Source organism: Ornithorhynchus anatinus, chromosome 2 (genome assembly GCF_004115215.2).
Source record: "Ornithorhynchus anatinus isolate Pmale09 chromosome 2, mOrnAna1.pri.v4, whole genome shotgun sequence".
NCBI lineage: Eukaryota > Metazoa > Chordata > Mammalia > Monotremata > Ornithorhynchidae > Ornithorhynchus > Ornithorhynchus anatinus.
In genome coordinates this window covers 98328603-98400110 of record NC_041729.1, presented here as the reverse complement: position 1 = coordinate 98400110, position 71508 = coordinate 98328603, and the positions used below count along the sequence as shown (strand labels likewise).

The following is a 71508-nucleotide window of genomic DNA, read 5'->3' as shown; positions in this document are numbered from 1 at the left end:
CTCGGCTAGATCGAGAGCTTCTTGAGGGCCGGGATTCTCTCTACTCATTTCTTTTGGACCTTTTCAAGTGCTTAGTCCCGTGTTCTGGACATGATAATAATAATAATAATAATAATGTTGGTATTTGTTAAGCGCTTACTATGTGCCGAGCACTATAGTGGGGGCTCAATAAATACTTCTGATTTCTTGGTGTAGCTAGAGCACCGCGTTGACTCTGATAATAATAATGTTATTATTATTTGTTTTTGTTAAACTCTAACTATGTGCCAAGCACTGTTCTAAGTGCTGGGGTAGATACAAGATAATCAGGTTGTCCCACGTGGGGCTCACACTCTTAATCCCCATTTTAGAGATGAGGTCACTGAGGCACAGAGACGTTAAGTGGCCTGTATGAGGTCACACAGCAGACAAGTGGTGGAACCGGAACTAGAACCCATGTCCTCTGACTCCCAAGCCCGTTCTCCTTCCACTAAGCGATGCTGCTTCGCACCCTGCAGTTGCTTACCCTTTAGACTGTAGGTTTGCTGTGAGAGAGAATGTGTCTGCTTATTGTTCTATTATATTCGCTCGAGCATTACTGAACCTAATCAATCAGTCCTTAGGGGAGATTCCATCAGAGTGCTCTGCACAGAGCAGGTGCTCAGTTCCTTAATCACTCTATGGACATTTCGTTTTCGTGATTAGCCGTTATTCACTTTACTCTTCTCCGGACCCACCGGAAAGAAGAGGCCATGTGCCACTCAAATATTAAACAGTAATGTATCCTTTTCTGAGAGACTGTTTCCAGGAAAATTAATCGGATAATGGTACGCTCTGGGTGCCTGTGATGTGTGTGGAAAGCACTACAGCTTACGGTCTAACGGAGAAAAGGATAAACATCATTTTATTCTAGAAATGGAGGAAGCGGGAGAAGGTGCAAGGATGTAACTGGGAGTAGAAGCGGCATGGCCTCGTGGAAATGGCACAGGCCTGGGAGTCGGGGGACCTGGGTTCTAATTCTGCCTCCGCAACTTGCCGGCAAATCTTGGGCAAATCAGTGGATCCATCGATCGATCGATCGTATTTATCGTGCGCTTACTATTTGCAGAGCACTGTACTAAGCGCTTGCGAGAGTACAATATAACAGATACATACCCGGCCCACAACAAGCTTACAGCCTGGGGGAGGGGGCCGGGGAGACAGACATTAATATAAATAAATTCTAGATATGTACATAAGTACCGTGGAGCTATGGGGACAGTGAATAAAGAGAGCTAGTCAGGATGACGCAGAAGGGAGTGGGAGAAGAAAAGAAGAAATGAGAGCTTAGGGAAGGTTTCTTGGAGGAGATGTGCCTTCAATAAGGCTTTGAAGGTGGGGAGAATAGTTGTCTCTTGAATATGAAGAGGGAGGATTTTCCAGGCCGGAGACAGGATGTGGATGACTTCTCTGGATCTCAGTTTCCTCAGCTCTAAAATGGGGATTAAATACCTGTTCTCCCTCCTGCATTTAGACTATGAGCTACGTGGGGACAGGAACCGTGTCCTACCTGATTATCTTGTATCTCACCAGCATTTAATACAGCACTTAATAATCATTATGATTATTGTAAGAAACAAAGTATGCAAAATCTCCCAGTACGTGAAGACATGGCACTTGAATCAACTACATACAAAATCACTTTGGTAGCCTGAGCCTGAAAAATGGAAAAACACCTGGATTCAGTGACTTACCTACTGAGCTGCTCAAGCATGGAGGGGACAACACAGCTTAAGCACTTGCACGCATTTAATAATGTTGGTATTTGTTAAGAGCTTACTATGTGCTGAGCACTGTTCTAGGCGCTGGGGGAGAGTCAGGGTAATCAGGTTGTCCCATGCGAGGCTCATAGTCTGCATTCCCATTTTACAGATGAGGTGACTGAGGCACAGAGAAGCGAAGTGACTCGCCCACAGTCACACAGCTGACAGGTGGCAGAGGCGGGATTCGAACCCATGACATCTGGCTCTCAAGCCCCTGCTCTTTCCACTGAGCCATGCTGCTTTTTGGCCTAACAGATAGAGTAAGGGCCTGGGAGTTAGAAGGACCTGGGTTCTAATCCCAGCTCTGCCAGTTGTCTGCCGTGTGACCTTGGGCAAGTCATTTGACTGCTCTGTGCCCTATTTACCTCATCTGTAAAATGGGGATTAAGAACGTAACCTTTATGTGGGACGTGGACTGTGTCCAACTGACTAGCTTGTATCTTCCCAGCGTGGCTCAGTGGAAAGAGCACGGGCTTGGGAGTCAGAGGTCATGGGTTCGAATCCCGGCCCTGCCACTCGTCAGCTGTGTGACTGTGGGCAAGTCACTTCACTTCTCTGCGCCTCAGTTACCTCATCTGTGAAATGGGGACGAAGACTGGGAGCCTCACGTGGGACAACCTGATTCCCCTGCGTCTACCCCACTGCTTAGAACAGTGCTCTGCACATAGTAAGCGCTTAACAAATACCAACTTTTAGAGAAGCAGCGTGGCTCAGTGGAAAGAGCACGGGCTTGGGAGTCAGAGGTCATGAGTTCGAATCCCGGCCCGGCCACTCGTCAGCTGTGTGACTGGGGGCGAGTCACTTCACTTCTCTGCGCCTCAGTTACCTCATCTGTCAAATGGGGATTAACTGTGAGCCTCACGTGGGACCGCCTGATTACCCTGTATCTACCCCAGCGCTTAGAACAGTGCTCTGCACATAGTAAGCGCTTAACAAATACCAACATTATTATTATTATTATTGTTCCCCAGAACTTAGTAAAGTGCATGGCACATAATAAACACCTAACAAATACCACTGGGGAAAAAAAAATGAGGCTCAAAACTTCAACCTATTGAAGAAACGTCATAGGATCTTAAAGATGCCACCGAAATCACCATTGTCAAGAACAAAGGATAAAGGTCAGATTGTGGCAGTTATGGAACTATCTCATTGCTCTTCATTATTATTGTTATTATTTCTCTCAAGATCCTAGCCAGAGTCCTCCTGGATTGGCTAAAGTAGTAATAATGATTGCATTTGTTAAGCACTTACTACGTGCCGAGAACTGTTCTAAGCACTTGGAGGGGGTATACAATGTAATCAGCTTGTCCCACATGGGCTCACAGTCTTAATTCCCATTTTACAGGTGAGGTAACTGAGGCATAGAGAAGTGACTTGCCCCAAATCACAGAGCTGACAAGTGGTGGAGTTGGGATTAGAACCCCTGACCTCTGTCTCCCGAGCCCGTGCTCTTTTCCACCGAGCCACGTTGTGTGTTCAGGCATTACCGTGTGCCAAGTACTGTACTAAGCGCTGCGACAGATACAAGATCATCAGGTCAGATACATCCCCCCTCCCTCACGGGGCTCACAGTCTAAGTAGGAGGGACTAGGATTTAATCCCCGGGGCACAGAGAAGTGAAGCGAATTCCCCAAGGTCACGCTGCAGACAAGGGGCGGAGCCAGGATTAGAACTCGGGTTCTTCTGACTCCCAGGCCCACGTCCAATCCATTAGGTCACCTGATTCTCTTGTGTGCCTCCTTTCGAGTCACGCGTACACATGGATGAATTTCACCATCAGAGTTGACTCCTCTGATTACAAAGGACGACTCTATCAATATATAGATATCTATCTTTCAAGATAGATACATAGATCGGATTGATGACTATATAATCCTCTGACCTGTAATCTCAATGAGGTCAGGGAATGTGTCTACCAACTCTGTCATTCTGTACTCTCCTTAGCACTTAGTACAGTGGTCTGCACCCAGTAAGCACGCAACAGATACAACTGATTGACTGTCCCCACGTACGTGAGTGCTGAGGGAAGATAGAAATATGGAGACTCTGCTTGGCCGAAAACCGCTCATCGCCCAACTTGCCGGTGAGCCCCCCCCCACCCCCACCCCGAGACTGAAGCAGCGAATTCATTCCCGAAGCTGGGCCACCTCCCAGCAACCTCGCTCTTGATCCATGGCTCAGCACGTGGCACGCGGTGTGAGAAGGTTATCGCTCGGGCTGCGGCCCCGAGGAGCGTATGAAACGGGTACACGATGCTCTGCCACTTGTCAGCTGTGTGACTGTGGGCGAGTCACTTAACTTCTCTGTGCCTCAGTTACCTCATCTGTAAAATGGCGATTAAGACTGTGAGCCCCACACGGGACAACCTGATTCCCCTGTGTCTACCCCAGCGCTTAGAACAGCGCTCTGCACATAATGAGCGCTTAACAAATACCAACATTATCATTATTATTAAAGTCTATTCCAACGGGTCACCCTTTCTCTTGTCCTCCCCTTCTCTACCCTCCTTGAAGTAATAATAAGTGGGGCATTTTAAAAGTGCTTGCTATATGCCAAGCACCGTACTAAGCGCTGGGGTAGACGCAAGATCACTGGGTCTCGCAGTCTAAATTGGAGGGAGAACGGGTTTTGAATCCCCATTTGGCAGATGAGAGAAATGAGTCACAGGGAAGCGAAGTGACTTGTCCAAGGTCACAAAGCAGGAAAGTGGCAGAGATGGGTTAAGAACCCAGGTCGTCCTACTCCCAGGCCCATCATCTTTACACTAGGCCCTGCTGCTTCTGTGTTAGTTGTGTACTTGAGTTGGCCACGCACCTCTGATTTCTTCCCCATCTTATGTCCTTATCTCATTCTGCACAGCTGTTCTGAGTCTTTTGCGCCTCTTTTTCTAAGGCTTCTGTTTCTCCCCTCTCCCAACAAGTGCTAAGGTGGGTTGTTGCGTTGATGGAACTTGAGATATCACAATTTTTACCCCTTTACTCCTCCTAAACTGAGCTCTCTAAAGCCAAAGATGATCTCCTTCTAGCCAAGTCAAATGGACTCTATTCCGTTCTTACCTTTCTCAATCTTTCAGCCACTTGAAACGCCAACAGGCCTCAGGTTTGCTTCTAAATTCTCCTCCTAACCGCTCTGACGGCTCTTTTTTAGTCTCTTCTTCCACCTCACAGCCCCTAGCTGAAGGTGTTTCACAAGGATATGCTTTCACGCTGAAGCAGCGTGGCTCAGTGGAAAGAGACCGGGCTTGGGAGTCAGAGGTCATGGGTTCGAATTCCGGCTCTGCCACTTGGCAGCTGTGTGACTGTGGGCGAGTCACTTAGCTTCTCTGTGCCTCAGTTACCTCATCTGTCAAATGGGGATTAACTGTGAGCCTCCTGTGGGACAACCTGATTACCTTGTCTCTACCTCAGCGCTTAGAACAGTGCTCTGCACATAACAAATACCAACATTAAAAGGATATGGTCTGGGGTCTCCACTTTAATCTAGGTGGTTGACTACCACATCTACTTCTCTACCCCTGGATCTCTCATTTAAGAGGCACTCCCATACTTCCTCTTAGCTTCAGGATGTCTCCCCAGGCTCACTCCACTTCAAACTGAAATATTCATTTTACTTCCTATCAATAAACCAATCACTCGATCATATTTATTGAATACTTACTGTATGCAGGACACTGTACAAAATGCTTGTCCGAGTACAGTATAACAGAGTTGGTAGACATGTTACTCGCCCATATCAACCTAAACTCATTCCTCCTCCCACCTTTTCCATCACTGTCAATGCCATCACCATCTTCCCTGTCCAAGAAGCCCACAGCCTGTGTCACAAGGTTCTGTACTTGACGTATGTACATAGCTCTTAGGTACCCAGCCATAATTTATTTTGATGTCTGTCTCCCCCTTTAGACTATAACCCCTTTACGGGCAGGGAACTTACTTACCTACTCAGTTGTATTATACTCTCCCAACTGCTTATCTCAGTGCTCTGCACATGGTAAGCACTTAACAAATGCAATTGATTGATAGTTCAACTCACATTCGAGCTCCCGCTAAATTCCGCGGATTATTCCAGGACAACGTTTCTCACATCTGTCCATTCCTCCCTCCACCCAGAAAGCTACTCCCTCGATCTTAGCTCTCGTCTTACTGCAGCTAGACTGTGATGATAACAACCTCCTCACAGGTCATTTTGCCTCCAGCCTCACCCTCTCCAATCTATGCTAAACACTGCTGCACGGATCATTCGTTCATTCAGTAGTATTTATTGAGCGCTTACTATGTGCAGAGCACTGTACTAAGCGCTTGGAATGGACAATTCGGCAACAGATAGAGACAATCCCTGCACGGTAATGGGCTCACGGTCTAATCGGGGGAGACAGTTGGACAAAAACAAGACAACATGATCATGATAAATAGAATCAAGATCATCTTAATGAAACACTGTTAGCTTCTTGTGGGCAGGGAACATTTCTTTCAATGTTGTATTGTACTCTCCTATGCGCTTTACACAGAGTCCCGCACTTCATGAGTGCTCAATAAATATGATTCACTGATTGATTGATTGGTCATCTCTCCTTTCTTCGAAAGCCCTCCTTGGCTTTATTTGCTATTGTTTTAATGAGATGTTCATCCCCTTGATTCTATTGATTGCTATTGTTCTTGTCTGTCCGTCTCCCCCGATTAGACCGTGAGCCCGTCAAAGGACAGGGACTGTCTCTATCTGTTACCGATCTGTACATTCCAAGCGCTTAGTACAGTGCTCTGCACATAGTAAGCGCTCAGTGAATACTATTGAATGAATGGCTTTCCATTTTCCATGGTAAGTTCATTGTGGACGGGGGACGTGTTTACCAATTCTATTATATTGTACTTGCCCAAGCTCTTAGTACAGTGTTCTGCGCATAGTAAATGCTCAATAAATATGATTGATTGATTGAACTGGTTATGCCCGCTTTCCCCCCAGTAGACTGGAAGCTCTTCTAGGACCGAAACTGTGATCTGACTTTAATAAGTGTCTCAAGCAATGGTCTGCATATAGAAGGAATTCAAGAAGTCTCGATAATACTGATCCTGTCTTTGATCACTGTGTCCTATTTTAGAGTTATATTTTGAACAATGAAAACACATCACAAGGTCTGAGGTTTTGACATTCACTACCACAGATTTTTTTGTGGTATTTATTAAGTGCTTACTATGTGTCAAACACTGTTCTAAGAGCTGGGATAGATACGGGTTAATCAGGTTGGAGACAGTCCCTGTCCCGCATGGAGCTCACAGTCTAAGTAGGTGGGAGAACAGGAGAACTGAGGCACCGAAAAATTAAGTGACTTGTCCAAGGTCACAGAGCAAGCGATTGGCAGAGCCGGGAATGGACCCCTGGTCCTCTGACTCCCTGGCCTGTGCTCTTTCCACTAGGCCAAGCTGCTTCTCAGTATGTTCTCATGATATGTTTCCAAGCCAAATCCTTTCATCAACACTTGAAACGGGATTAGTACCAGAAACTCTCAGACATTTATCATTTTGAAGAAGGGGAGGAAAAAGAGAGAAACTTGGCTGAGTCAGAACGTATGAAATATGAATATTAATTAAGAAAGACCACACATGGAAGATGAAATTCTCCAAAGCTTCTGCAGGAAGTCTTCCTGTGAGCAAGTTGGGGGTTGAACAATGGAGTGATGAAAGTTCCAAAATGTTTGTAACAGGGTGTTAAAAGGCTAGGCAAGCGTCTAAGAAATAATGAATGATTCTACGGCACAAGACCTAAAAATGTGTTCCAGAATGCATGACACACTCCTTTCCACATAAAGGTACCAGGCAGAAAGAAATCCATTACTTAAGCCTGTGTTGGAGCCAACAAAAACGTTCTTATGCTTGTATTTCTTCTCATCAACTTCAAATAAGCACATAGGCCATTCAATCTTCAAATCCATTCATTCCATTTTTCAAAAAATTTGACCGATTCAAAATATTTGGAATTTCTATCAACAGACCACTGAATTACATTTCCCACGATCGGGTGCTTTTATGAAAAGCTATGTAGATAATATTCTACTAGTTTTCCAGAAAAGTTAGGAGGCAGTGTGGTTCAGTGAAAGGAGCCTACGCCTGGGAAAATAGGAAATCCAAATTCCAGTCACAACACTGTCACTGTCCTGTTGTATGACTTGGACAAGTCTTTTAACTTCTCTCAACCTCAGTTTTCCTCATCTAAAAATGCTTCTCTTTACCTCATAGGGGGATGCCTCTGTCCTCATCCTGATTAACTTGTATCCGCCCCAGTAATTAGTATAGGGCTTGGCACATGGTAAATGCTTAACAAGTACAACAGATATTATTATTATTGTTCATAACAAAATGGGATAATGGATGTGAAAGTGCTTTGGGGAAATGAAAGCTTATTTAGATTTAAGGTTTCCTCCTCCTTTTTCTTCTCCTCTTCCTTCTCCGTTTCCCTTCCTCCCCCCTCCTCCTCATCCTCCTCATCTTTCTCCTTCTTTTTCTGCTACTTCTTCTTCTTCCTCTTCTTTCTTCTTCTTCCTTCTTCTTTTTTCTTCTTTGTCTTCTTGTTTCTTCTTCTTCGTCATCTTCTTTCTTCTTCTGTCTTCTTCGTCTTCAACTTCTTCATCGTCTTCTCCTCTCTTCCTTCTTCTCCTCCTCCTCTTCCTCCTCCTCTTTCTTCCTCATATTATTATAGGTGTACCCGGGGACACACAAAGGACCACTCTATAGCAGCAGTTTTTAACCCAGTTTTTATAAAATTCAAATCATTGTACCAAGAGCCAGGAAGCACATATTGATTCAGAAATCATCCCTGGCCCACATCGGGCTCACAAATCAAAGGGAGTGATGGGGAGAGGAGGTACACTGGAAAATGTCGCAATTAGAATGGATCAGGGCAGGGGAAAAAAAATTGAACGACGAAAGAGTAAAAGAGCCATGGTGGGGCAATACCTCATTGTCCAGTCTTTCTACACCTTATGGTCCCTGGCAACGGGTTAACAGACACATGTTAACCATTGAGAAGGTAAGATTCTCCCGGAGAGGTGGCGGAATGGAATGCCGGTCAGCTGACTCTCCACATATTTAAGAAATTAGAAACCACCCAAGATTGCTTGCTTTGTAGGAGTTTTGCTTGTGACTTCATTTTTGACTTTTCTGGGGGCCACAAATAATTCCTCGTATTCACATTAGCTCAGCAGAAAGATTGATCTATTCTTGACTTCAATAACTAGAAGGTAGAAGGCCGGTCTTCAACAGGAGTTCATCAGATTCTGAATATCATTTTCAAGTTTGTTTTTTTTAAATAAATGTATGTTTCTGCACATGATGTTTAGTAAATTGAGGGTTTCTTCAGTGTTGGAGATCTGGTTAAATTTACTCTGCAAGTTTCGCTTCAGTGAAGACTGAAAATCTAGGAAAACTCTGCTTTAGGTTCTATATTTTTCTAGAAAGTCTTCTGCTTTACAATACAATTGGGACCTGAAAACCGTTTAAGTTTAAACATTTTAAGTTGAAACCTTTTTTTTTTAATAGAAACAATATTATAAATGGGAAATGAGTCCCTGAACTAAAGTTGAATATCTCATTTTTACCAAAATGATTAAGAACCATGTATTTAATTTATTGATGAGTAATATTGCTGCCCGAACATAATAATTATAATTATGGTAACTGTTATGCACTTACTGTGTGTTAAGCACTAAGTGCCGGGTTAAATACAAGATAATCAGGTCAGAGACAGTTCCTTGTCTGCTTGGGGCGCACAATCTAAGTAGGAGGGAGAACAAGTATTGAATCCCCATTTTACGGATGAGGAAACTGAGGCACAGAGAAGTTAAATGACAAAGCAGGCAAATGGCAGAGCCAGGCTAGAATCCAGATCCTCTGACTCCCAAGCCCAAGCTCTTGCTACTAGACCACGCTGTTAGTATATTGACATTAAGAGAGACTCCACAACAGAGTAGTTGATTTTTGCTATATCAGAATAATAATTGATTGTGGTATTTGTTGCCGACTCTCCCGATGACTCTACTCCTGGCCTCTCTCACTCCACCCCATTTGCCTTCTTTAAACTTCAGATGGCAAATTATCAGAGGGCGGGGATAGTGTCTATCACAATGCCTTTGGACCAAGGCAAGTGGCTCAGTGGAAAAGAGCCTGGGCTTCGGAGTCAGAGGTCATGAGTTCGACTCTGGGCTCTGCCACTTGTCAGCTGTGTGACTGTGGGCGAGTCACTTCACTTCTCTGTGCCTCAGTTACCTCATCCGTAAAATGGGGATTAACTGTGAGTCTCACGTGGGGCAACCTGATTACCCTGTATCTCCCCCAGCGCTTAGAATAGTGCTCTGCACATAGTAAGCGCTTAACAAATACCAACATTATTAAGGGGCTGGAAATCAGGGAATCTGGGTTCTGATTCCAGGTCTGCCACTTGCTTGCTCTGTGTCCCTGAGTAAGTCACTGGGCCTCAGTTTCCTCATCTGCAAAATGGGGATTCAACACCTATTTCTCCCTCCCTGTGAGCCCCATGTGGGACAGAGACGGTGTCTGATCTGATTATTTCGAATCTACCCCAGTGCTTAGAATAATGCTTGGGGAGACGGGAAGAGTGATGGTCTATTCATTAGAGTGGTGGTCAGTTGGAGGGAGACAGTCACTAAAATATATTACAAACAGGAGGAAGCAATAGACTATAAAGGTATGGCTATAAATGACAGAGAAAAGGTGGGAGCAATTAAATTCCTAGATGACTAAAAGTGCTGAACAATAATAATAATAATAATTTCGGTATTTGTTAAGCACTCTATGTGCTGCTTTAAGCACTGGGTAGATACAAGGTAAACAGATTGACCCACATGGGGCTCACAGTCTTAATCCCCATTTTACAGATGAGGTAACTGAAGCACAGAGAAGTTAAGTGACTTACCCGAGGTCACACGACAAGTGGCGGAGGCAGGATTCGAACCCATGACCTCTGACTCCCAAGCCCGGGCTCTTTCCACTGAGCCACGCTAGGCTTCACAGGAACTGGGATTGGGGGATACGGTGTGGGGAAATAAATGATTAATCAGGTAAGATCTCCTGGAGAAGATGTGATTTCAGAAGGGTTTTGAAAGAGAGAGAGAGAGAGAGAGAGGATGGTCTGATTCATGGAAGGGAGAAGGAGTTCCAGACTCAGGGGCCATGGAGATGGAGATGGAGATACAAGAAGGAGGCAGCGTGCAGAGATAGATGCTTAAAAGGAATAAAAAGAGCGAGTCGGGGAGAAGAGAGTCGAAACATAACACGAAGATCGCTTAATGCCTTAAAAGCAATTATAAGATCCAGAGCAAGCAAGACAGGCAGACAACACAGCTCTTTAATGGAAAAAAAATAGAATATATTTGAAAGGACAATTGTCCTTTTTTTGGAAATAGTTTGTCGACTTAATTATTGGAATTTCTATTAAGCACTTACTGAATTATGAACATATTTGAAATTTATTCATTTATATTAATGCCTGCCTCCCCCTCTAGACTGTAAGCTCCTTGGGGAGAGGGACCATGTCTTCCAATCTCTGTACTATACTCTCCCAAGTGCTTGGTGCAGTGCTCTGCACATGGTGAGCACTCAATAAATACCACTGATTGATTGATTTATAGATGCCGCTAAACTCTATGGATCTCTAGTGATAATAATAATAATAATAATCTTGGTATTTGTTGAGTGCTATGTGCTGAGCACTATTCTAAGCGCTGGGGTAGATACAGGGTGATCAGGTTGTCCCTCATGGGGCTCACTATAAAAATCTCAATTTTTTATATCTCCAGATCAGGTTGTCCCACGTGAGGCTCACAGTTAATCCCCATTTTACAGATGAGGGAACTGAGGCACAGAGAAGTGAAGTGACTTGCCCACAGTCACACAGCTGACAAGTGGCAGAGGCGGGATTCGAACCCATTTACCGAGCGCTTACTGGGTGCGGAACACTGAACTGAGCGCTTGGAAGGGCTTACAGTCTAGAGGATGAGCTGCCGGCCTAGAGGACCAATTTACGGTCCAGACGGTGAGCTCAGAGACTAGAGAATAAGCTCAAAGCCCGGAGGGTGAGCTTACAGTCTAGAGGACGAGCTCACAGTCGAGAGGAGGAGTTTACAATCTGGAGTACAAGGTCGCAGTCTGGAGGACAAATTTACAGCCTAGAGAACGAGCTCACAGACTAAGATCAAGACTGATCAAGGTCTTGCACAGGAGGAACGGCAGCTACCTGGGCCCGAGGTCTGTCTCCAGGTGGGGGATGATGCTGCTTATGGAGAAAGGATGTCTCTCCCCTCTCTCGGTCTCCTTTTAGGGGTAACAGTAAGTTCGGAGACCCCTAGATGCCTGGGGGAAGGTCCGTGCGGAGGTGACGTTCTGGCTGGTCTTTGATGTTATTCTGTTGGATCCTCTTCCCTTCACTGCAGCTGTTAGTCCCATCGTCCTCATTCAATAGTATTTATTGAGCGCTTACTATGTGCAGAGCACTGTACTAAGCGCTTGGACTGTACAGATCGGTGACAGATAGAGACAGTCCCTGCCCTTTGACGGGCTTACGGTCTAATCGTCCTGGGAAGAGACCGTCTGTCTAGCTCTGGGAGCTGGAGAGAAATGAGGCAGCCGAGGAGGACTGAAAGGAGAAAGCGGTACAAGAGGAGGAGGACGACGATAAGAGGGAGTTCAAGGAGAAAGAAGTCACTCATTCATTCATTCAATCGTATTCACTGAGTGCTTACTATGTGCAGAGCGCTGTACTAAGCACTAGGAAAGTGCAATTCGGCAACAGATAGAGACAATCCCTACCCAACGATGGGCTCACAGTCTAGAAGGGGGAGACGGACAACAAAACAAAACAAGTAGGCATAGATACCATCAAAATAGAAAAATAGAATTATAGATATATCCACAATATATAGGCGTATATAAGAATAGGAGGAGTGGACGAGACTAGGGAACGTGTCTGCTAATTCTGTTGCATTGTTCTCTCTCAAGCACCCTGTACAGTGCTCTTCGCATGGTAAGTACTCAATAAATACCACTGATTGATTGACTGATGGAGGAAGAAGAGGAGGAGCAGGAGGGCATTGGGTCCCATAAGAGGTTTGCTGGGACACTGAGGATCTGCTTTCCTAGTCTGGATCTGAAGATCTGGACATAATCACCAGACCAGAACACAGGAGGCAGAGGAGGAGGAGTAATAATAGTACAAATTATTTGCTCACTGTGTGCAGAGCACTGTACTAAAGGCTGGGAAAGAGTATGCAGCTGGGAATTAAATAAGGATTCTGTCCCTCAGGGAATTCACAGTCAATAAATGAAGGCCAAGAGGGAGGAGGATTGTAAATGGACACGACCAGAACAATGAAACAATAAAAAGTTGAAAGGGCATGAAGGTTAAGGCTAAATACACAACAAAAGAACCGGGACAGGAGAAGGAGGCAGGGAAGAAAAATATTGTCAGTTCCAGTAGTCCCTAGGGGAAGGGTTTGTTTCACCCACTCATGATTTCTGTTCCTTGTGTGTGTGACTTAATAGAATAAACTTCATTCCGCTCGTGCTTTTATTTAGAAAGCAGGGAAAGGTGGGTGCTACGAACAAGAGTTGACTCCACTAAGCTCTCTTGGCGACTCTCGCAAAGCACTGCGTTGACACATTAAACAGACTTGAAAGCTTTTAGGTGTCGAAGACTGAGACAGTCAGCGAAGGAACTTGGCTCCTCTGTGCTCCAGATTCCTCCAAGGGTCTTTTGTTCAGCTGAAGGGAAAGATGTTGGGGGAGCAGGGGACCCAGACCAGATTTGGGGGGGCAAGGAGGAGGGGGGGGGCTATGAAAGAGGGATTCATGAGAGGCTTGGGTGGGTTTGCCGGGGAGGGTTGGATGAGGAAAGGAGGGAGACCCTGTCGGTCGTTCAGGATGGGGAAGGAGCCTATTTGAATTACGTGCCTCCCGTCCTGGAGAGAACGTCGCTAAGCCTTTGAGCATCTCCTGTCAATGCCGCCCACCCCCTCCACGATCCCTGGCTTACCATCCCTCTGTTGATATTGCTGTTGCTGCTGCTGCTGATGATCTGGAGTTGCCAACAGCAACAGGGAAGGAGGAACTCTGTAGCAATCGTCACAACTGTTTCTGCTCCTGCCACTCTCAGCCGTCACCGTTCCCACCCCACCGAGCCCCTCTACCCGGACCCCACCTGAATATTCAGGTAAGTAGCCCTGTAGGGGCTAGCAGAAGTGATCGTAAGAGGAGGAAAGGGCCGGGAGGGAAGACAAGGGAACGCCGGAGGCCTCAGTGGTCAAGGAGATCGGGAAAGCCTCCAAGGTGGAGGGGATGGAATTCCATGATAGGGCAACTTGTAAATCTGCTGTCGTGAAGTCGGTTCTCAGCTCGTAAGTGTGAAACGGGGTGACGTTAAGTGCCATTTGTCGGACCTCGAGCAACTGTAGTTTGAATAATAATAATAATAATTGCGGTCTTTGCTAAGCGCTTACTACGTGCCAGGAACTGTTCTAAGCCCTGGAGTGTATACAAGCAAATTGGGTTGAACACAGTCCCTGTCCCACATGGGGGCTCGCGGTCTTAATCCCCATTTTACAGATGAGGTAACTGAGGCACAAACGACTTCATTTGAGATGTTTTAGTTTGAGGTCCTCCCGTAGCCAGAAGACTATATCAGTGTTAGTAGTAATCAGTGATAATAGTGATCTTGTAGGAACATCTCTATAAGCATTTATCTGGCCACCAAACACCATCATCGTCTCACCTCTCGTGGACTGACCCAACACTGGCCACCAAGATGTGATCCCTGGTACCTAGATGATTAAGCCCATAATAAACAGGGAAACCCCCTCTCAGGGTCGCACCTGGAGAGTTTCCAGTCCTCTACCAGTCTTGACTACGGAAGGGAGAGTCATTCATTCATTCAGTAGTATTTATTGAGCGCCTACTATGTGCAGAGCACTGTACTAAGTGCTTGGAATGTACAAATCGGCAACAGATACAGTCCCTGCCCATTGACGGGCTCACGGTCTAATCGGGGGAGACAGACAAAAACAATAGCAATAAATAGAATCAAGTTGATGTACATCTCATTAACAAAATAAATAGGGTAATGAAAATATGAGATGAGACAAACAGGGAAACACAAGAGGAAATTTTCTTTCCTCTCCAAGTCAAAGGAGGAGGACGATGGAACTTACACTATAGTTTTCTTACCGATTCCTGTGAGGGCCAACATTTGATTCCTATGCCTCCCTCCTATGTGTTTTCGTTTAAGACTGGAGAGAGAAATCTACTGGGAAATGATTTCATAATCTATAGCCTGAACCAAAATGCTTCCACTTACCTATTAAATCCTGTGACCCTTGAATTTAATCGAGTGAATAGATCAATCGAGCTTACACTGTACTAAACGCTTGAGAGTCGGAGGATTTGGGTTTTAATCCCAGCTCCGACTCTAGTCTGCTGTATGATCTTGGGCAAGTCAATTCACTTCTCTGTGCCTGTTCCCTCATTTGCAAAATGGGGATTAAGACTGTGAGCCCCATGTGGGACAGGGACTGTATTCAACCTGATTACCTTGAATTTACCCCCAGTGCTTAGAACAATTCTTGGCACATAGCGCTTAACAAATACTATTATTACCAGCGTGGCTCAGTGGAAAGAGCACGGGCTTTGGAGTCAGAGGTCATGGGTTCAAATCCCGGCTCGGCCACTTGTCAGCTGTGTGACTTTGGGCAAGTCACTTAACTTCTCGGTGCCTCAGTTCCCTCATCTGTAAAATGGGGATGAAGACTGTGAGCCCCACGTGGGACAACCTGATTCTCCTGTGTCTACCCCAGCGCTTAGAACAGTGCTCGGCACATAGTAAGCGCTTAACAAATACCAACATTATTATTATTATTATTACCCTTATTGCGATATAAAAGTGTAGGTCCAGCAGGGGAAAAGTAGATTCATAGTTGCGCTCTCCCAAGTCTCAAGTGTAGTGCTTTGCACATACTAAGGCCTCATTAGATATCACTAATAGATCGACTTCAGGTGCCCTGGCCTTTCGAGGGAGAGAACATGGGAGAGTGGAAAAACCATGCTGCTGAGTTTCAGAAGACCTGGGTTCTAATCCCAGCTCTATCTCTGGCTTAGAGTGACTTCGGGAAAGTCGCTGAGCTTCTCTACGTCTCAGTTTCCTCCACCATACGATGCAGGCAATAATACCTGCCTCATTCTACCTCCCAGGATGGTGTGAAGATAAGATGAGATCTCTGATGTTAAATTGGTTGAAAAAAATAAAGATTCAGGGCTAGCAAGGTGTCCGAGGGCTTAGTACAGTCCTCTGCCCACAATAAGCGCTTGATAAATATCAGTGATGGAGATCAGTTAATCAATCATATTTATCGAGCGCTTACTGTGGGCAGAGCACTGTACTAAATGGTTGGGTGAGTCCAGTATAACAGATTTGGTAGACACGTTCCCTGTCCACAGAGAGCTCGCAATCTAGAGGAGGAAGACGAAGATCAAAACCTAGAGTCTTATTTAGAGTTGCTAGAGGGTGCAGAGGTCTAGGGAGAGAGGGAGGTCACCTCATCTGGTTCTGAGCTCTTTGTAATAATAATAATAATAATGTTGGTATTTGTTAAGCATTTACTAGGTGCAGAGCACTGTTCTAAGCGCTGGGGGAGATACAGCGTCATCAGGTTGTCCCATGTGAGTCTCACAGTCTTAATCCCCTCTGCCACTTGTCAGCTGTGTGACTGTGGGCAAGTCACTTCACTTCTCTGTGCCTCAGTTCCCTCATCTGTAAAATGGGGATGAAGACTGTGAGCCTCATGTGGGACAACCTGATTACCCTGTATCTACCTCAGCGCTAAGAACAGTGCTCTGCACATAGTAAGTGCTTAACAAATACCAACATTATTATTATTATTAATAATCTCCATTTTTAAAGATGAGGTAACTGAGGCACCGAGAAGTGAAGTGACTTGCCCACAGTCACACAGCTGACGAGTGGCGGAGCCGGGATTCGAACCCATGACCTCTGACTCCCCAGCCCGGCCTCTTTCCACTGAGCCGCGCTGTTTTATCCGAACCCTTTCCAGGGACATCGGTGAAGATTCGATCGTTTATGCTGCATTAATTAATGTGTGATATTCCCTTATACGAGGACCCATTCTATAGCCGATTCTATTCCAACGGAATAGATTCTATTGTATCTGACTGTACCGGAGCTCTCCCAGAGCATCACACAGTGCTTGACACATAGTAGATGCTTAACAAATTATCATAATTATAATTGATATCATTATTATTGCAGTAATAGCTTGGGCCATGTGTGGTGATTCAAAACTAAATAATGCACCCGATGATGTTAGACATTAAAAAAAAAATAAATCAATGGTAATTACTGAGCACTTTCTGTGTGCCGAGAGCACTGTACTAAGCACTTGGGAGAGTACGATACCACAGATTGGTAGACGCGTTCCCTGCCCACAGCGAGCTGGGGCATTTCTTTCAGAGGACAGAACATTTCCAAGAGGTTTTTAATATTTTCCATACTGAGAGCAAGTTGAGCTCATCCACGTTCCTTAGGATTTCCCAATTTACCATCTAAGAAAATTCATATCTGCCATCTGGAAAATTCTACTCAAATGGTAAAAGATGCAGGACATTTCAAGGCCATAAAAGTATAAAGCGATGCGGAATTGGGAGGGAGACAGATGCTTAAAAGGAAAACAGGAAGCACAGGGGAGAAGTGGCGTTTCAGGGTGAGGGAGAGACATTGCACCCAGGAACATCCAGAACTGTAGGGAGAGAACGTGAAAAAAAAACAACTTTTAGTGCTTTGTCTCGACTGGCTGACTCTTTAATCCCTTTCTGTCAAATGATAAAACGATACATCTTTCCTTGCAAAAAAATGCTGGCGCATTTGTAGCTGAGCCAAGTACATGCAAAGCGGATTCATTATGTGCTGGTACTGGCTTTTCTTGGGAGTTCACCACTGTGTCTGGGGCTGTTACACATTCATTATGCTTTCTCGAGGTGTGGGTAGGTGACATTTTTAAAAATGAAATTGAAATGTTCTCCTTTCCTATTTCGTTAAAGCCAAAGTCCTTCCCTCTGAGCACACCACTCACACAAAATAATTGTGAAAGAAAATTTGAATAAGTTCAGTGATGGGCCCCCTATATATTCATTCGTTCGTTCAGTCATATTTATTGAGCGCTCACTGTGTGCTGAGCACTGTACTAAGCGCTTGGAATTTATTTGCTATTGTTTTTAATATGTTCATCCCCTAGATTCTATTTATTGCTATTGTTCTTGTCTGTCCGTCTCCCCCGATTAGACCGTAAGCCCGTCAAAGGGCAGGGACTGTCTCTATCTGTTACCTATTTGTACATTCCAAGCGCTTAGTACAGTGGTCTGCACATAGTAAGTGCTCAATAAATACTATTGAATGAATAAATGAATGAATGTACAATCCAGTGACAGACAGAGACAATCCCTGTCCAACGACGGGCTCGCAGTCTATAAATTCCGCTGTTTCACACAGAGTTCCATGCAGGGTCTGACATCCACTGGATAGTTAATAATTATGATAATTGTGGTATTGATTAAGTGCTTTCTATGTGCCAAGACTGTACTGAGCGCTGGGATACACACAAGATAATCAAACACCACATGAAGCTTACAGTCTAAGTAGGAGGGAGGAGCGGTTTTGGATCCCCATTTTGCAGATGAGGGAACTGAGGCACTTCAAAGTAAAGTGACTTGCCCAAATTAAGTGGCAGAGCGGGATCAGAACCCCGGTCCCCTGCCTCCTTGGCCTGTGCTATTTCCACTAGGCCATGCTATCGTCATGGCCATAGGTTGCTATCCTTAATTTTAAGTTAAAGGCAAAAGAGGTCCCAAAAGAGCCATGTGAAACCAGTCCTTTCCCCCCAGTCCAGTTCTCCAAGACCTAGCTCACACTGCCCTCAAGTTTCCAACTGCACCGACTTTGTGTTTCAGGGCAAAACCAGAAATGTGGGCACCTGCCCACGAGTCAGAAGATCTGTGCAGTTCCCGGAACCGTAACCCGGGCACAACCGCCACCTGAAAACAGATTTCTCAAACTTATTCTTCCCAGTCACCCGAAATTCCTAGATTGACTCCTCCACTTGTCTGCCAGTGACCCTGGGCAAGTCATTTCTCTTCTCTGTGCCTCAGTTACCTCATCTGTAAAATGGGGATTAAGACCGTGAGCCCCTCACGGGATAGCCCGATTACTTTGTATCTATCCCATTCATTCACTCAATAGTATTTATTGAACCCTTACTATGTGCAGAGCACTATACTAAGCGCTTGGAATGTGCAATTCCGCAACAGATAGACACAATCCCTGCCCAGTGACGGGCTCGCAGTCTAGCACTTAGTGCTTGGCACATAGTAAGCGCTCAACAAATACCATCATCATTATTATTATTACCCTCTCAAGTGCACAGTGCTCTCGACATGGACTGGATGTGCTTCACGGACTCCGTCCTCTCTCGGTTCTCCTCTCATCTCTCTGGCCGGTCATTCTCGGTCTCCTTCACAGGCTCCTCCTCCCCCTCCCATCCTCTAACTGTTGGGGTTTCTCAAGGGTCAGTTCTTGGCCCTCTTCCGTTCTCCATTTACACTCACTCCCTCGGTGCTCTCATCCGCTCTCACGGCTTCAACTCTCATCTCTACGCAGATGACACGTGGATCTACATCTCCGCCCCGTCCTCTCCCCCTCCCTTCGGGCTCGCGTCTCCTCCCGCCTCCGGGACGTCTCCGCCCGGATGTCGGCCCGCCACCTAAAACTCAACGTGAGCGAGACTGAGCTCCTCATCTTCCCTCCCGAGCCCGGTCCTCTCCCTGACTTCCCTATCACCGTGGATGGTACGACCATCCTTCCCGTCTCTCGGGCCCGCGACCTCGGTGTCATCTTTGACTCGTCTCTCTCGTTCACCCCACACATCCGATCCGTCACCAAAACCTGGCGATCTCACCTTTACAATATCGCCAAGATCCGCTCTTTCCTCTCCACCCAAACGCTATCTTACTGTTAGGGGCTCTCGTTATATCCCGGCTAGACTACTGTGTCGGCCTTCTCTCTGGTCTCCCTTCCTCCTGTTTCTCCCCGCTCCAGTCTATTCTTCACTCCGCTGCCCGGCTCATCTCCCCACAGAAACGGTCTGGGCCTGTCACTCCCCTTCTTAAAAACCTCCAGTGGTTGCCTATCGACCTCCACACGAAACAAAAACTTCTCACTCTAGGCTTCGAGGCTCTCCGTCACCCTGCCCCTTCCTAACTCTCCTCCCTTCTCTCTTTCCACCGCCCACCCCGCACGCTCCGCTCCTCTGCCGCCCACCCCCTCACCGTCCCCCGTTCTCGCCCGTCTCGCCGTCGACCCCCGGGCCGCGTCCTCCCGCGGTCCCGGAACGCCCTCCCTCCTCACCTCCGCCAAACTGATTCTCTTCCCCTCTTCAAAACCCTACTTAAAGCTCACCTCCTCCGAGAGGCCTTCCCACGCTGAGCTCCCCTTTTCCCTCTACTCCCTCTACCCCGCCCCTTCACCTCTCCGCAGCTAAACCCTCTTTTCCCCCCCTTCCCCTCTGCTCTTCCCCCTCTCCCATCCCCTCCCCTCAGCACTGTACTCGTCCGCTCGACTGTATATATTTTCATCACCCTATTTATTTTGTTAATGAAATGAACATCACCTCGATTCCATTTATTTGCTATTGTTTTAATGAGACGTTCATCCCCTCGATTCTTTTTGTTGCCATTTTTCTTGTCTGTCCGTCTCCCCCGATTAGACCGTAAGCCCGTCGAAGGGCAGGGACCGTCTCTATCTGTTACCGATTTGTCCATTCCAAGCGCTTAGTACAGTGCTCTGCACATAGTAAGCGCTCAGTAAATACTAGTGAATGAACAATGATCCGGATAACAGGAAGTATGGACTGGAGTGGGAAGAGACGGGAGGCAGGGAGGTCAGCAAGGAGACTGATACAGTACTCAAGGTGGGATAGGATAAGTGCTTGGATCAACGTGGGAGCAGTTTGGATGGAGAGAAAAGGTCAGATTTTAGCAATGTTGTGAAGATTGAATTGACTGGATTTAGTGATAGATTAGTAGGTTGAATGAAAGAGGGGAATCCAGGATAACGTCAGGGTTTTGGCCTTGTGAGACAGGAAGGTTGTTGGTGCTGCCTACAGTGATGGGAAAGTCAGAGGGAGGACAGAGTTTGGGGGGGAAGATGAGGAGTTCTGTTTTGGACGAGTTAAGTTTGAGGTGACGGCAGGACAACTAAATAGAGATGTCTTGAAGGCAGGAAATGCGAGACTGCAGAGAGGGAGATCGGGGCCGGAATCATCCCCGTAGAGGTGGTAGATGAAGCCTGGTGAACGAACGAGTTCTCCAAGGGAGTGGGTGTAGATGGAGAAGAGAAGGGGACTCTTGAAATGAAACTTGAGGGACATCGACGGTTAGCAGGTGGTAGGCAGAGGGGGAGCCTACAAGAGAGACTGAGAATGAGCAGCCAGAGAAATAGGAGGAGAATCGGGAGGGGGGACTGTCAGCGAAGCCAAGGTTGAATCGGGTTTCCAGGAGAAGGGGGTGGTCGACAGTGTCGAAGGCAGCTGGGAGGTTGAGGAAGATTAGGATGGATTCGGCAAGAAGGAGGTCATCCGTGACCTTCGAGAGAGCAGTTTCTGTGGCGTGAAGGGCACGGAAGCCTGACTGGAGGGGTTCAAGGAGACGATCGGAGGAGAGGAACTGGAGACGACAGACGTAGATAACTCACTCGAGGAGTTTGGAGGAAAGGTAGGGGGGAGGTGGGGCGGTAAATGGAGGAAGCTGTGGGGCAAGAGAGGGGGTTTTTAGGATAAAGGAGACGGGAACGTGTTTGGAAGCAGCGAGGAAGAAGCCATTGGAGAGGGAACAGGTGGAGATGGTGATCAGAGAGGAGACAAGTGGTTCAGTGAGGTGGTCACTGAAGGGGTCGGATGGCCAGGTGGAGCCGGTGGATTCCGAAAAGGCGGGAGATCTCCTCTAGAGATACTGATGGGAAGGATGCGAGAGTCGAAGAAGGGGCAGGAGGAGGGAGGGACTGGAGAGGAACAGGGGAGATTTGAGGGAGATCAGATCGGATAGTTTCCATTTTTTCCAAAAACTAGAGAGCCAGGTCATTAGGGGAAAGGGATGACGTGAGGGGTGGGGAGAGGAGGGACAGGGGTTTGAGGAGGAATTAAATGTGTGGAACAACAACTAACGAGGGTAAGGGCGTCGATAATGAGAAGTTAAAGATACTGACAAGGGAAGGGAAGGGAGGAGGTTGGGAAGCAGTGTTTCACAGAGTTGAGAGGGCATAGGGTAGGTTTAGAGAGCAGGCAGGGAACAACGTGGAGTCACCTGAGAAGAAGAAAAAAGAGAGAAGGTCTGGGTAGTAAAACAGCCAGAAGACAAAAGAGGGACTTTGGTAAGTTTACCCTTGTTGATTTCTATTTTCCCAATAAAATAGTCGGTGGAGTCATCTGGGTCAGGGAGGTAGAGGGGATACTGGGGATTTCAGGAGGGATTCTTGTGCACGTGTCTCAGTGTCACTGTACGTGTACGTCTAAGTGTCTGTGTCCTTCATTCATCCCCCTCCCAGCCCCACAGGACTTCATTCATTCAGTCGGATTTACTAAGCACTTGGGGTGTACAGAGCACTGTGCTAAGCACTTGGGAAAGCACAACAATAAACAATGACAATCCCTGCCCATAATATCATATCTATAATTCATTTATTTATATTCAGGTCTGCCTCCCCCTCCAGACTGTAAGTTCATCGTGGGCAGGGAATGTGTCTGTTTATTGTACTTGTCTGAGTGCTTAGTATAGTGCTCTTCATGCAGCAACAATAATAATGATGATAATTATGGTACTTGTGAAGTGTTTACTCTGTGCCAGGCACGATACTAAGCTCTGGGGTGCTTACAAGCAAATTAGTTTGGACCCAAACGCTGTTCCACATAGGGATCACAGTCTTAATCCCCATTTTACAGATGAGGTCGCTGAGGCCCAGAGATGTGAAGTGATTTGCCCAAGGCCACAGAGCGGACAAGTGGTGGAGCGGCGGTTAGAACCTATGACCTCTTGACTCCCATGCCCGGGCTCTAACTACTAAACCACGCTGCTTCTCATCGAAATATTGGTATTTGTTCAGGACTCAGTACGTGCCTGGCACTGTACTAAGCGCTGGCGTGGAAACAAGCGAATGGGGGTGGGACACAGTGCCTGTCCCACGTGAGATTCACAGCCTCAATCCCCATTTTACAGATGGGGTCGGTGAGGCCCAGAGAAGTGAAGGGGTGACTCGACGGAGGTCACCCAGCATTGATGTGGCAGAGCTGGCATTATTCATTCCTTCATTCATTTGCATTTATTGAGTGCTTTCTATGTGCAGAGCACTGTACTAAGCGCTTAAACCAATGACCTTCTGATTCCTGGGCCCTTGCTCTCAGAGGTCAATAAATGATAATGATAATGATGGCATTTGTTAAGTGGTTACGATGTGCAAAGCACTGTTCTAAGCTCTGGGGTGATAATAATAACGTTGGTATCTGTTAAGTGCTTACTATGTGCCAAGCATTCATTCATTCAATCATTCAAAAGTATTTATTGAGCGCTTACTACGTGCAGAGCACTGCACTAAGCGCTTGGAATGGACAATTTGGCAACAGATAGAGACAGTCCCTGCCCAATGACGGGCTCGAGCACTGTTCTAAGCGCTGGAATAGGTACAAAGTGATCAGGTTGTCCCATGTGGGGCTCAGAGTCTTCATCCCCGTTTTACAGATGGGCTCACTGAGGTCCAGAAGCAGCGTGGCTCAGGGGAAAGAGCCCGGGCTTGGGAGTCAGAGGCCGCGGGTTCTAATCCCAGCTCCACTACTTGTCGGCTGTGTGGCTTTGGGTAAGCCACTTCACTTCTCTGTACTTCAGTTCCCTCATCTGTCAAATGGGGATGGGCAGGGATTGTCTCTATCTGATGCGGAATTGTACATTCTAAACGCTTAGTCCAGTGCTCTGCACATAGTAAGCGCTCAATAAATACTATTGAATGAATGAAAAGACTGTGAGCCCCTTGTGGGACAACCTGATGACCCTGTATCTCCCCCAGCGCTTAGAACAGCGCTCTGCCCAGAGTAAGCGCTTCACAAATCCCAATGTTATTATACGCGGCTCAGTGGAAAGAGCCCGGGCTTGGGAGTCAGAGGTCATGGGTTCGAATCCCGACTCTGCCACTTGTCAGCAGCGTGACTGCGGGCAAGTCACTTCACTTTCTGGGCCTCAGTTCCCTCATCTGGAAAATGGGGATGAAAACTGGGAGCCTCACGTGGGACAACATGATTACCCTGTATCTACCCCAGTGCTTTGAACAGTGCTCTGCACATAGTGCTTAACAAATACCAACATCATTATTATTATTATTATTATTATTATTAAAGTGGGGATTGACTGTGAGCCACACTTGGGACCACCTGCTGACCCTGTATCTCCCCCAGCGCTTAGAACAGTGTTCTGCACATAGTAAGTGCTTAACAAATACCAACATCATTATTATTATTATTATTATTAAAGTGGGGATTGACTATGAGCCACACTTGGGAGCACCTGCTGACCCTGTATCTCCCCCAGCGCTTAAAACAACGCTCTGCACTGAGTAACAAATGCCAACATTATTATTCCCAGGCCTCCGCAGGCGGGCCCAGGAGGGCAGGCGCATGCGCGGTGACACCAGCGCCTCTCTCCTTCCCCCCCCCCCCCCCCGGGCGCGTGAGCGCATGCGCACGGCCTCCTCCTCCTCCCGGGCGGGTCGGAGCGCGAGGGGGGGCGTGTCCGGGTGACGTCACGACACTCGGGCTCCTCCCCCTCCGCGCGGGTCGGAGCGCGAGGGGGGCGTGTCCGGGTGACGTCACGGCGCGCGGGCTCCTCCCCCTCCTCCTCTGCCGGGCGGATCGGGGCGCGAGTCCGGGTGACGTCACGGCGCCCAGGCTCCTCCTCCCTCCGCCGGGAGGGTGGGGGCGCGAGGGGGGCGTGTCCGGGCGACGTCACGGCGCGCGGTGGAGGCGGCCGATTCAAAGGGCCCGGCGGGCGGGAGGAGGAGGAGGTGGTTTTTTCCCCCGTCCTCGCGCGCGCCCCCCCCCTCCCCCCCCCCCCGCCCCCGTCCTCGCGCGCCGCCCCCGTCCTCGCGCGCGCCCCCGGGCGGAGGAGGAGGAGGAGGAGGAAGGGCGATGGCGGCGGCGGCGGCGATGAGGCGGGTGCGGCGGCGGGCGCCCCGCGGGTCTCTGAGGAGCCGCCTGAAGCGGGACAAGGCCCAGCTCCGCCTCAGGGACACCGCCGACCTGCTGGTGAGGCTCCCCCCGCGCGCGCACGCACGCACACCGCCCCCCCCCCCCCCATCCTCCCTCAGATCCTCCCTTCTTCCCCTCCTCCCTCTCCCCCCCCTTTTCCTCTCCCTCTTCCCCCTCCTTCTCCCCTAGGTCTCCCCCTTTCTCCCCCTCCTCTTCCTCCCCCCAGATCCCTCCCTCTCCCCCATCTTCCCTCTCCCCCCTCCTCCTCTTCCCCCTAGATCCTCCCCTTTTCCCCTCCTCTCCCTCCCCCCCTTTTCCTCTCCCCAGATCCTTCCTCTTCCTCTCCCTCCTCTCCGATCCTTCCCTCCTCTCTCCCTCCCTCCCCCAGATCCTCTTCCTTCTCCTCCCCCCCCCTCCTCCCCCTCCAGATCCTCTCCATCCTCCCTCCCCTCTCCCCCCAGATTGTCCCTCTTTCCCTCTCCTCCCTTCTTCCCCCCCAGATCCTCCCCTCTCCTCCTCCCCTCCCCGCACCGTTCTGCTATTCCTGCCCACCCCGGGTTCTGCCCCCCCCACCCCGGCTGGTGCAGCCCCCTCCCACTCTCTCCTCCCCTTGGGGAGGGGAGGAGGAACAACCGGCTTTGCGAAGCCTCTGTCTGACAGCATGCCCCTCTCGTCGCCCTTCCCGACAACCCAAGAGAACAATTTTCCTAGGTCTTCTGCCCCTCCTGCCCCTGCTCCTCCTGCTCCTCCTGCTCCTCCTGCTCCTCCTGCTCCTCCTCCTCCTCCTCCTCCTGCTCCTCCTCCTCCTGCTCCTGCTCCTCCTGCTCCTGCTCCTCCTGCTCCTCCTCCTCCTGCTCCTCCTCCTCCTGCTCCTCCTCCACCTCTTCCTGCTCCTCCTCCTGCTCCTCCTGCTCCTCCTGCTCCTCCTGCTCCTCCTCCTCCTCCTGCTCCTCCTCCTCCTCTTCCTGCTCCTCCTCCTCCTCTTCCTGCTCCTCCTCCTCCTCTTTCTTCCCCTTTCCCTCCCCTGCCTCTCCTGGCCAGTGTTTGCTTCCCATCTCCCCTGCCACTTCCCATCATGACTCCCCTGGGACCTGCAGGCGCCTGGCCTTTGGGGCTGAGTTTGATGATAATAATAATAATAATGATGGTATTTGTTAAGCACTATGTGCCAGGCCCCATTCTAGACCCTGGGGTAGATACAAGATAATCAGGTGGGACACAGTCCCCGTCCCACACGGGGCTCGCTGTCTCAATCCCCATTTGACAGATGAGGGAACTGAGGCCCAGAGGTGTGATGCGACGTGCCCAACGTCAAACAGCAGACAAGTGCCAGAGCCAGGATTAATAATAATAACAGTAAGGATGGTAGCATCTGTTAAGCGCTTTTTAGGTGCCGAGCCCCGTTCTAAGCGCTGGGGTAGATACCAGGTAATCAGGTTGTCCCCTGTGGGGCTCACGGTCTTAATCCCCATTTGACAGATGAGGGAACTGAGGCTCAGAGAAGTCAGGTGACTTGCCCAAAGTTGCCGATCAGTGGCGGAGCCGGGATTAGAACCCAAGACCTCCGACTCCTCAGCCCGGGCTCTTTCCGCCAAGCCACGCTTGCCCCGTGACCTTCCGGCCACCAGGCCCGTGCTCTATCCCCGAGCCCATGCTGGTGTCTTGTATCGATTTTTGCATCCCGGACCCCGGGGCTAATACCAGGGAAGGCATCTGTAACCCGGGACGGTGAACGGTCGATGGGTTGGCGTCGACCTGGGGCGGGCATCGCCTCCAGGAGCGGGTTTACTGTAAAATTCAAAGTCAGGCTCGCAAATCCCACTTCCTTATCCACCGCGATGGCCAAACCCCAAAGAGGCCGAGTGTATTTTAGTCGAAAAGGGGTTCGTCCAGAAGATGCAGACGTTTTTAAACGGGACCAAGACAAACTCTCCCCCCCACCACACCGTCCTTCATCCCTGGGGTGAAGGGGTAGTTGAGACGTGTATCGAGTTTGAAATAGGTTGGCCAGAGGTGTTGAAGCTTAAATGTTTAAATCGTAAAAAGGCGAAGGCTAATTTTTATGCCTCTGAAGACAAAGTTACCCCCCTTTCACCTCCCCTCAGCTAAGCCCCTTCCCCGCCCCCTTTCCCTCTGCTCCTCCCCCTCTCCCTTCCCCTCAGCAATCTGCTCAATCGCTCAATTGTATATATTTTCATTAACTATTTATTTTGCTAATGAGATGTTCATCCCCTTGATCGTATTTATTGCTATTGCTCTCGACTGTCCGTCTCCCCCGATTAGACCGTAAGCCCGTCGGAGGGCAGGGACCGTCTCCATCTGTTACCGATTTGTCCATTCCAAGCGCTCAGTACGGTGCTCTGCACACGGTAGGCGCTCGAGAAATACCATTGAATGAATGAATAAAGTACACTCTGTTCACAGGTAGTCCACCGGCTTATGAAATAATCTGTTCTTGAAAACTACATCTTAAATCAAAATGTAAATTGGGACCATTATTCCGTTAGGAAGAATATCATGAGTGGAGGACTGGATCCTGAACTAAAGTCCGACACCTCGTCAGTGGCTTTGTCAGAGAGGTCCCGCGTCAGGGTAGCCGACTTCTACCTCACTGGAAGCCAGAGGGACATATCGACCTTCCCACGTCATTTCTCTTAGCGATCAAATTTCTCTTTTCCTCCCGCCCGTTGTTGGCCCCTTTCCCTGAGGTTCCCACGCATCGCCCAGCGCCTCTGGATCTAGTGTCCTGGAGGTGGAACTCAACAACGTGCTGTCTTAAAGCTGAGGTAGGGCGTAAATTTAGAAACAGGGAAAGGGCCATTCATCAAAACCTGAACTGTCTTGCATTGAAACCTGTCCGTACTTTTGGAGTGGAGAGAGAGAGAGGCTGTTTTTGAGCATCATTGGTGGTTTTTTCCGTAGCCTTTTACTGTGTCTGAATTTCTCTACTAAGTGCCTGGGAATTGGTGGGTGATAATTCAGACGAAGGCCTGGGCTCACGATCTGCTCCCAAAATGCCACCTTCTTGCCCTCTTCCCTCCCCTCTCCGTCCGCCAAAAAAAAAACCTTTAAGGTCTCGACCTTGTAGGGACTCGATTAGACCGTAAGCCCGTCGATGGGCAGGGATCGTCTCTATCTGTTGCCGAATTGTCCATTCCAAGCGCTTAGTACGGTGCTCTGCACATAGTAAGTGGCTCAGTGGAAAGAGCACGGACTTTGGAGTCAGGGCTCATGAGTTCGAATCCCAGCTCTGCCACTCGTCGGCTGTGTGACCGTGGGCGAGTCACTTAACTTCTCCGTGCCTCAGTTCCCTCATCTGTAAAATGGGGATTAAGACTGTGAGCCCCACGTGGGACAACCTGATCCCCCTATGTCTACCCCAGCGCTTAGAACAGTGCTCGGCACATAGAAAGCGCTTAACAAATACCAACGTTATTATTATTAAGTGACTTGCCCAAAGTCACACAGCTGACAAGTGACCGAGCCGGGATTCGAACCCATGACCTCTGACTCCAAAGCCCGTGCTCTTTCCACTGAGCCACGCTGAATGAACCTGAATGCGCACCTTGCCCCGATATATTCTTTTACTCTAAGTACTCAGTGAAGTACTGAGGTAAGTACTTGTTTTTGAGAACAAGAATTTTTAAAAAATTCAGAAGGTAAAGCCTGCCGCAAGATGGTAAACGTGAAATAGGAGAGCAGGGAAGCGCCGCGGCCAAGTGGAGAAAGCGTAGGCCTGGGTTCTTATTCCAGCCTTGCCACTTGCCTGCTGTGCGACATTAGGTAACCCGCCAAAATTTCTCAGTGCTTCAGTTTCGTCTTCTGTCAAATGGAGGTTCAATACCTCCGTCAGTACCTCCGTTAAGGGAAGCAGCGGGGCTCGGTGGAAAGAGCCCGGGGTTGGGAGTCAGAAGTCGTGGGTTCGACTCCCGGCTCTGCCACTTGTCAGCGGTGTGACTGTGGGCGAGTCGCTTCACTCTTCCGTGCCTCAGTGACCTCATCTGTCAAATGGGGATTAACTGTGAGCCTCACGTGGGACAACCTGATGAGCCTGTATCTACCCCAGCGCTTAGAACAGTGCTCTGCACATAGTACGCGCTTAACAGATACCAACATTATTATTATTATCATCACCTGCTCTCCTCCCACTTAGAAGGGGAGCTCTTTGTGGACAGGGACTGGGTCCCATCTGCCTATACTGTATCTACCCCAGCACTTAATGACGTCGGCATTTGTTAAGCGCTCACTATGCGCCGAGCACTGTTCTAAGCACTTACCGTGTGCAGAGCGCTCTGTTAACAAGTACCACAGTTAATATTCTCCATCCAGACCACCACCACTGGGTCGGTGTTTGTCACATCCTCGCTCGGCTATTGCGTCCGCCCCATTTCGGCTCTCCGTTTCCACTCTCTCCCCCGCTCCGGTCCACGGTCGACGCTGTTGCCGGTATCGTTTTCTAAACGTGCACACACCTCCCCACTACTCGGAAACCTCCAGTGGTTGCCCCATTTATAGGGAAGCAGCGTGGCTCAGGGGAAAGAGCCCGGGCTTGGGAGCCAGAGGTCCTGGGTGCGAATGCCGGCTCTGACACTTGTCAGCTGGGTGACCGTGGGCAAGTCACTTCGCTTCTCTGGGCCTCGGTTACCTCATCTGGAAAATGGGGATTAAGACTGTGAGCCTCATGTGGGACGACCTGATGACCCCAGTGCTTAGAGCAGTAAGCGCGTAACAAACACCAACATCGTTATTTCCCTGTACGTCAAGATCTTCCCGACAGTTGAGTTTTAAGGCACACGGCTCTCTCCCACCTACTTATTCATTCGGCCGGATTTATTGAGCGTTCACTGTGTGCGGAGCACTGTACCAAGTGCTTGAAATGTACAGTCCCTGCCCAACAACGGGCTTATCCACTCTCCTTTCCCATGCCACCCCAGCCCTCACTCTTTGTCCCTCCCGAGCCACACTGTACCTCGTTCTCGGCTCTCCCACCCCGGCCCTAAAGCTCACGTCCTTCTTCCTCTCGGAAACCCCTCCTTCACATCCCGCAGAGCACAGCTCTCCCCTTCTCCGGAACCCTTCCCGAAATTACATCTCCTCCAAGAGGCTTTCCCTAGTTTCTAACTCCCCAGTGTATCTTCCACGCCACCAAAGCGTTTGACACGCGACTCTCCCAGAGAACTTAGGTATATGATAATAATAATGGCATTTGTTAAGCGCTTACTACTCGTTCATTCATTCAATAGTATATATTGAGCGCTTACTATGTGCAGAGCACTGTACTAAGCGCTAGGAATGGACAAATCGGTAACAGAGACAGTCCCTGCCCTTTGACAGGCTTACAGACTAATCGGGGGAGACGGACAGACAAGAACTATGTGCAGGGCACTGTTGTAAGCGCTGGGGAGGATACAGGGTGATCAGGTTGTCCCACGAGGAGCTCCCAGTTTTTTCATCCCCATTTTACAGATGAGGGAACCGAGGCCCAGAGAATAATAACGTTGGTATTTGTTAAGCGCTTACTATGTGCCAAGCACTGTTCTAAGCGCTGGGGAGATAGAAGGTAATTAGGTTGTCCCTCGTAGGGCTCACAGTCTTAATCCCCATTTTACAGAGGAGGTAACCGAGGCACAGAGAAGTGAAGTGACTTACCCAAAGTCACACAGCTGACAAGTGGAAGAGCCGGGATTCGAACCCGCGATCTCCGACTCCCCAGCCCGGGCTCTTTCCACTGAGCCACGCTGCTGTATCTTGTATTCTGTATTCCTCCTCTCTGTAACTTTAGTGCCAGTCTCCCTGGTTAGATTGTGAAATTCTTTAAGATCATGCCTACTGATTTTATTGTACTCTCCAAGTCCAGTGCTCCGTGTGCACACTAGGTGCTCAATAAATGCTACTGATAAATTGACTAATTGGCACTCGCTGCCGATACGAGAGTAAGGCAGGGGGAAGAGCCGAATCAATCAATCAGTTGTATTTATTGAACGCTTTACTGCACTTATGCGCTGTAGAGAAGCAACATGGCCTAGTGGGTAGACCACGGGCCTGGAAGTCAGGAGGACCTGCGTCGTAATCCCGGCGCCATCACTCATCCGGTGTCTCACCTTGGGCAGGTCACTTAAACTCCTCCGTGCCTCAGTTACCTTCTCTGTAAAATGGGGGTTAAGACCGTGAACCCCAAGCGGGACAGGGACTGTGACCGGCCTGATCGACCTCTGTCGACCCCAGTGCTTAGTACGGTGTCCGGCTCGTAGGAGGCATTCACAGATACTATAGTAACAAAGTGCCTGGGGGAGTACAACAGAGCAGCATGGCACAGTGGGTAGAACACGGGCCTGGGAGTCAGAAGGTCGTGGGTTCCAATCCCGCCTCTGCCACTTGTCTGCTGTGTGACCTTGAGCAAGTCACTTCCCTTCTCTGGGCCTCAGTTACCTCATCTGTAAAAGGGAGATTGAGACTGTGAACCCACGTGTGACGGGGACCGCGTCCAACCCGATTTGCTTTTATCCACCCCCAGCGCTTAGTACAGTGCCCGGCACATAGCGCTGAACGAATACCATCATTAGTAGTAGTATATGTTCCCTTTCCACCAGGAGCTTACCGTCTAGAAGGGGAGGCGGACATTAAAGTATAGTACAGAATATACATCAGTCATGTGGGGCGGAGGGTGCGGTGAACATCAAATGCTAGAAGGTACAAATCAAAGTGCAGAAGCGATGCAGAAGGGAGAGGGAGTAGGGAAAAGAGGACGTAATCCGGGAAGGTCTCTTGGAGGGGATGTGACCTGAATAAGATTTTGAAGATGGGAAGGGTGGTGGTCTGTCGCATGTGGAATGGGAGGGAGCTCCGCGCCGGGGGGGAGGATGTGGGCCAGGGGTTGGTGGTGAGATAAAGGATTCCAAGTTCAGCGATTAGGTTGGCGTTGGAGGAGCAAAGCGTGTAAGGCTGGGTCACAGTGGGAAAGACCCCTGTGTCTACCCCAGCGCTTAGAACAGTGCTCGGCACATAGTAAGCGCTTAACAAGTACCAATATTATTATATTATTAAAGCGGCAGAGTAAGATGGGGCGAGGCGACTGAGGGCTTTAAAGCTGATGTTAAGGAGTTCCCGTTGATTGCAGCCTTGGACGGGCCAACGTTGGAGGTCTTTGAGGAGTAGAGAGATGCGAACCGCACATTTTTCTGGAAAGATGATCTGAACAGCGGAGTGGAGTGGAGAGACACGGGCCCAGAGGTCAAGCAGAAGGCTAAGGCTGGGTCAAGTCAGGCTACTTTAAGTCCTCGTATCAGTTCAGCAGTTTGGGTGGAGGCAGAAAGGCGGATTTTCGAAACGTTCGCGAAGGTCGAACCAACAGAATTTGGTAATGGTTGATTCTGTGTTTGTGAATGAGAGATGAGTTGGAGATCATGCCAAGGTTACGGGTTTGTGAGTGAGAGGTTGGTGGTGTTTACGGGATGGGAAAGATAGGAGGAGGACGGGGTTTGGGTGGGAAGATGAGGGGTTCCGTGTTGGACTTGAGTCTGAGCTGCCGGTGGGGACCTCCAAGTAGAGACGTCCCGAAGGCAGAGGGAAATGTGAGATTGCAGTGGAGAGAGGTCGGGGTGGAGAGGTAGACCGGGGAATGAGCTGGGTAGAGATGGTGGTTGAGGCTGTGGGAGCGAATGAGTTCCCCAAGGGATGGGTTGTGGTTGGAGAATGGAAGGGGACTCAGAGCTGAGTCTTGAGGGACTCCCACAGTTAAGGGATGGGAAGCAGAGGAAGAGCCTGCAAAGAGAATGAGTGGCCAGAGAGAGAGGAGGAGATCCAGGAGAGGACGGTGCCAGGGAAGTCAAGGTTTCCAGGAGAAACTGGATGCTCTCATTCATTCAATAGTATTTATTGAGCGCTTACTATGTGCAGAGCACTGTACTGAGCGCTTGGGATGAACAAGTCGGCAACAGATAGAGACGGTCTAATCGGGGGAGACGGACGGACGAGAACGATGGCGATAGATAGAGTCGAGGGGAAGAACGTCACGTAAAAACCGATGGCCACTAAATAGAATCGAGGCGATGTGCAATTCATTAACAAAATAAATAGGGTAACGGAAATATATACGGTCGAGCGGACGAGTACGGTGCCGTGGGGATGGGAAGGGAGAGGGGGAGGAGCGGAGGGAGAGGGGGAAAAGAGGGTTTAGCTGCGGAGAGGTGAAGGGGGGGTGGCGGAGGGAGTAGAGGGAGAAGAGGAGCTCAGTCTGGGAAGGCCTCTCGGAGGAGGCGAGTTTTAAGTAGGGTTTCGAAGAGGGGAAGGGAATCAGTTTGGCGGAGGTGAGGAGGGAGGGCGCGGCCCGGGGGTCGACGGCGGGACGGGCGAGACCGAGGGACGGCGAGGAGGCGGGCGGCGGAGGAGCGGAGCGTGCGGGGCGGGCGGTAGAAAGAGAGAAGGGAGGAGAGGTGGGAAGGGGCGAGGTGACGGAGAGCCTCGAAGCCTAGAGTGAGGAGTTTTTGTTTGGAGCGGAGGTCGATAGGCAACCACCGGAGGTGTTTAAGAAGGGGAGTGACACGCCCAGATCGTTTCCGCGGGAAGAGAGCCGGGCAGCGGAGTGAAGAATAGACCGGAGCGGGGCGAGAGGGGAGGAAGGGAGGTCAGAGAGAAGGCCGACACGGTAGTCCAGCCGGGATATAACGAGAGCCCGTAGCAGTAAGGTAGCCGTCTGGGTGGAGAGGAAAGGGCGGATCTTGGCGATACCCGCCCACGGCAGCCGAGAGATCGGGAAGGATTAGGATTAGGATGGAGTAGAAGCTGTCGGTTTCGACAAGGAGGAGGTCACCGGTGACCTTTATGAGGTCGGTTTCCATGGGTTGAAGGGGGTGGAAGCCAGATTGCAGGGGGTCAAGGGGAGAGTGGTGGAGGTGAGGAAATAAAGGCGGCGAGCATAGCCAATTCGCTCCAAGAGTTTGGAGAGGAAATGGGGCGATAACCGGAGGGAGCCATGGGGGTCAAGGGAGGATTGTTAGTCAGTTGTATTTATCGAGCTCTTGCTGCGTGTAGTACGCTGTACGAAGCGCTTGGGAGAGTAGAAAATATCACAATAAAAGAGACACACTCCCTGCCCACAGCAAGCTTCCCCTCTAGATGGGGAGACAGACATTTAATGTAAACAATTCCAGGTATGTTCATAAGTGCTGTGGGGCTGGGAGGAGGGACAAATAAAGGGAACAAGTCAAGGTGACGCAGAAGGGAGCGGGAGAAGAGGGAAGGCGGGCTTAATCAGGGAAGGCCTCCGGGGAGAGATGTGAGGCTTTGAGGATGGGGAGAGTCCGTGTCGGATGGGAGGAGGGAGGGTGCTCCGGGCCGGAGGGGCTTCGCGGGCGAGAGGTCGGCAGCAAGATAGACTTGCTATCGAGGTACAGTGAGAAGGTTGACATTAGAGAAGCGAAGTGTACGGGCTGGGTTACGGTAGGAGAGGAGCGAGGTCGGGGAGGAGGGCGCAAGGTGGTGGACTGCTTTAAAGGTAAGCGCTCTTAAGGACGGGGAGGCGTGAGCGGGTTCGAAAGCAGCGGGGAAACGGCATTGGAAAGTGAATGGGGGAAGATGGCGGATAGGGAGGGGGCAAGTGGTTTGATTAAGGTACGAAAGGATGGGTTCGGAGGTGCGGCAGGAGGGGTTGATTCTGAGAGGAGGCGGGAGTCCTCGTCTCGATTCACTCCTGTTTAGAAGCAGCGAGCAGGAGCGATTTTAGGGAGGTCACTCCTGATGGTTTCAATTTTGTCAATAAAATACGTGGCCAGGTCACGAGGGGCAAGAGGTGGGGGGTTTCGAGGGGCAGGGGCCAGGGGGTCTGAAGAAGGAGCTGGAACATCTGGAACAACTGGCCCGGGCGGCGGATGCAAAAAGTTGCTTCCAGACGTCATTGGCAGCCCTCATCAAACAGCTTCTTGCCAGTACTCTGCAGAAACTCACAATGGGGCAAAGAGAATAACTTTCATCTCTTAACTTCCAATTTACTGAAGGATTTAAGAATTAGATTTAAAATCAAATGAACGGGCCCTCTGGCTGTACGTTGTATATTTCTATATTGTGTTGCGAAAGACTATAAATGCCTTGACTTGCAATATAGTTTTGCAGCAGTTTAAAAAAGAAACAAAAACCAAAAACAAAATGAAAAACTTTTTGCATTACAAAGGAGTGAAACTGCTGCTTTAAATTAAGGGTGCAAATTTTTGGTTACTGTCATTCAGCCTTGACTTATGGTTGCAATTAATGCTCCGAGCTAGATCCCTCGGACAGGGTTTGAAAAATTGATCAGTTTAAGCTGATTTTGCTACCATGACAGCAAACCGTTGTGTGCCATTTGAATTGGAAATTTTTCAAAATTAATTTTTAAAAAAGTTACCATATGCTTTAAAGTTTGAGTTTCCATGACTGGCTGCTGGTGGAATTTTACATGGGATATTAATTCTATATTTTATCAATACAGTAATTTAAGCCTACTGTGTGTGGTTGGTTTCTTTTTTTTTTTTAAAACAATTTGCCCCTCCTTTTCCCAATAACCTCCCTCCCCCTTCCCATTAACTTTTGCAGAATTTTTACATAAACTCCATCCCGACAAGTGTAATTGAACAGAATGTGTTTCGGATGTAGCTGCTTTGTAGAAGATTTGTATTCATGTTTCAGCCGTGACGATTCGGGACCATTTCTGTTTTTGCTATTTCAGCTCATTGAGGGGGGGAAAAAAAAGGGTTAGGGGTTTCTGTTGCGGTTCTAACTGAAGGCTTCTGTCACTTCTGAGAGAGCTGGTCGTCTCTCAAACCACTGGGGTATTTTGACCGAGGAAAGAACTCTTCAATCCAGGTGGGATCAGGCCCACGATTGGAGAGCAGGACTTCTTTTTTCAGAGAAGCAGCGTGGCTCAGTGGAAAGAGCACGGGCTTTGGAGTCGGAAGTCATGGGTTCGAATCCCGGCTCCACCACTTGTCAGCTATGTGACTGTGGGCAAGTCACTTCTGTGCCTCGGTTCCCTCATCTGTAAAATGGGGATCAAGACTGTGAGCCCCACGTGGGACAACCTGATTCCCTTGTGTCTATCCCAGCGCTTAGAATAGTGCTCTGCACATAGTAAGCGCTTAACAAATACCAACATTATTATTAAGGGTAGCTAGCTTCCAGGGCTGGCCTGGCTTTGGGCCGGCCCCTCAGTGGATTAACATTCATTCCTTGTCGTATTTAGCGAGCACTTACTATGTGCCCAGCACTGTACCGAGCGCTTGGGACAGTACGGTGCAACAATAAACAAGCACATTCCCGGCCCACAACAAGTTTACGGTCCTACATCATAATAATGTTGGTATTTAAGTGCTTACTATGTGCAGAGCACTGTTCTGAGCACTGGGGTAGATCCAGGGTAATCAGGTTGTCCCACGTGAGGCTCACAGTCTTCATCCCCATTTTACAAATGAGGTAACTGAGGCCCAGAGAAGTTAAGTCTCGGGACGAGGATTGTGGAAGCCAAGGAGTAAGTCCTGATCGACTTACTGGCTGGCCGCAGGAGTACCGAGGATATGAAGCCCTTACTGTGTGGAGAGCACAGCACTTGTCTGCCGTGTGACCCTGGGCAAGCCACTTCACTTCTCTGGGCCTCAGTGACCTCATCTATAAAATGGGGATGAAGACCGTGAGCCCCGTGTGGGACAGGGACTGGGCCCAACCCGATTTTCTGGTATCTAGTGCTTAGTACAGTGCCTGGCCCATAGTAAGTGCTTAACAAATACCACAGTGATTAGTACTAAGCACTTAGAAAGAACGCACAATTGGGAATTAGACCATGGCTGGAGCTTGTAATCCTAAAAAAAGGAAAAGGCCCAAGGGCCGGTGACAGTGACCGGCACATGCTGGCATTCGGGCTTACCCTTTAAATACTTGTTCTTCATCCCATCCTCAGCCTCACAGCACTTACGTACTTCTCTGCAATTTATTTTAATGTGCGTCTTCCCCTCTAGACTGTAAACCCACTGTAAGCAGGGACTGTGTCTACCGATTTCTTCGTATTCTCCCAAGCGCTTAATGTTCTGCCCTCGATAAATTCCATCACTGAGTTGATCAGACCAATCCCTATCAAGCTGATTGGAGGTTTGGGGTCTTTTTTTACCAGATGGTCAGTAGGTCTGACAAGCCAGCTTGAACCCAACTGGGTTGAGTTTTGTGTGGTCTAAGTTGGTTGTCCGAGGTTTGGGACCCAAAGCCAGGGCCTGCCAGTGTAAGACTACTGCAGATGGTTTATTATTATTGTGCCGTGGAATCGTTTCCGATTCATAGCGGCTCCGTGGATATACTTTCTCCAGAACGTCCTTCCTCTGCCGTAATCTGCAACCTTTTGAATGGCTCTTCCATTATTCATTCATTCATTCATTCATTCATTCAACAGTATTGAGCGCTTACTGTGTGCAGAGCACTGTACTAAGCGCTTGGAATGGACAGTTCGGCAACAGATAGGCGATCCCTGCCCATCATCGGGCTTACAGTCTAATCGGGGGAGACAGACGGTTGCTATGGTCTCTCTCCATCTAGCGCAGATGGTTAGGACAGCTTTTACTTCTAGTCTTGAATCCGCTATGCAAGATCGCTTCAGTGAACATGGGATATTTTTGTTGTGGAAAAATTAAAAAAAAGTCTCAAATCACTGGCCCGAAAATGACCTTCGTTTAATAACGCCTTGAAATTTGGGGCCCTGTTTTCCTAGGGTCTAAAGCCCTTTTGCGACATTTCTCATTTTATTCTCGCAAGAGCCCTGTCGTTGGGGAGAGGCCGGTACTTTCTCCATTTTACGGGTGAGATCCCTAGAGGTAAAGTGACTGGGTTAAGTTCCCACAGCGAAGTGGCAGAACTGGGACTAGAATGCCCGCCTCCTAACTCACAGACCCCCCCCCCCCCCCCCCCCATGTGCCCTCCACCGGACCACACTGCCTTCCTCGAAAAAGTTACCATTTCATCCGTTCAGCTGAAGAGGAGCCTCCGTCCAATTTCGTGGCTGTGTTTAACACCTGATGCCCTCTTCTGAAAGAGGCCGTGGAGTAGACGAAGAAACGTAGCTGACCTTTCTTCTAGAAGAAAGCACTCAATCATTAATGGCAGCAGCATTTGTTGAGCGCCTACTAAACTGTATTAGGTAGTCGGGAGCTTACAATAAAAGTAAAAGATACGATGCCATTGCACTTAAGCGCTAACTACCAATCAGTCATAGTTATTGAGTGCTTACTCTGTACTGAGGACTGTACTAAGTGTTTACCAGCGTGGCTCAGTGGAAAGAGCACTGGCTGGGAAGTCAGAGGTCATGGGTTCAAATCCCCGCTCCGCCGCTTGTCAGCCGTGTGACTTTGGGCAAGTCTCTTCACTTCTCTGTGCCTCAGTTCCCTCGACTATAAAATGGGGATTAAGACTGCGAGCCCCACGTGGGACAACCTGATCACCTTGTATCCTCCCCAGCGCTTAGAACAGTGCTTTGCACATAGTAAGCGCTTAACAAATGCCATCACTATTATTATTATTACTCTGGTTAGGGTGGACTGACAGGCTTGAGGATTATGCTCTGGGCAAAATAGTCTAGAAAAAACGATATTCTAAGTAGGATATATATTCCAAGCCACAGGCTAACCACTTATTTTTAAATTTTTATATTGCATTTAGCACTTTCTATTCAAATTTGCATTTGCTGCACATTTTACCAATATGTGAAAATTCATCATCTGTATCGGCCAGTGAATAATTGACCGGGTGCCTGGGGGTTGCACAAGTCAACCCTAATGGTAGGCTGTAAAAGTTTCACAGATCCAACTTCTGGCTTGTTTTGGGACTAACGTTAGGATCAACTGATTCTAGCACTTTGTAAAGTCTCATCAGTGTTTGGTGCCTAAAGTTGGGTTTGTTCCATACTTTTCAGGCCCCCAAAATAATTTTCTACTGGAAGAGTCTCTTCAGAAACTTCACTTTGCCTTTAAATCCAGATATGCACCACAGCAGCTTCAGGGAAATGTTTATGGAAATTGATTTGAATATATATGTATATATGTATATACATACACACACACACATATATATATATATATATGTATAAATTTTCTTCCATAGTTCTCTACTAACAAAAGTGTTTTTTTAGGAAAGCACGTGTGAATGGAATGGTTGCTACTATTCTAGGCCCGGTTTTGATAAAATAACCGTGCGCCATTAATTTGCACTATAATCTGACAGCAGCAGGTATAATGGCAGCCCTAAGGCCATAAACCCCATCATCCCGTTCCAATCCAAATATTTCCAGCCTGTCTTATCGTTTTCCTTCCTTTATCAGTAAAGTATCTCTTTGGGTATGCACAGCAGTTTAGAAAGGCTTTGGTCGCAAGACCATTTTTCAGTCCAAGAAAGCTGCACATGCATTTTTCATCCGGTAAATTAGAATAATCCTGGTTTTGAAGCACCTCCTAGGCAAATGATATTTGATTAAGTGTTTTGGAAAGGTCTTGAGGAGTCACGTTGGTAGAAGGCTCTATGCGAATCTAATTTATGGATATGCTAGCATCCACTAAGGGACTTTTGAAATTTGTAGTTATGAGCTTCTATCAACAAGGGAGACACAGAGAGCCTAACTGGGTCAAAATAGATAGCCAAAAACATCATTTGGCCTTGATATTTGATAAGAGTTTGAGTCAGAACTCAGGCTTCCATTCTCAGGCCCAGTGGTTCCCTACTCCTTTTTTTTTTTTCTTTCTGTCCCCTGGCAAGTACATTTTTGGAGTATTTCTTTTAGATTCTCTTACTGTCCACTGTAATTCCTGGGCGGCTTTCCGCCCTTCCGCTTTTCCTGTTCCCTACTGTGACTGTTTAGTAACCTCTCCCCCAAGTTCATCCCACCTTTTGAGCCCACTCTTGGGAACCTCTCATGACCCCTCCGCCTCCTCCACCCCGACAGACTTGGTGTGTTTTTTTAAAAAAATATGAGAATTCTAGCAAATGCCAGAATAACTGTGGAAAAGAGGAGAAAAGCATAGCCTTAGGAATCACTTGGGAAGAGTGAATTCCGACTGTAGCATTGAATGGATTTCACAGTGTAATTGACTTGGTGGTGATAACAGTATTAGTTCAGCATTTACTATGCGTAAAACAGTGTACTAAGCGCTGGGGTAGATAAAGAATGATCACATGGGGCTCACACTCTGAGTAGGAGAGAGATTGGGTATTGAATCCCCATTTTGCAGATGAGCAAACTGAAACGCAGAGGCGTGAAGTGACTTGCCTGAGGTCATACGGCAGACACTTGGCAGAGCCGGGATTAGAACTCAGGTCCTCTGCCCCCCAACCCCATGCTCCTTCCAATGCTGCTTCTCAATGCTTCTCAGGGATAGTAAATTATAACTCAAGCTTTTTTAAAAAAAAATATGGTGCGCTTCAATATGGAAGGTTTGTGCCTTTTTTGAATCCCCTGAATGAATCCCCATGTCGATATGTATGGTGATTTACCAGGTTCTTTTATTGTCCTGCCACTGTTGTTTGAATGTTTTAGATATTCCCTGCATGAGTAGTTGAAAAGATCTTTAATCAGATTAAAAACAACTTTGATTGTTTGCCAAGCAAACCTGCAAGAATGTCTGCTTTTTATATAGTACATATATTTATATAAAAATTGGCATCATTTGGAAGAATCTGTTGCATATTAATATTTATGTAGTTCAGCAGATTAAAAGATTTCATCCATGTGGTCTGCCAGTCACACCAACATTAAAACCATTCATAGCAATCAAAGTGTATCCTCCGTGAGTGCGCATGGATAGACTTCACCAGAGACATACGGAATAAGGTTTGGGGGTTATTAAAGAAAAATTAAGGTGTCTGCGATTTAATATGGCAGCCCTAACTTCAAAATCTACAGTATTTCGAGGCAGGCTTTCTGACCGATTTTTCTTTTTCCAAAAAGGTGCATCTGAACTGTTTACTCTTTCTTCATCGTTTAGCAGAAGAAGCCAGGGTAAAGGCTTTTGGAAACAAGAGTAAAATCATTAAGACTGATCACGTCCTAGCCGCGGCAAAGGTAACCGAAGAAAAGCTGAAAATATTTTCTTGGGCTGGAAGTAACTTCAAAGAGGCCACCTAGCCAACCTCTCCCTCCTTCTTAATCATTTATAGTTGACAGACTAGAAGGAAGTGTGTCACAAACTCCGATCGGACACGAGGTAGGACGCTGTAACTGGATTTTAATGAATTTTTCCTATTGGTACCAATAAGGCGAAGGCCAAGGAAAAATAGATTTCAACGGAAAATTGGCATTTACTGCTGCCCAATATTTAGGATGGTACTTTTGCCATTAACTTGATGGAAGCAAATTTCATTTACTCAAACTCCATGCAGATTTGACTCTTTTCCTCTTTGAGTTCTTTAAATGGAAGCACATTAAAGATATGCAAATTGTAGTTATTCATGCTGCAAACGAATCAGCGATCCTAACTAAACGAATGCCACACTGATTTTTCACATTCCCGTGAAGATGGGAGACTGACACCCTCTCTCTTCCTCCCCTGCCAGCAAGGCGACTGATCCCCTGGTGAAAATGCAATGGGGATAGAATGAGGTTGATCTCTCCTTTGCTTTTGTTTTCCTTTCCCCTTTAGCTTGTAAACTCGTTGTGGGCAGGGTGTGTGTCTGTTTATTGTTTCTACTCTCCCAAGTGCTTAGTGCAGTGTTCTGCCCAGTAAACACTCAATAAACACAGATCGATTGATTGAGCTTGTCGTCTAGAGGATGAGAAAGACACTAATATAAATATCTTTCAAAATATGGAAGAACCAAGATCATCGTGTTCAGAAAATTTTAGGAAAGGCCTTTTCTTAATTGCCCAAACTCTTATCTGTTTAACCATACGAGATGCAGATGTTGTGATGAGTTCTTTAAGAGATGACAATCTTTTATACTTCTATCCTCGATTTGTTTCACTGCTTGACCTACAGTAAAAACAGAGATAATGATAAATGTTCTTTTTGTGCCTTCACAGGTGGTTTTAAAGAAGAGCAGAGGTTAGAAACTGAGGATACAGTCTTTGAGCTGCTTACTTTCCTGAGGATATACTCCACAGATTTTTAATTGTAAAACGCGATGAAACCCTATGGCTTAATAACTATTAATGTAGAAGTTAACGTGGGTTTGGAAAATATGAATTGTCACTGCTGCCATGTTTATGCCTCGGGTGAATAAATACTTAGGATTTCAACCTAGCGTCTTTCTACAAGTAATCTATTCTTCCTGAAGTCAGCGTGTACCTTTCAACTTAATAAAACTGGCATTGAATGCACTCTTTGCTCAGTTTTAAATGTCATTTGTCACCATTCTGAAAGATGAGTTCAGCCTTTAAGTAATCACCATGCTTAATTTATCATGGGGAGCTGGTAGGCCGCTCATATTATAGACAGTGGGAACGCAAATTGGGGACGTGGGCTGGGAAGGAGGTTTGGTTAGAAAGGCTAAGATGTTTGAATGGTCCTAGGTTTTGAGAGCTTATTCATTCAATAGTATTTACTGAGCGCTTGGAATGGACAAATAGGTAGCAGATAGAGACAGTCCCTGCCCTTTGACGGGCTTACGGTCTAATCGGGGGAGACGGACAAAAACAGTGGCAATAAATAGAATCAAGGGGATGAACATCTCATTAAAACAATAGCAAATAAATAGAATCAAGGGGATGTACATCTCATTAACAAAATAAATAGGGTAGCTTACTGTGTGCAGAGCACTGCACTAAACGCTTGGGCAAGAATAGTAGAGTCAGTGGATATGATCACTGCCCCTATGGAGTTTACAGTGTAGAGGGGGAGACGAACGTTAACGTAAATGAGGGAGGGAATAACGGAGAAGCTAAGAAGCTTCTCCATTTGAGGTTTGGGTCAGTTTTTCAAGGGAGCGAGGAAACCAGAAGCTATCAGACGCCAGGTACAATATATAGAGGTTGTTTAGAGGACATGATAGGATTTATAGAACACTGGGGATTTGCTCTCTCCTCCTGAGCCTGATTTATGCTGCCCCTGAATAGGGATTTTCCTTGTTAACGTCATCAGACTCCTAAAGATAAACATAAAGCAGGACCAAATCTTTTACCGAACAGCTGTGATTTGGAGGGTTGCTCTGATCCGCTGAAGTAGAATGGATGGGCATAAGATTGAGTGCTTAATCGTGGAAAAGCCTCATTCTCCCAAGGAGTTGTTTTAGGATCTTGTTTTTGCCCTTAAATTTTAACACATTTTTGTTTTCATGATCCGGGAATTAAAAGCATAATCCATTTTTACTGGGAGCCAAGTTCACCATGCCAAGTTTCCAGCTTTAAGAAGGAAAAAAGGGCCAATTTATTTGAAGGTCTTCAAGTCCGGGCATAATTCTGGATTTGTGGGGGTGGGGAGGAGCCCAAAATGATCTCTCCCACCTCCTTACCCTTTAAAGCTCCTGTGGACGTTATTTCCTCACCCACCGCTACAGAGCTCCTAAATGAACTGGGGGGATTTTTATATTCTTCAAGCTATTGTTGTGGGCAGGGAACGTGTCTAGCAACTCTGTTAATTGTACCCTCCCAAGTGCTGTAGGCTCAGTAAATCCGATTGACCGGAGTTTGGTGGATAGATACCGTGTTTAGGGCCCAAACTTTTAGAAGCCCGTTGTTCTCTGAAATGCCCTCTATATCCAAGAAGCGGAAGAAGCCCGGGCCTGGGAGTCAGATGTCGTGGGTTCTAATCCCGGCTCTGTCACTTGTCACCTCTGCGACTTTGGGCAAGTCACTTAGGTTCTCAGTTACCCCATCTGTAAAATGGGGATTAAGACTGTGAGCCCCACGTGGGACAACCTGAAAAATCTTATATTAACCCTAGTGCTTAAATCAGTGCTTGGCACATATAAGCGCTTAACAGATACCATCATTATTATCCAAGAAGCATGCAAGGCAAACACTTAAAGGAACCTGCCAACGGCTAATGGGAATATTTTCTTACGTATGACAGCAGGAAGGAAAGAAAAAATCAGTTGTCGGAATGTGTGTTGTAAGGTAAAGAACCAATACAACAGTAGATAGAACGGTAGCTGATGCCACTGAAGAACTTAGATTCTGTTGTGAATTAATATTCCAATATTAATATTCTTATATTCGGGCTTTGATACTTAAAGGCACTAGAATATGATGGTTTCAGTGATACATGGTCATTTTTTGAAGGAAAGTACATCTAGCTGCATCATATCTCCTTAGATGTAGCTCTGTCTGGAGTGATGACTTTTCAGCTCATTCAATTGTATTTATTGAGCGCTTACCGTGTGCAGAGCACTGTACGAAGTGCTTGGAAAGTACAATTCAGCAACAAATGGAGACCATCCCTGCCCACAACGGGCTCACAGTCTAGAAGGGGGGAGGCAGACATCAAAACAAGCAAACAAGCATCAGCATCATTCTAAATAGAATTTCATATGCATATATATGTATATATACACATTAAGAAAAATAAATAGAATTACAATTACAAATGTATGCATATATATACACAAGTGCTGTGGGTTGAGGAGGGGGAAGAGCAAAGGGAGCAAGTTGGGGTGATGGGGAAGGGAGGGGGAGCAGAGGAAAAGGGGGGCTCAGTCTGGGAAGGCCTCCTGGAGGAGGTGAGCTCTCAGTAGGGCTTTGAAGGGGGGAAGTGTGCTAGTTTGGCGGAGGTGAGGAGGGAGGGCGTTCCGGGCCAGAGGTAGGACGTGGGCCAGGGATCGACGACGGGACAGGCGAGAACGAGGCACAGTGAGAAAGTTAGCGGCAGAGGGGCGGAGTGTGCGGGCTGGGCTGTAGCAGGTGAGGTAAGAGGGGACAAGGTGACGGAGAGCTTTGAAGCCAACAAGTGAAGAGTTTCTGCGTAATACGGAGGTTGACAGGCAACCACTGGAGATTTTTGAGGAGGGGGATGTCATGCCCAGTAGATTTCTGAAGAAAGGGAATCGGTACAGCAGAGTGAAGTATACCGCTAACCTAGAACGCCCTCCCTCCCCTCCCATCTGCCAAACTAACTCTCTTCCCCTCTTCAAAATCCTACTGAGAGCTCAGCTCCTCCAGGAGACCTACTCAGACTGTGCGCTCCCTTTCCCTCTGCTCCTCCTCCCCTCCCCATCCCCCTACTCCCTCTGCTCTTCCCCCTTCCCCTCTCCACAGCCCTTGTGTATATTGGCATATATTATTTATTACTCTATTAATGATGTGTGTATATATCTATGATTCTATTTATCTTCACGGTATTGACGCCTGACTACTTGTTTTAGACGTGGGCATGTTTGAAGGCAGAGGGGAAGAAGTCTTTGAAGGCTTGAAGGTGGAAGTTGAGGGGAGAAGGGATGGGGCGAGGGTTTTTATAAGGTGAGAAGGGATGGGGTCAGTAGTGCAAGTGGAGGGGGTGGCACTTGAAAAGAGGGAGGAGATCTCCTTGGAAGAAGGGGTGACTTTGGGGGAGCTCAGAGCTGATGGTGTTAATTTTCCTAATGAAGGGGTGACTTTTGAACTGGGGCAGCCTGGTTTGGCAGATGGAGCACGGGCCTGGATTCAGAAGGATCTGGGTTCTAATCCCGGCTCCGCCACACGTCTGCTGTGTGACCTTGGGCGAGTCGCTGCACGTCTCTGGGCCTCACTTACCTCATCTGGAAAAATGGGGATTAAGACTGCGAGCCCCACGTGGCATAGGGACCGTGTTTAACCCAATTACCTCGTATCTACCCCAGTGCTTAGTGCAGTGCGGGACACATTGTAAGTGCTCGACAAATGCCACCGTTATTAACAGATGCCTCCCAACTGCGCTTGGGAAGAGGATGGATCTCAAGAAGGCAGGCCAAGCTCCTTGTGGACGGGGATTGGGTCTACCAACTCGGTTGTACGCTCCCAAGCGCTTAGTACGGCTCTCTGTGCGGTAAGTCCTCGGTAAATCCAAAGATCAACCGATTGAGCCTTAGCGGTCACCGCCAATTCTTGACGCGCCAGCCAGCCTCAGTCTCCAATCCCTAATGTGGACAGAGACTTTAGCGGCCTCCTGACCACCTTTAAGAAGGCTGCTCCGATCCAGGAGAACCTTTGGGATCTCGGTGGAATCAAGGCCCTCCCAGAATCTCCTCAGCTAGAACTTCAGGGCAGACCTAGGCAAAACCCTTTTCCTGTCTGTCCCGTAAGTTCCAGGAGACAGGCCTCCCAGCCTAGAGGAGAACCACGGAGAGAGCTTTAGGACCTAAGTTGCCCTGGAATCAGCAGGGTGGGACCTCTGCAGTTCAAGCAATCAAATCAACTGGATTTATAATAATGTTGGTATTTGTTAAGCGCTTACTATGTGCAGAGCACTGTTCTGAGCCCTGGGGTAGATACAGGGTGATCGGGTGGGGCTCACGGCTTTAATCCCCATCTTACAGATGAGATAACTGAGGCCCAGAGAAGCTAAGTGACTTGCCCACAGTCACACGGCTGACAAGTGGCAGAGCCGGGATTCAAACCCATGACCTCTGACTCCCAAGCCCGTGCTCTTTCCACTGAGCCACGCTGCTTCGACTGTTCCACTCCCACTTGGAAGAGGCCGATAAAACAGTGTCGGTAGCCCCATTCCCTGCCGGTAGTGAGCGTCCGGTCTAGCGGGGGAGTTGAGACGAGAGAGTTGATGGCCCTGATTGCAGTGGGTGAGAATTTAGGCAGCTCCAATGTGGGTGTCTTTTGGATCTGTCCCTGTTGTCTCTAGCTCTCCAGGGGACATTTCCATTTTTTTCCCAAACCCTCTGAGATTGTGCCTAATCTTGTGTTCTCAAAGATGCGTAACGGACTGCCTCTCAAACAGGCCTTTAGAAAAAGCGACTTTATCTAGTTGCATTATACTGTCCTGTACTCTCCCCAGCGTTTAGTACCTTGCTCTGCACACAGTGTGGGCTCACAGGTCACTGATTGTCTGATTCATTCTTTCAGTCCTAATTATTGAGCACTTCCTGTGTGCAGAGCGTTCATTCATTCGATCGTAATTATGGAGCGCTTGCTATGTGCAGAGCACTGTACTAAGCGCTTGGAAAGTACAATTCGGCAACAGATAGAGACAATCCCTACCCAACAACGGGCTCACAGTCTGATTTTTCTAATCCTTGGTGGTAGAGGAATTCAGCTTTTGGTCTCCAGATTAACCTTTAGAAGCCTCTCAAAGCTAGCATCACAATTATTCTAACAGATCACAGGCCAACGGTTAGCTCAGGGCCACTTACTGGGCACCTGTTGAGTGCTAGGTGCTGCAGTAAGCGCTTGGTAGAGTACAAGAGTAGCACGATTCATTCAGTAGTATTTATTGAGCGCTTACTATGTGCAGAGCACTGTCCTAAGCACTTGGAATGTACAGTTCGGCAACAGAGAGAGACAATACCCGCCCAGCGAAGGGCTCACAGTCTAATCGGGGGAGACAGCAAAGCAAAACGGAACCGAAACCAAAACAAGACAACATTATCAAGATAAATAGAATCGAGGGGAGGTACAGCTCATTAACAAAATAAACAGGGTAATAAATAATGTAAACAAATGAGCCCAGTGCTGAGGGGGAAGGGGAGGAGCAGTGGGTGGAGGGGGAGCAGAAGGAAAAGGGGGGCTCAGTCTGGGAAGGCCTCTTGGAGGAGGTGAGCTCTCAGTAGCTCTCATGTGCAAGGGTGATGCAGAAGGGAACGGGAGAAGAGGAAATAAGGCAGGGTAGGAGAAGGCCTCTTGGAGAAGATGTGCAGGATGCTTAAGCGGAAGCACAAACTAATCAGCGAATAAGTATCCGAACAAGTGATGGGGTGCGAATTATGGGAAAGTGGGAGAAATGCTGTTTGTGGTACTTTGCTTTCAGTTTGAAGAATAGAGCATTTGCGTTACGGCTAGACGAGATTGCTTATTCACCTCTAATCGGCAAACGCCGTATCTCATTTTTTTAAAATAGCACACCGTATTTGGCAGGGTCCTCAGGCAATGAAATGTTCCAATACATTAATAGAGAATAGCTAATCCGGATTGCTCTGAGATACAGTAGTCGAGTCTTAGAACTAGGGAGTCATCCACTTTCCTTAGGCCCATGAGATTGAGGGATGAGAGAGTCGATCACCCAACCCGCTGGCGGGGGACCAGGACGCTGCTGAAGTGACCATCTCTGAAGCTGCGGAGACGGTCCAGGCTAACGCCTTGATCTCCGGAAATGGGAATTCTGTTTCGAGCGGCACTTTTGTATTGTACTTTCCCAGGCCCTTGGTACTCTGCATATAGTAAGCACTCAATAAATACCATCGACGGATTGATTCTCTGCACACGAAGGTGTTTTGCAGGGCCCATGTGGCTTAAATGCGGTCAAATCATTTTCCCCTCTAAGCGCTTCAGAGGATAAAACGTTTTCTGGGGTTTTTAAATGGTATTTGGTAGATGGTTTCTTTGTGCCGAGCACTGTTTCGGGTGCTGAGGTAGATACAAATTATTCAGGTTGGACGGAGTCCCTGTCCTACATGGGGCTCGCAGACTAAATAGGGAGAAGAACAATCAATCTCCATTTTACAAATGAGGAAACTGAGGCACAGAGAAGTTAAGTGACTTTCCCTAGGTCACAGAGCAGACCAGCACTTAGTACAGTGCCTGGCACATAGTGAGTGCTTAACAAATGCCATTATTATTATTATTATTATTATGTGGTGGAGCCAGAATTACTGTATATGTCTTCATTACCCTATTTATTTTGTTAATGAGATGTACATCACCCTGAATCTATTTATTTGCTATTGTTTTAAGGAGACGTTCTTCCCCTCGGTTCTATTTATTGCCATTGTTCTTGTCTGTCCGTCTCCCCCGATTAGACCGTAAGCCCGGCAAAGGGCAGGGACTGTCTCCATCTGTTACCAATTTGTACTTTCCAAGCGCTTAGTACAGTGCCCTGCACATAGTAAGCGCTCAATAAATACGATCGAATGAATGAATTAGAATCCAGGTCCTTCGACTCCCGGACCTGAGCTCTTTTCTTTAGTCCATGCTGTTTGTATACACCCTAAAAATAATAATGATAATTGTGGGTGGGAAAGTGTCTATCGAGTCGGTTATAATGTTCTCTCCCAAGCTCTTAATACAGTGCTCTGCACGTAGTAAATGTGATCAACTGATGGTATGTGTTAAGCCCTTACTAGGTGTCAAACACTGTTCTAAACACTGGGGCAGTACATATTATTCAGTTTGGTCATAAGTCGCTGTCCCTCACTGAGCTCACAGTCTAAGAAGGGAGATCGGGTATTGGATCGCCATTTTACAGATGGGGAAACTGAAGCGCCAAACGGTCAAGCGATTTGCTGTAGGTCACACAGCAGGTACATGGTAGAGCCGGGATTAGAACCCAGGTCCTCTGACTCCCAGGCCCGTGTTCTTTCCATTAGGCCATGCTGCTTCCTATATATGCAGCCGCTCTGGACTGCAAGCTCGTTGTTGGCAGGGAATGTGTCTGTTATAGTGTACTGTACTCTCCCAAGTGCTTAGTACAGTGCTCTGCACACAATAAGGGCTCAATAAATATGATTGATTGGTAATATATAACTGTTCTCTGGATTCGAAGATGAAGGGAGTGTAATTTTTTTTTTTTTTAATCAGACAGTGTATGGATCCCAAAGCTGGACAGTGAAAAAACAGGATAGAGAGAGCATCGATTCTCTTGAAAGGTGGTAATGGAGAAGGCTTTTCCGCATACCACGCACTGCCCGAAAAATAAATGGATTTTGGAGCAAATGAAGCCCAAGGGGTCTTTGGAAGGCCAAATGACTCGACTTAGATTCGCATATTTCGGACACATCATCAGGAGGACTGATTCTCTGGAGAAGACACCGATGCTAGGAGAAGTCCAGGGAAAAGGTGGAAGAGGCAGACCGGCGGCCAAACGGTTAGAGACTCTAACGTCGGTAACGGAAGAACCGTTAGAGAGGTGACGGATCGTGGCAGAGGACGGGGCTTTCTGGAGGAAATAGATCCGTAGAGTCGCTATGAATTGGAAACGACTCGACGGCACTTGATAATAATAACGAGGTGTATGTGACCAGGTCCCTGTGGTCACTGCCCATCCTTGATCCACTGTGTGCCCTTAAAGAAAGCCTGTTGCTGTGCTGTTTCCCACAGAGCAAGGTGCTATTTTTTATTCTCTTCCTTCGTTTCTTCCCCTCGACTCTATTTATTGCCATCGTTCTCGTCTGTCCGTCTCCCCCGATTAGACCGTAAGCCCGTCAAAAGGCAGGGACTGTCTCTGTTGCCGGCTTGTTCATTCCAAGCGCTTAGTACAGTGCTCGCTCTGCACATAGTAAGCACTCAATAAATACTATTGAATGAATGAATGAATGAATGAATGAATGAATCTTCCTGCATCCTCTTGCTCTCCGACGGTTTCCCTCATTTCTCGTAATCGCCCAGGCTGACCCACTTCGGGCACTGTGGAAAGGGTAATAAGATCACAAACTTTTCATCAGAATATTTGGGCTTAATGTGGGCTCTTAACGTTCTCAAGTTAATTCCCTCTGGCCCTCACAGAATGATGATGAAGGACATTTTTGGGTGACGTTTCCAGGGACGGTTGTCTCGGCCGTTATGAGGATTGGAATTGGCTTAAAGATTGAAAAAAAAAAAAAAAAAGCATTTTGGAAGTCCTCGACACAATTTTAAGTGTTTTCTATCGTTAACTGTGTGTAAAATTATAATGTTTATTGAAATTATGTGGTATTAATATTTGCAGAGTTTAATTAATTGAATTCCTTTTAAAATGTGGATCATATTTACGGCATAATTTGGGTAACCAAACACTTTTATTTTGAAGTTAATTCAATTTAAACATGCAGCTATTAGGCAGGAAGTTTTCTTTTAATAAAAGTCATATGCGTAGAACAGCATTTTTACATTTCAACATAAATCAGGTCTGTGATGTAACCGTTTGATGTGCGCCCTCCGCTTGTTGAAATCGATGTTCCCATGAAAATCAGTCACGTCACATGGGCCAAGCATTTTATACCTCTGAGGACAACCGCTTAAATATTAGAGCTCGTAACTGGTAAGAAGGAAATGTCTATCAGATTATTATCACGTTAGCGTCAATTCCGAAGCAGAAAATTGTGGTAGACCAGAAGATTTTCTATTGGGGAAATAGTTTTAATGCTTTGTGCGCGATTGCCTATTAGACATTTTGTTCAAGACCTTTTGCCATCTCAAAACTAGAAAGAAGCAGAAGGTTATGCACTACTTTTTATTAGGAGAATCACCTCACCACCCTAAGAAGTGGCTAGTTAATATCTGACCTAGTGGAACGAACATGGGACTGGAAGTCAGAGCACCTGGGTTCTAATTCCGACTGCCACTTGCCTGCTGTATGAGCTTGGAAAAGTCAACCTTGCTTTTCTGTGCCTCGATTTCCCCACCTGTAAAATGGGGATTAAATGTATACCGCCCTTCATCTTAAACTGACCCCCACGTGGGACAGCCACTGCTCTGACCTGATTGACTTGTATCTCCCCCAGGGTTTACAATAGTAATAATAATAATGATGTTGGTATTTGTTAAGCGCTTACTATTACTGTTCTAAGCGCTGGGGTAGACGCAAGGGAATCAGGTTGTCCCACGTGGGGCTCACAGTCTTCATCCCCATTTTACAGATGAGGGAACTGAGGCCCAGAGAAGTGAAGTGACTCGCCCACAGTCACACAGCTGACAAGTGGCAGAGCCGGGATTCGAGCCCATGACCTCTGACTCCAAAGCCCGTGCTCTTTCCACTGAGCCATGCTGTTTGATACATAATAGGCCCTTAAATGGCATCATCATCATCATCATCATCATCATCATCATCATCATCATCACATTCACATAGACCATGTGGACTAGACTTGTGGAGACACTTGGTCATTCTTCACAAATTTCCCATTTTTCACTTTATTCTGCCTGTTTTTGCTTAGACATACCTTGCCCAAATTCAGTCTCCACTCCCTGGTCATTGCTCAAATGGCTAGGTCTTTCCTCCAAATGACAGGAAAATGGAGAAGCAGCAAGGCGTAGTGGGTAGAGCAAGGGTCTGGGAGTCAGAAGGTCGTGGGTTCTGATCCCGGCTCCGCCACTTGTCCACTGTGTGACCTTAGGCAAGTCACTTGATTTCTCTCTGCCACCGTTATCTCATCTGTAAAATGGTGATGAAGATTGTGAGCCCAAGTGGGACGACCTGATTACCTTGTATCTACCTCAGTGCTTAGAACAGTGCTTGGCACAAAGTAAGCACTAAACAAATACCATTAGTATTAGTATTGAGTGTGGAAGCACCGGATTTACAGTTGGCAAGGATGAAATCTCTGACTTCAATCTGTGGTATTTATTGAGTGCTTTCTGTGTGCAGAGCACTTTACTGATGATTGGGAGAGAGTAAAATACAGTAGAAGAAGTGATCTCTGACCTCAAGGACTTTTCAATCCAGTGGATTTAGACCAGGTCAGGCCTGACCAGTAACACTGCACGTATTCCCACGTCATCTCAATCTGCACACTTCAATAATTCCTGTGAAAGAATGATTTTTTTCCTCCAAATCTTTGGTTTCTGCCAGGAGAGCTGATATGAATAGCTTGGTGTGAATGATGCCCAGGTTATAATAAAAAGTTGTAGTATTTGTTAAGTGCTTACAATGTGCCAGACACTGTACTAAGTGTTGGGGTAGATAGGATGATAATAATAATGTTGGTATTTGTTAAGCGCTTACTATGTGCAGAGCACTGTTCTAAGCGCTGGGGCAGATACAGGGTAATCAGGTTGTCCCACGTGAGGCTCGCAGTCTTAATCCCCATTTTACAGTTGAGGGCACTGAGGCTCAGAGAAGCGAAGCGACTTGCCCGTAGTCACACAGCTGACAAGTGGCAGAGCTGGGATAAGGTAACTGGGTTGGACCCAGTCCCTGTTCTCCAGTGGGCTCACAGTCTCGATCCCCATTTTACAGATGAGGTAACTGAGGCCCAGAAAAGTGAAGCCACTTGCCCAGAGTCAGACAGCAGACAGATTGCAGAGCCGGGATTAGAGCACACAGGTCCTTCTGACTCCGAGGTCCACGCTGTATCCATGCGGCTTCTGTCATCTGAATATGTGCTTTCCGTAATTTATACCTTTATTTTCAGATCTCGTTTCATTTCCACAGGTGCCAATAATAATGACTGGGGTGTCTCTAAAGTGTAAGGCAAGAACAGGTACTTAACCTAATCGTGCAAATGAGGGAATAGAGGCACCTAGGAGTGACTTGCCCCAGGTCACACAGCAGGCCAGTGGCGGAACCTGGTCCGGAACCCAAGTCTTCTGATCCCCAGTCCCTGTGCTCTTTCTACTAGGCCGCACTACTTCTCTAATATTCCAATTCATGCGAGAACTTATGTCTAAGAGGATTTGTTTTGGTGGGCATTTGAAGGGGTCATATGGGCTCCACGTTACTGAGTGCTTTATATATGTGCTGTTGCCCTTTGGGTAACGTACTACACTTAGCCTGGGCAGGGCATGAGGAATGGAGAGCGGCTCCCCAGCCGGCACGTTGATCGAAGGGATTTTAAGAGAAAGACGACACACGGCATCGGTCCCCAGGCTCGACCTTACGGCTTGCTGCAAAGTGTGTGGTGTAGAACGGCACAAACTACACAATCCCCGCCCTCCTTCCTCTGAAGCCAACCTTCTAGGTAATTCATTTCCTTCAGTTTACATATTTAATATCAATAAATACTAATACTAGGAAAATGGTGTTTAAGCGCTTGCTACAGATACTAAAGGCTGGGGTAGATACGAGATCAATTCATAGTATTTCATCGATCAGTGGTCTTTATTGAACACCCACTGTGTGCAGAGCACTGCCTTGAGCACCGGATAATCAGACGATCAGGTTGGATACCGTCCATTTCCCCAGCGGGGCTGGCGGTCTAAGGTGAAGGGAGAGCAAGTGTCGAATCCCCATTTTACAGATGAGGGCACGTGACTTGCCCAAGGTCACGCGGAGGGAAGTGACAGCCGTGATCAGAGCCTTGGTCTTCTACAGGCAACCAACCGATGGCATTTATTAAGCCCTGCTGTATGTGGAGCACCGTTGGAGCCGACGACCACAAAAGTAAGACCTGTGCTCGAAGCCCACGGTCCAACGGGGACAAACAGGAACTATTTGTGAATAATGTGCAGAGGAGGATATGACAGGAAGAGACTCACCAGAACTAAGATGAAAGAGCGGGTCGAGTAATTGAATATTGTAGAATTGAGTGAATATTGTAGAATTGGGTGTATATTGTAAAATTGAATTATTGTGAATAATTGAATTGTAGAAGTAATCAGTGAATCAGTTGTATTTATTGAGCACTTACTGAGTGCAGAACCCTGTACTAATGATTTTGGGAGAATGCAACGCAACCGAGTTGGTAGACATGTTCCCTGTGCACCAGGAGCTTATAGTCTTAGAGGGAATAGTAATAATAGAAGTGTGTACTGAGTGCTGTATTTTCACTACAAATGAAAATCCAAGAAAAAAATCTCTATATAAGAGCTGAGGATAGGAAATACAAAATAAAATTAAGTGCTGAGGGAAGCTCTTGGGTTGATGTGAAGAACGCGCGTGGCCTAGTGGATAGAGCAAGTGCCTGGGACCCAGGAGGACCTGTGTTCTAATCCTGGCTCCGTCACTTGTCTGCCGCGTGACCTTGGGCAAGTCACTTTGCTTTTCTGTGCTTCGGTTACCTCATCTCTAAAATGGGGATTAAGACTGTGAGCCCCACGTGGGACACGGAGGGTGTCCAATCTGACTTGTTTGTATCTACCCCAGTTCTTAATACAGTGCGTGGCACACAGTGAGAGCCTAACCGTGGCTCAGTGGAAAGAGCCCGGGCTTGAGAGTCAGAGGTCATGGGTTGGAATCCCGGACCTGCCGCCTGTCAGCTATGTGACTGTGGGCAAGTCACTTCACTTCTCTGCGCCTCAGTTCCCTCAACTGTAAAATGGGGATTAAGACTGTGAGCCTCACGTGGGACAACCTGATTACCCTGTATCTTCCCCAGCGCTTAGAACAGTGCTCTGCACCTAGTAAGTGCTTAACAAATACCAACATTATTATTCAATGCCGTTAAAAAAAAATGTAACTAAGGTGGGATGAATCACTCGGGGAAAGTTCCCTGAAGGAGGTTGGATTTTTATGAGGGCTTTGAAGATAAGGAGGGTTATGGACTAGTGGATGTGGGGAGGGAAGGAGTTCCAGGCCAGGAGAACTGCATGAGCCATGAGCCCAGGAATGCAGGAGGAAAAGTTGACAATGAAGCACAATCTGAAGTGGGGAGGAATGGAGAATGCGAACTGAGAAGCAGTGGGCAAAGAGAGCCTAGCTTTTGCCGTTCTCGAAATCCACCCGTTGCACTGTTAGCCGCCTCACAGCCCCTTCCCGTTTCACATGCCTCCCTCCGGACTAGCATGATAAACTCGCCGTGGGCAGGGAACGTATCTACCGGCTCTGTTGCCTCGTACTCCCCCGAGTGTTTAGTTCAACCAGTGCTCTGCACACAGCGAGCGCTCAATAAATACGATTTGAACGATGGACCGATAGCTGTCGATAAGCAGTGCGGGGCCAGGGTTCACCTCCTTGATTCGATGAGCTCATTACGGGGAATGGACGATGAGAACATGGGGGCGATGAGTGCTTTTAAGGATGAAAAAAACCCAGTCAAATTTACTGTGCAAGTTTTCACTGACGAGCAAAGCGGTAGGGAAAACCGGGTCTGTTCCTCATCTCCCTTTGGCTTTGAGAGCAGAGATTCTGAAAGGTGATCAAACCGGTTTATGTTTCTGGATGGAACTGAGGTTCTCCCTTCCATTCCCCCTCCCCCCTTCTTTCTTATAGGTGATGAAATTGTCGAATCTGGAAGTCAGAGTTCCTGATTAGGCAAGTTGTGGTTATTTTTTACTTTTAATCAAATTTTTCTTGGCACTTTTAAGTTACAGTTGTCATGGTTTAGAGAGAAAAACATTCACTTTCCTTCCTACCGGTGTTGGATAAAAAAAAAAAAATTATGGTGAAACACGGAAGGAGCGTGGCACGGTGGAAAATACATGAACCTGGGTTCTAATCTAGGCTCCACCACTTGCTAGTTGCGTGACCTTGGACTTGTCAATTAACTTCTTGGTGCCTCAGATTCCTCATTTGGAAAATGATTCTATATCAGTTGACACTGTGAGCCCAGTATGGGATAGAGAATGTCGGATGTGATTCTCTCGACTCTGCCCCCGTGCTCGGCACATTATAACTGAGGTATTATGATACTAGTAATGGTCACCCATAGATTGCAGACCATGCATGTGGCAGAGCTGGGATTAGCAGCCAGGTCCTCTGACTCCCAGGCCTGTGCTCTTTCCACTAGACCGTGCTGCTTCTATATAGTAAGGGCTTAACAAATATCCCAATTATTATGCTTCAGATTGGGAAATATAGAAATTGAGAGTGTGGAATTTCTGCCTCCACTCTCATTTTTGTACAGTGAAAATACTGGACAGTATGCGCATACCAGAGCTGAGTTTGGTCTCTAGTGTGTTTAATTTGGTTCCGGGGAGAGATGCAACATGACCTAGTATATAGAGGATGGGCCTAGGAGTCAGAAGGACTTGGATCCTCATCCCACCTCCACCACTTGCCTGCTGTGTGACTTTGGACAAGTCACTTAACTCCTCTGTGCCTCAGTTACCACATCTGTAAAATAGAGATTAAGACTGTGAGCCCCATGTGGGCCATGGACTGCTTCCAACCTGATTTGCTTGTATCTACCCCAGAGTTTAGTCCAGTGCTTGGCACATGGTAAGCGCTTAACAAATGACATAAAAAAGAAAAGAAAAACCAGGACGTAAATAAGAACAACCAGTCCATAGATAGCCTGTCTAGTTCACAGGAGATACAAATTATGAAAGCAACTTCCATCTTCACCAACAGCTACCTGCCATTGGACTGATGGCTGTTTGCACAACCGAAGAGTCTTTCTTAAGTACTCAATTCTGTGTTTTAGTGGAAAAGCAGAGGTCTCATAAATGAAGAATTTGGGCTCTTGTCCTAACTCTGCCTCTATTCTGCTTATGTGACTTTAAGCCTCTCTGGATCTCATTTTCCTTATTCATAAAATGAGAACAATGCCTGAAACTTTCTACCTCACAGGGATGTCGTGAGGCTTAAAGATATCTGATGTGAAAGCATCTAGATGTATCCGCCAACGTACAGATTCAAGCTATCGTACAACGATTAGCTGGCAGACTACGATGCTTGTACTCCCATCCCAGATAGAGTCATAAAAGTCATAGATTTTTGCACATCGACAAGCAGTTCTATATCAACACCATGTGACTTAGCTTCCTTTTGCAATTGGAGATTTAATTGAAAATCTTGTTTTTATTTAAATCAAGAAGACTTGTTTATGGGTTGAATTGAATATGAAGTGTTTCTTTGGGTTTAGCTGTGTTTTGAATTCAAAAAGTCCATCAGAGCCTGTCAATACAATCAAGTTTAAAAATGTTTTTCCACTGTCGTTATCAAAGGACAGTGAATTTTAAAATTCTAGACTGCTCGGGTTTTCTATAAGCTAGTGCTCGCTCGGTGTCTCTCTCTCTCTCTCTCTCTCTCTGCCTTTCTCTCTTTCTCTCCCTTCTCCCCGCCCCCTTTCCCTCCCAGATGAGATGCACAACACAAAAATATATCAGCCTGAATGCCAGGCATTTTTATTGAAGATATGTAATGGGGAATAAAATCAGATTGCGCTTCAGTTCATCAGCTACGACTCTTAGTACATTTAGTTCCCCATCAGGAGACGTGCCGTCGATGCAAAATAAAAAGTCAGGGGTAGAAGGCCAAAGAGGTAAATGGGCTGTAGGAGTCTGTCGAAGTGTCTTAGGCTTGAGCCACAGAAGCGCATGGTCATTAGTAATAGCTTTGGACAGGTCTTCAGTGAAGAACAAGAAGTGAAAATGTTTAGCCAGGAGTTGTTGAACAACGGCAGAAAGAGGCCAGCCATAAACTTCCTAAGTGTCCTCTCTGGAAAAGCAATCATCTCTCTGTTACACGCATAAGTCTTCCAGAGTGTCCCGGGACGTTCCTAGCGGTATAGGCTCAATGCTCTTGAGTAATAAAACAAAACGTTACCCATAGCCATTTGGAATTTCATTCCACGTTGCTTGATTTCTGTCTGCAAGCAAACTGGTCTCTCCTCCACGTTTCTTGTTATTCTGCAAACTGAGACTTGAATTTGCTTTCCCTTCCCTCTGCTGTGTGGATTTCGAACGACTGAGTTTCATGACGACCTCAGATGAGCACTGGGAAATTGAAAGACATCAAGTTTTGCTTTCCATGTTGAAGCGTCTTGGGCTTCTGGAAGGAAAAGAGATGGGGCTGGTGGCTATCATCCTTCACAGTCAGTCGAATTTATTGAGGATTTACTGAGTGCAGAGCACCATACTAAGCGCTTGGGAGAGTACTAGATATAACAGTGTAACAGATACATTCCCTGCCCACAGTGAGCTACCAGTCTAGAGGGGAGACAGACATTCATGTGAATAAATAAAATTACAGATATGTACATGAGTGCGGTGGACTGGGAAGGGGTATGAACAAAAGGAGTGAGTCAGGGGGATGCAGAAGAAGAAAGAAGGGCTTAGTCAGGGAAGGCCTCCTGGAGGAGATGTGCCTTCAAGAAGACTTTCAAGGTTGGGGAGAGTAATTGTCTGTGGGATATGAAGAGGGAGGGCATTCCAGGCCAGAGGCAGTATGTGGGCGAGAGGTTGGCGGCAAGATAGACCAAGTGAGAGGCCAGAATCCTCATCGGTTTTTGGTCGTTTTTTTTTATAGTGTGTGTGAAGCACTTCCTATGTGCCAGGCACTGAAGTAAGAACTGGAGTAGATACAAGCTAATCAGGCTGGACACAGTCTCTGTCCCACATCGGGGTCACTGTTATATTTGCCATGTTACAGAAACTGAGGCACAGAGAAGTTGTGACTTTTAACTTATTCAACACTGGGTATTCATTGAGCACTTATTGTGTGCTGAGCATTGTACTAAGCGCTTGGGAGAGTACAATACATGAATGAAATTGACTTGGAGTATAAATCATTCAGGTGGAGAGGAGTTAGGAAGAATTTAAGTGCAATTGAAAGCTCTCAGCCGAGCTCCGGCTCCAGGCTCCTGTTCTTCTGATATCGAATAACTAGGACTCCAGAAAGATTAGTCCAGACATGGGGCAGCTCTCTAGGATAAAGAACATTTCCGTGGGTGGATAGAAAAACACATGGACAAGGCCATTAAGATAAAGTACATCTTGATTTCATACCATTTCCCTTTTTGGAAGCTCTCAACTTTCTTTACTGACAAAATCTAGTTTATTCTTCCAAAAATCTCAGTTAATTTAATAGGACTATATAGAATGTATGTGTATTGAATCATGCTCTTTGAGAAATTGTCTTCAACAGGGGGCATGCTTTGAGCTTTCCAAAATAGCATTTTTTTCCCTCCTTAGTATAAAGGGAAGTATACTTTTTATGGAGATTTCCATTCTTCCCAATTTCAGGTCCAAAAATTGAGGGCCGGGTTATGTCTGTTTCAAAGCAGTAGAATCTGAAATCAAGATCTGATGCCTACTAAGGAAATAATGGTCATCATTACAATAATTGTGTAGGCCTTTTTGGAATTCAAATGCATGAAATCGCAATCAATGATGAGTTGGTAAGGCTCCTTGAGAATTATTCCCATATACTGAAATTTGGACTTTTCTGACCCTCAATTAAGCTTCGTTAGCTGCTGCTCTTAAGGGTGTATTGACTCTTACAGCCATTTTCACGGGTTTGTATGGCCAGAAGTCTTCCATACTCCTTTTGCCTTTGAATTCCCTAGAATTTAGGAAAGGAAAGCATAATTAATCATTGTTCTGAAATTCTTAGCCACCTTCCAATTATTTCCACAATCTTCTCTGGTCCACGTACAACAAGGCATATGGATACAGCTTCACCTTAAATTTGGTCAGTTTTCAGGCTATTATTGTTGTTATCATCGTCATCATCATCATCATCAGGAAAGCAGTGTGGCCTAGTGGATAGAGCATGGGCCTGGGAGTCAGAAGGGTTCTAATTCTGCTCCACCAATTGTCTGCTGTATGACCTTGGGTAAGTCACTTCACTTCCTCTTTGCCTCGGTAAATTCATATGTAAAAGAGGGATTAAGACTGTGATCCCCATGTGGGACGGGGACTTCATCCAACCCTATCTATTTGCATCCATCCCAGCACTTAGTACAGTGCCTGGCACATAGTAAGCACTTATCAAATATCACAGTTATTATTATGTTAAGTATTTACTGTGCCAAGCACCGTTCTAAGCGCTGGGGTAGGTGCAAGGTAATCAGGTGGGACATTCATTCAACTCAGTAGTATTTATTGAGCGCTTACTGTGTGCAGAGCACTGTACTAAGTGCTTGGAATTTACAATTCGGCAACAGATAGAGACAATCCCTGCCCATCGACGGGCTTACCGTCAGTACCTTATGAGATTCACAGTCTAAGTAGGAGGGAGAACAGGCAGTAAATCCCCATTTTGCAGATGGAGAAACTGAGGTACAGAGAAGTTAAACGACTTGCCCGTGGTCACCCAGCAGACGAGGTGGACCTCTGGCTCCCAGGCCTGTGCTTTTTCCACTAGGCCATGCTGCTCCACTTTTTAGCAGATTACCGTTTACTACTACTAAACATAGGAGTCCAAGTACAAGTATAGAGAAGCAGCGTGGCTCAGTGGAAAGAGCACGGGCTTTGGAGTCAGGGCTCATGAGTTCGAATCCCAGCTCTGCCACTCGTCGGCTGTGTGACTCTGGGCGAGTCACTTCACTTCTCTGTGCCTCAGTTCCCTCATCTGTAAAATGGGGATTAAGACTGTGAGCCCCACGTGGGACGACCTGATTCCCCTATGTCTACCCCAGCGCTTAGAACAGTGCTCGGCACATAGTAAGCGCTTATAACAAATACCAACATTATTATTATTATTATTAACATCCTCAAAGGCCTTGAAACCAGTGGGATTTTAATACCACCAAGAGTTGAGTCTTCCGGTGTCCCTGTTGAGCCATCCGCTTTTCCCACCTTTTAATGGTCCCGAAGGCTTCCCCCCAGCTTTGTTCCTTGATGTCCTAGATATGCCCGGGAAGAACATCCCATCATGCCCGTTTCATCTGCTTGGCATTTCCAGACCTGGAAAACAGAGTGAGGATGTGGCACCTACTAAGCTTTCCAAATGGACTCTGCCATTGGCCTGAAAATCGTCCCCTTGCCATAAACGATCGAGCCTCACGAGGAACAAGCCACGCAGGGCTAAATTCAGGTTGCACAATGCTGTAGCTTGCACCTTGCCAGATATTTCTGGCAAGCACATCCCCCCCCGACCACAAAATCGTTGTTATGGACTCTTTTCTCCCTCCTTGTTTGCTCATCCTCTATAAAATGTCCTTTAAATCACTTTCTTGACTTGTTTTGCGTGCGTATGCCACATGCTTCCACACCACAAAGTGGGGAAACGCTGTCCAAACATCACAGTGTGAATTCCAAGGGCCGGATAATTACCAGGACTCCTTTCACCGAGCAAATGAAGGCCAAAGGTTGATCCCAAACTCAAGTCAACAAAAACCTTGGAGTACCTTCCCAGTAAATTGCCTTTCCCGTCAACTGCGGGAATCTCTCTGTATTATCCACACTGGGGAACCCACAACCTTATAATGCTAAGAATAAATGGCCAGTGTGGCTCATGATAAGGTAAAACATTTTCTTCATAATAGAGAAGCAGCGTGGCTCAGTGGAAGGAGCACGGGCTTTGGAGTCAGGGGTCCTGAGTTCGAATCCCAGCTCTGCCACTTGTCAGCTGTGTGACTGTGGGCGAGTCACTTGACTTCTCTGTGCCTCAGTTACCTCATCTGCAAAATGGGGATTAAGACTGTGAGCTCCACGTGGGACAACCTGATTGCCCTGTGTCTACCCCAGCGCTTAGAACAGTGCTCTGCACATAGTAAGCGCTTAACAAATACCAACATTATTATTATTATTATTATTATTATTATTATTATAATAATGGCATTTGTTAAGCTCTTACTATGTGTGAAGCACTTTTCGGAGCGCTGGGGAGGTTTCAAGATGATCAGGTTGTCCCACGTGGGGCTCACAGCCTTAATCCCTGTTTTACGGATGAGATAACTGAGGCCCAGAGAAGTTAAGTGACTCGCCCAAAGTCACATAGCTGACAAGCGGCAGAGCAGGGATTAGAACTCGTGACCTCTGACTCCCAAGCCCGGGCTCTTTCCACTGAGCCGTGCTGCTCCAAAGAATTCCTTTGGTGGAGAAAGTGATATGAAGTAACCAGGAGGTGAGCATCCATCTCCCAAAACTGCCTTGCACCTTCTTGTTCTAAGTCCTGCTGATCTCCGGCCATCATTCCATCAGTCGCGCCCATTGAATGCTTATGGCGTGCGGAGCACTGTACTAAAGGCTTGGGAGTGTTCGGTATCGCAGAAGTAGTAGTCACGTTCCCTGCCCACAATGAGCTTACATCCTGGAAGAGCTTAGAGCCTAGATCTTCTGGTGCAGAGCAAGGGGAAGGTAAACTTCTCTACCAGAAAGGTCATAAGAAGGAAAAGGGATTAATGCTGCTTGTTTGCTTCTTTTCTGATTTTTGTTAATATTCTTCCAATATCTCAGCCTTTAAGATGATTATATTACTTTTTATATCAGGCCTCTGAGGTTCTCAAGATAAAGTAGCCTGTGCTGGTGGAAGCACAGGTAACTGTTGCTATTTTATTTGTTCTTAGCACATTTATTCATTCATTCAATCGTATTTGTTGATCTCTTACTGTGGGCAAAGCACAGTTCTTAACTCTTCGGAGAGTACAATATAACAGTGAACGGAAACATTCCCTGCTCACAATGAGCTTACAGTCTAAAGGAGCTTAGAGTCTATCAACTTTGTCTCCAGTCTTTCAATTCAAGTACAATCAATTATTCCATGTCAGTCAATCATATTTATTGAGCACTCACGGTGTGCAGAGCACTGTGCTAAGTATCCGGGAGAGTACAATACAATAAAGTCGGTAGGCACGTTCCCTGTCCACAAGGAACTCACAGTCTGGAGGGGGAGATGGACATTAAAATGCATTACAGATGTAGACATTTGTGCCGTGGAGCTGAGGGTAGGGTGAATAAAAGGATCAAGTCCAAGCGTGAGGGTGATGCAGAAGGGTCCCCGTTTAGTCTGTGAGCCCATCCTTGGGCAGGGATCGTCTCTACCTGTTGCCGAATTGCCCATTCCAAGCGCTCAGGACAGTGCTCTGCACATAGTAAGCCCTCGATAAATGCTACTGAGTGATTGAATGAAAGACGGGAGAGGGAGAAGAGGAAATGAGGGCTTAGACGGGGAAGACCAAGCAACCCACAAGGAAAAACAGTCCTATCGAAGAAGCAGAATGGGAAGCAGCGTGGCCTACTGGGTAGCGCATGGGTCCGGGAGTCAGAAGGACCTGGGTTCTAATCCCGGCTCCACCACTTGTCTTCTGTGTGACCTTGGGCAAATCGCTTAACTTTTCTGTGCCTCAGTTTCCTCACCTGTAAAGTGAGGATTAAGGCCGGGAGCCCCATGTGGGACATGGCCCGTGTCCAACCTGATTAGCTTGGGCCTGCTACGACGCTTAGAGCAGTGCCTCTCGTATAATAAACACTTAACAAATACCATAAAAAAATGACAGTGTCTTTCAACAGAGAAAACCCTCTCCCCGTCCGTAGGAACCTAAATGGAATCAATCAGTCAGTGGTATTTTTTGAGCATCTACTGCGTGCGGTACGCTGTAATAAGTGCTTGGGAGAATACAACACCAAATAGAAGATGTGCCTCATCTCTTCATCCCACGATGACAAAAGAACAGTTGCTTGAAGCGGGGGATTGGATCGGACGGACTCATGGGTGAATGTCCAATGGGTCATGGAGACCAAAACTCCATTCTGCTTCCGGTCGTCAGTCAATCAGTTGAATTTATTGACTATTTACTCTGGGCAGGGCAGTGTACATGATGGTTGAGGGAGTATACCGAGAGCAGAAAACATGACTCCTGCTTCAGGAGACAAGAGGTTTACTGTTGGGATTTGTTAAGCGCTTCCTATGTGCAGAGCACAGTTCTAAGCCCTGGGGTAGATACAGGGCCATCAGGTTGTTCCACGTGAGGCTCACAGTCTTCATCCCCATTTGACAGATGAGGTGACTGAGGCACAGAGAAGTTAGGTGACTTGTCCACCGTCACACAGCTGCCAAATGGCAGAGCCCAGATTCGAACCCATGACCTCTGACTCCCCAGCCCGGCCTCTTTCCACTGAGCTACGCTGCTTCTCTAGGGAATCTGTATGTTATGTACTATAAATTATTTATTTATGTTAATGTCTGTCTCCCCCTCTAGACTGTAACTTCATTGTAGGCAGAGACGTCTGTTGTAGCGTAGTCTTCCAAGCGATTAGTACAGTGCTCTGCACAATGTAAGCACTCAATAAATACCACTGATGATGATGATGTTGATGATAGAGTCCATGCCTATTGTCCTATCCGTTCCTTTGGAGAATAGCGTAGCAGGAATGAGATTGGGGAAAATAAAGGTAGAAGGTTGGAGATCCTGGACATCCTTCTCTTGTCTTAGGGCGTCGTGTCGTCTCCGATTCATAGCGACGCCACGGACACGTCTCTCCCACAACGCCCCACCTCCATCTGCAATCGTTGTGGTAGCGGATCCAGAGAGTCTCCTCGGTAAAAATATAGAAACGGTTGACCATCGCTTCCTCCGGCGCAGTCAGCTTGAGTCTCTGCCCTCGACCCTCTTCCATGTCGCTGCCGCCCAGCGCGGGGGAATTTTGACTTGTAGCAGATTGCCTTCCGCTTGTTTGCCACTGCCCAAGCCAGGAATGGAATGGACGGGCTTCTGCTTGACTCTCCCTCCCATAGTTGAGACAGGTAGAGGACTGGAAACTCTCCAGGTGCGACCCTGAGAGGGAAAAGCCATCCTGGGCTGTTCCCGATCCAAGCGTTCCCATCCCCTCACTCCTCCTCCCCGTTCCCTCCAGACGTGATCCCTGACATTCAACCAGCTTCGGCTCCTTTGTGGGCCAACCCGCTACTGAAAGGATCTCGAAGAGAAAAGGCCCCTCCTCCGAAACCGCCTCCCGGGCAGTGCTGAGGTCGCGGGGAAGGGGAGAGCCTCTCCGTGCTATTAACTCTCCATCTTTCGAGGGACCCGTGCCATGGGGCTTTCGGTGCCATCGATCCAGCACTTCCGAGTGAATTTAATGCTCACGGTTTTTATTAGGAGACTAAACCTCCACTCCCCCACCCCGACACCGAAACCCACCCTGGTCCGAAGCAACCGACGCGGTCTGAATCCCATCCAGAATTTTACTAATATTTACCAGTGCTGAACTCGGTCTTGCTTGATAAGTCGAATCTGTTGTAAATCACTTCCAGTTGTAAAAATACATTATTTATTCATAACTGTCCTATTGGAATAGAAATGAATGCTCACCACGATGCTATGATTAAGCGAGTCAACTTGCCAGGCTGGCTGCTCGGGAGAAAGAATGGTCTGGGGTGAATATTTTGGAGAACGAAAAATCAAGAAGGGTCAGAGTAAAATTCTATGAAGAAAATCGGCCTTGCCCAGTTAATCAAAGTATACATGTTATTATTGACATGGTGCCTTTTCTTGCAACGGTTTATACGCTTTCTGAGGTTTCTTTTTCGATACGTTTGTGTCTATTTAAGTATCTGGTCTAGCAGTTGGCAACCCCGAGCTTTGGCTGGAATGAGTGCGGATTGAGCGTCATCCGGGTGTAGAGCAAGCAAAAGCGGTTTGCTGCTAATGGGGGAGAAAATGGACCCAAGTGAGCGACTGAACAGTGTTTAAGTAGGTAAGGTGGAGGGAAGAAGGCAGGAAGATCTCCCAGAGTCAGGGTCTTTTTAGAGGGCTTTCGAAGGAGAGGAGGAATGTGGTCATTATAATTCTGGTGTTTGTTAAGTGCATACTATGTACCAAGTACTGTACTAAGCTCTGGGGAAAGTCCGGGATAATCAAGTCAGACACAATCTCTATCCCACATGGGGTTCACTGTCTAAATAGGATGGACTTCCCGTTTTACAGAGGAGGAAACCGAGGCACAAAGAAGTGAAGCGAATTGGCCAAATTCACACAGCAGGCAAGTCGGAAGGCCGGGATTAGACTCCAGGTCCTCTGACGCCCAGTCTTGTGCTCTTTCCATGAAAGGCAGGGAATGGGCCAGAGGCAGGATAATTGAGAGAGTAACGGTGAGCGAGTGCGTTTGGGAGTAGAGGTTGGGACGCAGTGGTGGAGGAGGTAATGGGGTCCCGGCTCCATCTCTTGCCTGCTGGGTGACCTTGGGCGTATCACTTCACCTCTCTGTTCCTGAGTTCCCTCATCTGTAAAATGGGGATTGTGACTGTGAGCCCCACATGGGACGGGGGCTGTGTCCAACCCGATATGCTTGTATCCACCCCAGCGCTTAGTGGCGTGTCTGGCACATAGTAAGTACTCAACGAATACCAGAATTTAATAGGTCCTGAGCTAAGGGTGCGAGGCCAGGGTGCCTACCTCCTGCACCACCCAAGAATTTAGGGTTGGAGAACGTAAGCTGGTCTTCTAGATGGGAAGCTCACTGTGGGCAGGGAATGCTTCTGATTATTGTTATATTGTATTCCCCCAAGCACTTATTACAGTGCTCTGCGCACAGTAAGCGCTCAATTGAGAAGCAGCCCGGAAAAAGCCCGGGCTTGGGAGTCAGAGGTCACGGGTTCGAATCCCGGCTCTGCCGCTTGTCAGCTGGGTGACTGAGGGCAAGTCACTTCACTTCTCTGTGCCTCAGTTACCTCATCTATAAAATGGGGATTAGCTGTGAGCCTCATGTGGGACAACCTGATTACCTTGTATCCATCCCAGTGCTTAGAACGGTGCTCTGCACATAGTAAGCGCTTAACAAATATCAACACTGTTATTATTATTATAAATATGATTGACCGGCTGGCTATCTCGCAAAGGCACAACAACAAGGCCCGTTGTCCCTTTCAGGCTCCATGATTGACAATTTTCTGGACTTGACTCTTTGTGATTCCAGCTTTCAAGTTCTCCCAGGGCAGGCCCCGTGGCCTTCGTAGATTTTGGATACCCGAAAGCTGGGAACGTGTAGATGACAAATCCTTCTGATTTTTTTTTATGGCATTTGTCAAGCACTTACTCTGTGTCAGGCACTGTACTGAGCACCGGGGTAGATATTAGACAATTAGGTTGGACAAAGTCCGGATCCCAAATAGGGCCCACGGTCAATCCCCATTTTCCAGATGATGGAACTGAGGCACAGAGAAGTGAAGTGAATTGCATATGGTCACAAAGCAGACCACTGGTGTAGCTGGGGTTAGAACCCACGTCCTTCTGACTCCCAGGCCCGTGCTCTCCCCCCTAAGCCATGCTGCTTCTCTAACTTTCTGGCTGGGATAAATTCATTCATTCATTCATTCATTCATTCAATAGTATTTATTGAGTGCTTACTATGTGCAGAGCACTGTACTAAGCGCTTGGAATGGACAAATCGGCAACAGATAACAAATAAGAATGCTGATCTCCTAGGTCAAAGAAGAAAAGAATCTGGCTTTTAAAGGTAAATCAGTTTTTAGGGAATTACAAAATAATATTCTAATATTAACACTGAAAATCGCAACGAAATTTCCTTTACGTTTTAGTGCATCTATTGTATTCAGGTTTAAGCCAAATTAATTGAGAATGAAACTTGTTAACAATATTATGCACAAATATACACGTTTTCATCTGTGGCGAACGCAGAGGCTCTCCTACTCTGGGAAAGTTGTGCCGCGGCTCGTGTCCAACATCTCTCTGCTCCTGAGGCGGGCTGCGCTTCATTCTCAAGATGTCGGTTCCGGAAAGGGAGACTGACCCTGACATCAGGAAGGCCCCAGCTCCTGGTGCACCCAGTTTCGGTAAGTTCTTTGCATGCCCCCGTGACCTCTGACACTATTTTTGACCTGTACCTTTCAAGGTTCTGCCCCACCGATCCTACTGATGCGCGGGCTTCGTCCGTGCTTTCAATTGGTGGCTTTTCGGGTCCGTCATCTTGACTGACTCTCAGCTCCACTCTGGGCCTGGTGGAATAGACTGGTTTGGCATCGAGTGGATAGCTTAGCAATTTTTACGAGGGGTGGTTCCACAGAAATGCCTCTTATTTCATTTCTCCCTAAATGCCATTCCAGCAAAAGGGGAATTCACATGGAAAAAGCACACATAAGTAGTGAATGTAAAGCTACTTTTCCACACACTCTCCATCAACTCTAGGGCCTGTTTGCCAACACTGAAAAAATCTGAGGGAATTTGCGGTCTAACTCTGGTACCCAAGAACAGTTAGTAGGTGGATTGAGCCGCGTTGTGGAGACTTAAAATTTGGTGACTAACTTGCTGAATGGCCGCAGAGATGCAGCATTGCCTCTCTAATTCCTCATTTGCAAAATGAGGGAGCTTGGCTGATCTGGCTCCCAACTAGCAGCATGGCCCAGAGGAAAGAGCGTGGGCTGGGAGTCAGAAGGATCTGGGTTCTAAAACCGGCACTGCCGTTTTTTTGCTCTGTGGCCTTGGGCAAGTCATTTAACTTCTCTGTGCCTCAGTTACCTTGCCTGTAAAATGGAGATTACGACTGTGAGCCCCAAGTGGGACATGGACTGTTTCCGATCTGATTAGTTTGTCTGATTAGTCTGATTAGTCCCGGCGCTCAGAACAGTGGCTGACACACATTAAGCACTTAACAAATACCATTAAAACGAACAAACAAAAAATCCCCATAAAACAAACCCCCCAAACTAGGAAACCCTTTGTTCATTCATTCATTCAATAGTATTTATCGAGCGCTTACTATGTGCAGAGCACTGTACTAAGCGATTGGAATGTACAATTCGGCAGCAGATGGAGACAATCCCTGTCCAATGATTTTGTGAATGCTAATCCACAGGCAGCAAAACCCATAGTATCTTGAACTTTACTAACCCCCAAAGTTCAGTTATATGCACCTTTAGCATTCCCCAGACAAGAGCGATCTTGGCCAAATTCACCCCAAGAAGAAGAGTTTATATATCCCGTGTCTATTCAAGGATTCCCTCTCATAGCTACATAAAAATAACTCATAAAAACCCTCCCACCGGGAGTTCTAGGGGGGAGTGTGGGGTAGGTAATCCGATTAGCAAACAGTCTTTCCCTCTAACAGCAAATTCAGCCCTGGGAATTTCCAGGATCTGCTTCTCCACCAAATTCCTGAATTTAAATATCAGCGGGATTCAGAATGGTTGAAACAAGGTTTGCTGTTTGGCAAGTCTGAAGGGTTTGCCGGGGTGACTCAGAATAATGCGATTTATCTCAAGTATATCCCGAAAAAAGAATTTACTCGATGTTAAGTACCACCCAAACAGAATGCCAACAAGCCCAATAACTGGAGGTTGCTGAGTTGACCGAAACGCAGTGATGTCGCTTGGATTATCCCTCCAGACTTTAAGCTCCCTCTAGACTATAAACTCCCTCTGGACTGTAAACTCCTTCTGGTCTAAAAACTCCCGCTGTACTGTAAACTCCCTCTAGATTATAAACTTCCTCTAGACTGTAAACTCCCTCTAGACTGTAAACTCCCTCTAGATTATAAACTCCCTCTGGACTATAAACTCCCTTAAGACCGTGAGCTTGTTTTCGGCAAGAAACAGGTCTGCTAATTCCATTGTACTGTACTCTCCCAAGTGCTTAGAATAGTGCTCTACACAGAGTAAGTACTCAATAGATGCCACTGATTAATTATCGCTTGACCATACGTGAACAGTTGACTTTTAATTGCAGATCGGTCAATCGATACAATAAGGACGAACCCACTATCAATTTTATTGCACAGATTTTATTAGATAGATGAGACATTCTGCTTTCTGAAAAATAATAAAAGAGAATGTTGATATTAATTTTCAGTTCATGGTATTTATTGAGTGCTTGCTCTATGCAGATCACTATATTAAGTGCTTGGCGAGTACAGTGCAATAGTGTTGGTATACACGATTCCCGCCCATAGGCAGGTTTACAAATTAGAGGGGAATTACTCTCTAATCTGTAATCAATTTCAGATAGGGGGAATTACCCAGTACAAGAGTATGTACATAAATGCTGTGGGGCTGAGGGTAGGGTCAATATCAAGGTGCTTAAGGAATACAGATCTAGGAGCAGTAATGATGAAGAAGGGAGGGTGAAGAATGATAATAATAATTGTGGTATTTGCCAAGCGCTTACTATGTGCCAGACACTGTACTAAGTGCTGGGGTAGATCCAAGATCATCGGGTTTGGACACGGTCCCTTTCCCACATAGTATTCACTCATTTTACAGATGAGGAAACTGAGGCACAGAGAAGTAAAGTGACCTGCCCAAGGTCACACAGCAGACAAGTGGCAGAGCCGGAACCCAGCTCCTCTGAGTCCCGGAGCCGTGCTCTTTCCACTAGGCCACACTGCTTCCACGCGAATAGTGGAAGTGTGGGCTTAGGGAAAACCTTTTAGAGGAGTTAGGATTTTAGTAGGGCTTTGAAGATGGGGAGAGTGGTGGTCTGTCAGATATGAAGCAAGGTGACGTTCTAGGCCCGAGAGAGGATGGGGGCAAGAAGTCAGCGGTGAGAAAGACAAGATCGAGGTCCACTGAGGAGGATGGTATGAAAGGAGCATAATACGTGGGCTGGGTTGCAGTGGGAGATCAGCGAGGTGAGGTAGGTGGAGGAGAACTTATTGAGCACCCTATAACCAACGGTAAGGATTTCGGTCTAATGCAGAGATGGATGGGCACCATTGGAGTTTTTCGAGGAGTAGAGCGGTGTGGACTAAAAAAAAGTTAGAAAAATCATCCAGGCAGCTGTTTGAAGTATGGGCTGCAGAAGGGAGGGGTTGGAAGCATTTCCCTAAGTAAAAATAGTCCAATAACAAGCAGAACAGATAAATGAGTTCATCAGTCTCTTAGAGGAGCTGAAATACAGAGATTTAAATAGGGCAGAGTAAAGGCGATACACTAGTTATTCTTCTTAAAGAATGATTTATTTAGTACACCCTGTCCTTAATTCAGAAGACAATTCTTCTGGTTACCTGTTACATAACTAGGAGATTTAGATCTCAATAATAGATTTACGGCTGGCTTCTCGGTTGCCTTTGACACAGGGGATCACCCCCTTCTGGAATCACTATCTAACCGTGTTGTTTTTGAAAACAATCCTCTCCTGGTTCTCCATCCG

General features: G+C 47.2%; 1 protein-coding gene and 2 long non-coding RNA genes across 4 annotated transcripts; all 3 read left to right on the top strand.

Annotated features, from left to right (window-relative positions):
- Positions 1–25050: 25050 nt before the first annotated feature.
- On the top strand, positions 25051–42438 carry CENPW (centromere protein W). Its single transcript, XM_029048126.2, has 3 exons — positions 25051–25182; positions 41066–41179; positions 42137–42438. Exons 1-3 carry the CDS (start codon positions 25066–25068, stop codon positions 42161–42163), a joined length of 258 nt encoding a protein of 85 aa, XP_028903959.1. The 5' UTR covers positions 25051–25065; the 3' UTR covers positions 42164–42438.
- A 7526-nt stretch (positions 42439–49964) lies between these two features.
- Positions 49965–56288, top strand: LOC120638228. Of its 2 annotated transcripts, none has more exons than XR_005659779.1 (3): positions 49965–50272; positions 53636–53823; positions 56013–56288. It is a non-coding gene; the product is annotated as an uncharacterized LOC120638228 (long non-coding RNA). The 2 variants fall into 2 exon arrangements; XR_005659780.1 differs by lacking the exon at positions 49965–50272 and adding an exon at positions 50457–51185.
- Positions 56289–60249: 3961 nt separating this feature from the next.
- On the top strand, positions 60250–61637 carry LOC114806432. Its single transcript, XR_003754468.1, has 2 exons — positions 60250–60299; positions 61316–61637. It is a non-coding gene; the product is annotated as an uncharacterized LOC114806432 (long non-coding RNA).
- The last annotated feature ends 9871 nt before the right edge of the window (positions 61638–71508 follow it).

Coding starts and splice junctions, on each gene's coding strand:
- CENPW (XM_029048126.2), top strand. CDS start 25,066: ATGGCGGCGGCGGCGGCGATGAGGCGGGTGCGGCGGCGGGCGCCCCGC. Junction 25,183..41,065: donor GGGACACCGCCGACCTGCTG/GTGAGGCTCCCC, acceptor TTTTCCAAAAAG/GTGCATCTGAACTGTTTACT. Junction 41,180..42,136: donor ACGTCCTAGCCGCGGCAAAG/GTAACCGAAGAA, acceptor GTGCCTTCACAG/GTGGTTTTAAAGAAGAGCAG.